Source organism: Erinaceus europaeus, chromosome 8 (genome assembly GCF_950295315.1).
Source record: "Erinaceus europaeus chromosome 8, mEriEur2.1, whole genome shotgun sequence".
Lineage (NCBI taxonomy): Eukaryota > Metazoa > Chordata > Mammalia > Eulipotyphla > Erinaceidae > Erinaceus > Erinaceus europaeus.
In genome coordinates, this window is record NC_080169.1 from 115,122,989 (window position 1) to 115,185,566 (window position 62,578).

The 62,578-nt window shown below is 44.6% G+C and overlaps 1 protein-coding gene across 1 annotated transcript; it reads right to left on the reverse strand.

The window, feature by feature from the left end:
* Positions 1-20,284: 20,284 nt before the first annotated feature.
* Positions 20,285-56,125, reverse strand: TRPV5 (transient receptor potential cation channel subfamily V member 5). Its single transcript, XM_007522349.3, has 15 exons — positions 55,992-56,125; positions 51,933-52,030; positions 51,650-51,772; positions 50,808-50,945; positions 50,038-50,136; positions 49,760-49,935; positions 47,408-47,554; positions 44,044-44,256; positions 30,243-30,329; positions 30,059-30,135; positions 29,666-29,831; positions 29,210-29,276; positions 24,391-24,659; positions 22,786-22,892; positions 20,285-22,025 (listed from the first exon to the last, which is right to left on the reverse strand). The coding sequence occupies exons 1-15, from the start codon at positions 56,117-56,119 to the stop codon at positions 21,725-21,727; spliced, it is 2,196 nt and encodes a 731-aa protein (XP_007522411.1). The 5' UTR covers positions 56,120-56,125; the 3' UTR covers positions 20,285-21,724.
* Between the last annotated feature and the right edge of the window lie 6,453 nt (positions 56,126-62,578).

Consider the following 62,578-nt stretch of genomic DNA (forward strand, 5'->3'; position numbering starts at 1 on the left):
TAAAAATATTTTTTCCAAGAATATGTGGTGTGTGTGGTTGTAGCAGGTAAGGATCAGTGTGCGTGAATCCGGGATTGGACCTGCAGCTGTGTAATGGTGTGGTGTGCGTGTGTGACTGCGATTTAGAATGTGTGTGTCTGTGTGTGAGGTGTGGAATTTTGTGGTGTAAGGCATGTAGTGTGTGGTTATGTAGTTAGTGTGTGATGGCTGTACCTGATGCATGTGGCTGTGCCTCTCTGATAGGGGTCATTCTCCAGAACCCCAGCTTCCTCTTCTTCCCCCAGTGCACTGTGCCATCTACTTGGCACTCCTAGGGTCCTCTCCCAGGGAGGGCCTGTGGTCAGGAGCAGGGCCCGCCAGGAAGGCCACAAGTGAGGTCAGAACCACTGCTCACTCAGCATGGATTTTGCTCCAGTCACCGGGTTCACAGGCCCAGCTGCCAGCTCATAAAGTCTGCACAGGATCTGATGATGGCAGGTGAGCACACACCGCCCTCTCACACAGGCCCCTCCCAGGCAACTGGGCAGCATCTGGCTGGGCCGGCCCCAGGAGGAGGTGGATGACTGCTAGGTGCTGGCGCTAGGAACCCGTCAAAGAACTTTGTGGCTCAAACACCTTTCCACACTGAAGAAATGTGAGTCACGTGTGTGTACACAAAGTTGTTTCAGCTCTGGGATCAGGAGGTCTGAGTTGCTGCAGAGTCTACCTAGGGGTGGTGGTGTGGGGGGGGGGTAGAGGCTTTCCCCTCAAGTGAGACCCAAGTCCAGTCTCCAGTCTCTTTTTCTCATCCCAGATACAAACAGGGGCGCAGCACCTGTGCTTTGCCCGAGTCCTAGCTTCCAGTACTAGCTCTGTCCTCCTTCTGGCTGGCGGTGGAAACAGGGCCAGACTGCAGTCTGCTCACCGCTCAGCTGTTTCCTCTTCAACCACAAAAGCACACATTATTTTTGTTATTATTATTATTATTATTATTATTATTATTATTATTATTATTACTGCATGTCAGAAATATTTTCCTTTGCTACTTTTGACATTTGCTTTTAATGAATTTCATTTAGTTTCTTCTGTTGTCACCTTCCAATGGCATCACCTTCTTTCTTTTCCTTTCATTATCTTCTTTCCTCTTCAGTTGTCAACAGCTTAGCAAGCTGGAGAATGCCCAACTACTTGATGTCAAGTGGTTGATTAAAAGGAGACAAATCAAACAAACACAATCGCTAAGCTTCTGATGATAATATAATATACAATGATGATATCAGCAGAAGAAACAGAAGAAGGAGTTGATTCCCTCAATGTTTCAATTTCCTGCATGATGCAAACAGCACTATGCAAGAGCTTAGTGGGTCAGTGAAGACATGGCCATTTTCTTAGAACTGAGAGAGCCCCAGACAATAGACTCTTGCCTTTTTATTGACCCAAAAATTAAAGGACGAGGTTGGGGAAAATGCTGGAGTTACAGAGTCTTAGTATGAGTGGAGAGAAGTGTCTACTACGTGCTCTACTGTGCAGGTGCTTAGAAAGACTACCATGTAGTGACATCAGAGTCAGTCAGAGGAGATCTATGGAGACCCATGGACAATGGAGACTTGGGTTCTTGATCCCCTCAGAGATCCCATTAGAGATCAGTATACCCCTATTCACATAGGCCTAGTGTAAACAGGGTGGAATTATTGTTATTATTATTATTGTTATTATTATTATTATTATTTCACTAGTGTACTGTTTGACTCTGGCTTATGCTGCTACTGGATATTGGACCTGAGACCTTTGGTGCCTCAGGCATGAGAGTCTTTTGCATAATTATTATACTATCTCTCTTGTCCTGCAAATTATTTGACACATGTATGTATAGATGTCTTCTATCTGGATTTTTTATACTTATTTTTTATTTTACTTATTTGTTTTGGATAGATAGAAACAGACAGGGGACAGGGTAGTGGTGCACCTGGTTGAGTGCACATGTTACAATATATAAGGACCTGGGTTTGAGACCCTGGTCCCCACCTGCAGGGGGAAAGATTTACAAGTGGTGAAGCAGGTCTGCAGGTGTCTCTTTGTTTCTATTCTTCTCTATTTCCTCCTTCCTCTCAGTCTCTGGCTGTCTCTATCCAATAGACCAATAAAGATAATAAACAAAATTAAAAACAGAAGGAAGTAAGAGACAGGGAGAGAGAGAGAGAGAGAGAGAGAGAGAGAGAGAGAGAGAGATCTGCACTCCTGCTTCACAGTTTATGAAGCTTCCCTCCTACAGGTGGGAATTGGGGACTTGAACTAGGGTCCTTGAGTCTGGTAATATTTGTACTCTACCAGATTCACCACCATCTAGCCCTGTCTTATAGCAGGGTGAACCACTATGTTATGGCAACAATTCAGAGCACTTGTGTAAGGGGGCTGGGAGGTAGCTCACCAGGTAGAGTCCCGCCTTACAATGCATAAGACCCAAGTTCAATTCTCAACACCACAGATAGAATGTTGGGAGCTCCAGCTTCCCCAGAACCCTACCTCACTAGGGAAAGAGAGAGACAGACTGGGAGTATGGACCTACCTGTCAACACCCATGTTCACAGAAGCAGACCTTCTGTACCCCATAATGACCCTGGCTCCATACTCTCAGAGGGATAAAGAATAGGGAAGCTATCAGGGGAGGGGATGGGATATGGAGTTCTGGTGGGTGGGATTTGTGTGGAGTTGTACTCCTTATCCTATGATTTTTTAAAAGTTTTGTTTCTTTATTTTCCCTTTTGTTGCCCTTGTTGTCTTTTTATTGTTGCTGTGGTTGTTGTTGGACAGGACAGAGAAATGGAGACAGGAGGGGGAGACAGAGAGGAGGAGAGAAAGATAGACACCTGCAGACCTGCTTCACCGCCTGTGAAGCTACTTCCCTGCAGGTGGGGAGCTAGGGACCTGAACCGTATCCTCATGCTGGTCCTTGTGCCTGGCACCACATGTGCTTGACCTGCTGTACTACCGTCCGACTCCCCTATCCTATGATTTTTATCAGTGTTTCCTTTTTATAAATAAAAATAAAAAAGAAGTATAGTCACAGCTACAAAAAAAAATAAATGGGCAAAAATATAGACATATACTCAGCCCATATCTGTGACCTTGGGAAAACCATTACACTTTTCACATGGAAGCACATGGGGACATACAACTCTGGTGGCAGGAACAATGTGGAATTATACAGCTATTATCTTATAAATTTTCAAATCACTACTAAATAAGTAATAAAATATGTTTAAAAAGAAAAAAGAATTTTGGGAGTTCTATGGAGAGTGGAGTAGGGCTCTAGTCTTTATTCTCTCTTTAAATACAGAATTAAATTTTTGAGCCAGGGATATCACTCAACATTGAAAAAGTAAAAATAGGGTGGTGTCACACCTGGTTGAATACACACATTACAATGCACAAGGACCTGGGTTCAAGCCCCCAGCTCCCACCTGCAGGGGAGAAGCTTCTTAAGCAGTGAAGCAGGGATGCATGTGTCTCTTTATCTCTCCCTATATTTCTTTTCCATCTCAGTTTCTCTCTGTCTTGTCTCTATCCGGTAAAATAATAAATAAAACATTAAAACATAAATAGTAAAAACAGAATGTGTGTCTGTTATTGTCCTAATAGTTTCTGATTTAAAAAAAATACTCGTAAGAGAGAGGAGAGAGGGGAGAAAATGAGAGAGAGAGAGAGAAGGAGAGAGAGAGAGAGAGAGAGAGAGAGAGAACCACAGCATCACGCTGGTACATATGAATTGGGGAGCGAACTCAGTACCTCATGCTTGTAAGGCCTACACACTCTACCATTTTGCCACTTACCAGTCATCCATTCATGATTTTTAAACTCACAGGTGTTGGTTCTCCAGGGTCCCTCTGCAGAATGTGCCCATAGAGAGCAGGTGGGCCCAGAGGGTGAGCCTCGCCTCCTCCCCTTCTGCCATTCCCCCTGCTGCCAGTCAGCCCCCTGTAACCTCAGCCCCACCTCTGCAGGGAAGGTGGGCTCCTGTGTGGATCAGCTTGGTCAGGCTCTCCTAGATTTGCAACGTGGATTTTGAGCATATTCTTTCTCAAACCTCCTTTCTAGAAAGCAGCAGGTCTGGGAGGTGGGGGGTGGCAAGTGGATGCTGGTTCTGGGCCTGGGAGTGGAGGTGGGAACTTCAGTGGTCATCCACTGAGCTGTGAGCTGACCCTTGGAAAGCTCCCTAGGCTGGAGTCCCTTCTCCAGCTGGTCACCTTTCCTGGGCTTCTTGCTGCTTCCTTCCTCTCCAGAACCCAGGCCCTCTTCCTTCTGCAGCTGAGCCCATCTGCTTTGCTGCCCTGTCACCCTCCTACACTCCCTTACCTGGTCCCTGAGGCTTCTGTTGAGGCTCAAAGTCAGCCTAGATGAGACTTCTACAGCCTCAAAGTGCTTTACAAAGTTGCTCCCTGAGATGGACATGGCTCCAGCCAGAGGCAAGATAGGGACCCTCCTGTGTTCTCTGGACAGCTGTGGCTCCACTCCAGAAATCTCCGCTAGGAATTGAGCCGAGTCACTTACCTTTCTGTGTCCACCTGCAAGGACAAGCACTTGTAAAGCCCTTGAATTTCTCTTCCTTTCAGCACTCCCCCCCCCCCCCCCCCGCCCCAACTGCCAGGTAGACAAAGGGGAGCCACTATGGAAAGAAGTGTGTAGAATCCTTAAACAATTGCAAAGGGAAATATCTTATGACCCAGCAATTCCACTCCTAGGCATTTATCCAAAAGATAGGTTAACGCTGATTTGAGGGGATCTATGCACCCCCATGTTTGTAGAGGCTTTTTTCACAACAGTAAAAAATTGGAAACAACCCAATCGCCTCTTCCACCAAATATTGGATGAAAAAGTGGTAGGCAATAAAAAAGATGATATTGTGTCCTCTGGGATAAACTGAGGGGAATAGGAGATTATGCTCAGTGAAGCAATTAAGAAGGTGAAGGACAACTATAGGATGGTTTCCCTTATAGGTGGAATTGAGAGAATTTAACTTATAAATGTGAAAAAAAATGCCAACCTATATCTGAGACTGGGGTGGGAATGGAGACAGAATCCCCTTGGTGATGGAAACAAAAGACTATTCTGTAAACCATTAACTTCTCAAAGAGAGAGAGAGAGAGAGAGAGAGAGAGAGAGAGGTGAGAGTAAGACTTTCAGAAGCACTCCGTGAATTTCAGAAAGAAATCGAAAGCACAGCCTGAAGTTAGTGGAATGTAACATGTGTCATCAGAATAAAAGATTATCTCCTTTACAGGGGTGAGGGGTTGGCACACGTGGTTAAATATGCACATTACCACGTGCTAGGACATGGGTTCAAGTGTCCCCACCCCAACCCAGTGAGTCTCCAGCTGCAGGGGTAGAAGCTTCAAGAGTGGTGAAATAGCACTGCAGCACCCCCCATCTCTGTCTCTGTCTCTCCCTCCATGATTTCTCTCTGTCTCTAACCAACAAAAATAAACAAAATCTTTACAAATTTGAAGTCTTTATGCTTTTCTATTTTTCAAATCTCAAACAGTAGAAAATAAGAGTTAACCATGGTCATGTTTGGTTTTCTAATCACACCCCCATTCCCCTACCCCTGGGGTTGACACAGATATAGAGAGTCAGCCTATTCATGTGTAAATTACTGACTTAATACTGAACTTTTCAGAAATACTGGCAATATGAAAGTTGGGAAAAACAAAAAGAAAAAGAAGAAGAAAAGAAAGGACTCCTGTCTGTCTGTGTGTCTGTCTGTGTTCCTACTTGACACTGGAAGATGCAAGGTATTCTGCTAAGAGACTGGACAGATAGAAAACGGGGTAGACCTTGAGGACAATAGCCTGTGGTGGTGAGGGGAGGGGGGAGTCCTCCGCTTGAACTCAGGAAGGGTGGAAAAGGAATGCCAGGATCTCTGAATAGGGCAAACAGTCCTCTAGCCCTTTGAGACTCAGGACATAGAGGAGCCTTTCTCACCAAGGCCCATGCTTTCCAGAAACCTCAAGTAGAAAGTGTTTTTCCGGAAGCCTGGGAGGCACAGTGTCCTCCAGAGCCAGCCCTGCGGGGATAATATTTTAAGAAAAAAATTTCTTTCCCTCAGGTGTCCCCACCTGTGCTTTTTTTCATGGTGTCTCCACACCCCAGCAAACTCAGTGAAAGGGCACAGGCCAAGAGGGCCCCATGATAAGAACTCTTTCAAATGCTATTTATTTAAAAAGCAAGCACTTACCGGAACACCCCACCCTTGATGGCAAAAGAAAAAGAGAAAGAAAAGTGTGGGGGGGGAACAAAGCCAAGGTCAGATGGGTCTTAAAAGTAGGGGTGATTGGCACTTGCACAGCGTGGGAGAGGGAAACCAAGGCTGCAGAGCAGAAGCTAGGCGAGTTGTTTTTCCTTGGGAAAGGAGGATGGCCCCTGGGTGGCTGTCAGGCATGGGATGCATGAAGCAGGCAGGAGGGAAGGAGGAACGCCATCCATCCTATGACTTCCCAAGACCCTGAATGGAGCCTTGAGACCCAGACAGGGGCTCAGGCCCTAGGCTGATCCATGCAGATGCCTGAGCTGGGTGCGGTGGTGGGAGGCTGGTGCAGGGAGGGCCAGGAGGTGGTGTCCCAGCTGTGCACAACAGGCAGGGCTAGGAGCCAGACAGTATGTTCTCTAGACAGCTATCGTTGGGCAATTCTGGCCCAGCTAAAGCACCCAGAAGCTTGAGGTCTCTGGTTCACCAGGACAATAACAGGAACCTGGAGATCAAGGCTAAAGATCTCATCTCTGCTGCATCGTGCCCCCCAGCATCCCTGGGCCCCAGTTCAATTATGGCCCCATCCCCTCGGGCGGGGCTCAGCAGAAGAGTTTGCAGCCCTGCAAGGGACGCGCATGCGCTTACATGCATGGTGTGGGCCTACATCAGCTCTGATAGCAATCTGGAACTGCTCTTGCCAGCTCGCCAACCCACAAGAGCTAGCAATTCTTCATCACAAGACTGCCTGTTGTATCCCGGGGCTGTTCTCAAGCCTCTGGTTCCCTCCTTCCTGAACACTTCCCCCAACCCTCCACCCTTCTCTTCATCTCCTGGCTAAGGTTCCCAGCTCCTAGATTTGACTTGGAGGAGGCCAAGCTACAAGCTTGAGACTCATTCTGGTGACTTTCTGGAGACCCACAGAGCACAAGGTTGCACTTTGGGGTCACCCTGGAGGTCCCTTCCTTCCCCCACCCCACTCCATGCAGTTGCTGACCCCACTCTGGTGAAAGCAGGAAAAAGTTTGCCTTCAGAGGAACGCATTACAGGGGGACTCCTAGAGTGTCCCTGAGTTTCACTCCTTATGTTGGCAAATGCTAGAAGAAGAAGAACTCCTTATGTAGGCTCTTGCTGGTCTCCTCTAGGATTGAATCTGCTCATCTGTCATTCGCCCCTCAGCCCCCCTCCCCAACACACACACACACACACGCACACGCACACGCACACACACACCTCTGGGTTATCTTCCTATTCTGCTCCTGCAAGATCTGTGACCTCAATCTTCTGGTCTCTCTGCAGTTGGCTCCTTTGCCTATAAAAGGGAGATAGCAGCCTTGTTCTGTTTGCTCTCCAGGTTGTTGTGAGGATTCCAGAAGATAAGAGGCATAAAAAGACTAGAAGACGCTGCACCTCACGTGCTTCCTCATCTTAGCCTGGCCAGGGAATGATTGCCCGGGACTGTATCCAGGAAGTGACTTCCTGGGAGAGGAGTCAGTTCAGGACCTTGTCATACTCCAGCCTCCCCCATCCTGAAGTGGAAGCATCCAGCCCAAGCCTTGGGGCCAGATTACTGTGGGTTCACTGGGGACTCTGCTAATGACTGGTTCTGTCTTCTTGGGCATGGTGAGCCTACTTCTTTGTGCCTCAGTTTCCCCCACCTACCGAGCAGGCAGAGTCACTGTCACATGACATTGAATGAGGCTCCCCTCAGCTCTGCACCTTCTTTTCTGGCTATAAAAGAGAGGAGAAATGATGTGCAGCCTCCTTGCAGGGGTGGGGGTTAGGCAGGTGTGCAAGAAACATGGAAGACACAAGGACTGTGGATGAATGCACACATTACCATTATCATTCATAAGGACCAGGGTTTAAGCCCCTGGTCTTCACTTGAAGAAGGGAAGCTACACCAGTGGTAAAGCCATTTATCTGTCCAATAAATGAATGAATATAAATAAATAAATATTTTATTTATATTTTATATGGTAAATAAATATTTTATTTAAAATTTTTTTTTTACCTGTAAGGTTACCACTGATTAGTAGCTCAGCGCTACTAATCCACTGCTCCTCGTGGCCATCCCCTCCCCCACCCATTTTATTAGATAGGGCAGAGAGAAATTGAGAGAGGAAGGGAAGATAGAGAGTGGAGAGACAGATAGACACCCACAAATGAACTTCACTGCTTGTGAAGCATCCACCCTGCAGGTGGGGAGCCAGGGGCTCAAACCCTGATACTTGCTTGGGTTCTTGTGCTTAGCACTTTTTGCACTTAAGTGGGTATGCCACCACCTGGCCCCCAATAAAATATCTTTAAAAGCCACACACAGAAACTATTCTTTCTCATTCCTTTCTTCTGAGGTGGTTGTTTTCCTGCCTTGGGGACCCATTTAGTGACCAGCCTAAAATCATGGTGGAACCCTTACCTCCTGAGTCCAGAGCACATTCAATCTATCACCTGCACAGACTAGTCTCCTGTCCTCCCTCCCAGGGTCTAAACCCCTCTCCCTGCTAGTCTTAGTTTTCTGTTGAATTGAATAGGGAGGAAGTGGGCTCAAGGATCTTCCCCCTCCACCAGGCTCTGGATCCCTGTCTTTAATGCCCAGTTCAGTATGCTTCAAGTTCATTATCAGTTTGTAAGCTCCAGACCCCATCCTTTGAAGCTCAACTCAAGTGTCATGCTTTCTGTTGTCTTTTGTCTTCACTCATCCTCATATACCTAGGCCCAGGATCTTTCTGTGACCCTCCTCCCTCTCTCTCTCTCTCTCTCTCTCTCTCTTTCTCTCTCTCTATGGTATAAAGACTGAGGTGATACATCAGTGCAGTGCAGGACTTACAAGCTACATACAGGTTCTGGGTTTGAGCCAGCCTGAGTACGGTATATGCCAGAGTGGTTTTCTGGCGCTCTCTCTCTCTCTCCTTCTCTGTTAATAAATAAATATTTTATTGGTGGATGCATTCCTTTATTTTTCATAAGCAACAGAGACAGAAAACCCAGAACCCTGCTCAGCTCTGGTGTCTGGTATTGAACCTGGGATCTTTGGGGCTGCAGGCTTGAAAGTCTGGTGGGCTACATTTTCACTATCTCTTTTCTTGGCCCCAGTAACACTTTTAAATGGTATTGAGTCTGGAGAGGTGGCTCAGTGGGTAGAGCATTGGAGGAGTGACATCTCCTGGGCTCACTCCCCCATGGCTGCATGGTAGGGCAGTGCTCTGGCCTCCTCTCTCTTCCCACAAAGTGCATCAAATCAGACTTTAAAAAAGAGGGGGATACTGCATCCATCCACACAGGTCCCCAACTTGCTCCCTCCTCTTACTGGTAGAGGCTCAGAAGAAGAGACTATTCAGTCCACACAGCCTTCTCCTCTCTCCCAATCTGAGTATCTGGCCTGGAGCCCAAGCTGAAGTGAGTTTTGTGGGGTCTGACCTGTGCTGAAGGCACTGCACACAGTTTCCTGAGAGACAGTTTCTCCACCTCTAGCCCTCAAAGGCACAGGCGGGAGCTTTGCAAGAGAAGGACTTGGAGGTGGGTCACCCTCCAAGAAAAAAGTGGTTGGAGGAGTGTGTATGGCATGCACTGTGTGTCTTGGTAGGCGGGCAGGTGTTTGCTCACTCAGCCCATGCACCACAGAGGAGCTGGCTTCTGCCCTTGGAAGGGTAATTGGTCTGTGGATGAGGGTGGGGGAGGGGGACACGTGAGTAGCAGCTGGGATGAAAGGGGGGTGTGGGGGGCGGGGTGCACACAGTAAAGACACCTGTGACCTTAGTCACTCCCTTCTTGCTGACCTCTTTGCTGAACCCTCTGCTCATCCTGGCCTGGCTGGCCTGGCAAAGGCTGGCTGGCCTAAGGCCTAGAGAATGCTAGTTCTGATGGCTTGGTATCTGTCATCTACACTAGTCTTATTCTTTTTCTGCAGACAGGCAAGGGGAGAGAGAGAAGGAGGCCCAAGTGGTGGCATGGCTGGTGAAGCTTTCCCCCTGCAGGTGGGGCCTGGGACTTGAGCCCAGATCTTTGCACACTGTAGTGTGTGCACTACACCAGGTACACATTTGGGCCCCCAAGTGAGCGCTTTCACTGGCCTTCATTCCACTTCCTACTTGCCTTATTCACTCACAGGAGAGAGAAAAAGGCAGAAATGTCAGACTTGCTGATAAAGAACCATCCGGGGGAAAAAGTCACTGGGAAGTGGATCAGTGGATAGAGTGAGGCTCTGGGTTTGAGTCCTGGCACCATCCCTTCCCATAAACCAGTGGGTTGAACCCAAGATGGACAATGAAGAGCTTGGTGGTGGTTGGGGAGGGTGGCAGTGATGGCATCTCTTGGAGGAACCCAGGGCCAGTCTCCTTCTGTTGATTCCACAGCTTGATGGGGAAGGAAGCAGACCAGCTCTCCAGCAGAAGGCAGGACCTTCATCCTTGAGGGACAAAATATGAGCTATGCTGATAAGAATGAGGCCCTTTATGAATCATTCTTCCCCCCAGGAGAAAGACCTTTGATACATAGTTGGGAATGTAACTTGTGTATTCCCTGTAAAAGGTGGTATGGAGAGTCCTGGAGATAAATTAGAATGGTGAGAGATAGTTCATCTAGTGAAGAGTGCACCTTACTAGACTAGATGTCCTAGGTTTGAGCACCATGGATGCCACTGGGGTATTCTATGGATGATGGAATGGTGTTGAAGTGTCTCTCCTATCTATGTCTGTCTGTCTGTCTGTCTGTCTGTCTGTCTATCTATCTATCTATCTACCTATCATCTATCTATCTATCTATCTATCAATCTATCTATCTATCATCCCCCTTTCCCCTCTCCCCATCCCCCCCTTAAAAATAGATGAGAAATTTGGCCTGAGACAGGCTTCCCACCGTGGTATCAAACATCACAAGACTCTGAGGCCTCACTGAAAAAAAAAAAAAAGGACATATGATATGACCCTGCCCTGACTCTCTCATTTATCTGCAGGGAAACAAATTCACTTCCAATTTCTAAAGGCCACATGTGTCTCTATGTTCACCATCCTCCACAACAGCCTAAAGTATAAATCAAAATATGGAGCTGACCTCCATGCCCATCAACAGATGCCTGTATAATGAGGCACTGAGACACATAACCTGTGAACATTACATGAAATTTAGCCTTTGAGGTTAGAATCAACAGAGCCTGAGGTAATTTCTCTGTGTGACACAGTGAGGGACCATTGTCAGATGGTTTCATTCATGTGTGGGATAAAAAAAAAAAAAGTAAAAATCAAGGGGCTGGGTGGTGATGCACCTAGTTAAGTGTACATGTTACAACACATAGAGATGCAGGTTCAAACCCCTGGTTCCTACCTGCAGGGGGAAAACTTTTCAAGTGGTGAAGCAATGCTGCAGGTGTCTCTCAGTCTCTCTCCCTCTCTACCACCCCCTTCTCTCCCTTATTTCTGACTGTCTCTATCCAATACATAAATAAAGATAATAAAAACTAACATCAAAAAAGTAAAAAATCAACATGTTTGTGAAAACAACAGCAACAGGGGCCAGGTGTTGGCACACCTGGTTAAGCACACATGTTACAGTGTGCAAGGACCCAGGTTCAAGCCCCTGGTCCTTGCCTGTAGGGGGGAAGCTTCATGATTAGTGAAGCAGGGCTGAACCTCTCTTTCCCTCTCTCTTTCCCTCTCTCTCTCTCTGTCTCTCCTTCGATCTCCCCTGCCCCCTCTCAATTTCTCTGTGTTTTTATGCAATAATAAATAAATAAAAAGAAAAAAGAAAACAACAGCAACAACCAAAAGAATAAGCAAACTAACTCAGACTCTGAAAGCTTCTGGGGGTGATGAGGGGAAGCAGGGTCTAGAGGGGAGGGTATCTCTGGTGTGGTGGCCCTGGGACTTTGGTGGTGGATATGGTGAAACTCAAGACACTCTATCCTCACTTGGCAGCATTAAAAAAAAAAAAGTGCTAAGTCAATACTTTTGAAAGAAAAGGGAATCACTACCCCAGGCATATGTAGAAAGGCCACATCCACCAAGAGGGTGCTGGGCTCTGTGTAAACAAGCCTGGCTTTCTTGTGCACACATATATGCAGACGTGCACACTCAGGCCCTCCAGCTGTAGCCTGGTCTTGCACAAGCCCCACTCCTTGGGGCCCTGTGACTGTAATTACCACCTCCACAGAGCCAAGGCTAACAAAGAAGTGGTCACAGAAGCAGAGGGAAGGTGTGTCCAGTCTTTGCCCAGGTGGCTCTTGCCCAGGGCAGAGCCAGGGGGACACGTCAGCCAACCTACTTCCACCTGTATGACACCCTTCTAGAGTTACCTGGTCAAAGTATTCCTCCCCATGGCACCTCTCTCACTGTGTTCTCATTAACTTTGAAGAATGAGATGGGCCTGCCCTGGAGAAGCAGACCCTTGACCCCATGTCAAGGCCTTTTCTTAGCTTTGCACTCAGTGGTTTCTGCATATGAAGGAACCCTCCTAAGCCAGGTGAGTTTCCGCATAAGAAGGAACCTCTCCTCTGCTCCATTGTTCTGCCCCACTGGGACACCTATAGGGTCAACATTTTCTCCCTCACTCTTTCCTGTCTCCCCAGATATCTCTCTGTCTCTCTCACTCTGTCTCCCTCTCTTGCTCATGCACCTTCATAAAATGAACCGAGGCCTTTTGAACTGCAATATCGAGTTACCTCAGTGGTCCAATTTTTTTTATTCCTTACTATTATTTAAAGTTTTTTACTCCAAGGTTATTGCTGGAGCTCAGTGCTTGCACTACAAATCCACTGTGAGAGCCTGAAGACCTGCTTCACCACTCCTGAAGCATCCCTTTCCCCACTGCAGGTGGGGAGTAGTGACTGAAGCTTGTTTTTCTTTACCAAAACATTGCTCAGCTTTGACTTACGGGGGTATTGGAGATTGAACCTGGGACCTTTGGTGCCTCAGGCGTGAAAGCCTTTTTACGTAATTATTATACTATCTCTTCAGCCCTGGAACTCGGGTCCGTGTGCGCGGTACTATATGCACTAAACCATGTGTGCTATCTTCTGGCCCCCTACTCTATTTTTTGTGCCATCTATGGTGTTTCCATGTGGTGTCTGGGCCCCAGCACAGGGGTCTCACACCCTAGCAGATGTGCACTCTACCAGGTGAACTACCTCCCAGCTCAGGCAGGTTGGATCTTACCAGACCTTTTTCCAGAACATCACAGAGGAGAGTGTACTGAGCTCTGTCCTTCCTTCTCAAGGCCACAGACAGGGCTGCAAGGTTCACCATTACATACTCTGTCCTTCCAAAGCCTAGCACTTCTACAAAACAAAACAAAACAAAACAAAACAACAACAACAACAACAAAAACACTTTCGCACATAGCTCCAAGGAACACATTCTTTATGTCCAGGGACTCTTGTGAGGCCTCTGGCCTGGGGAGCAAGCAGGAGACAGAATGTTCTGGCTTCTGTATTTCCAGTAGCCAGAGATCCTGGGCTGGGCTGGGGATGGTCACCATTTGAGAGTACTGGAAGAATTCCTGTGGTGAAAGCTCTTCAGAAATGAGGTTGGTAGCTGCCTGCGAAGACATGCGCTTTGCTGACGATTTTAATCCCTTGGCACATATGCTTCTCTGTCCTGAGGGGCAGCCACGTCTGTGTGCAGGTCTTCTCTCTTTACACTCCTGGACTCCTGAGGGAAGATGTGAGTGAGATCTCTCGGGCCTCCTGAAATATTTCTTCCAGACACATGCTTCAGCTTTCTTGGTTCCAGAGCTCTGTTGCTACTGCTGCTGCTGCTGCTGCTGCAATGCCCCTTCCTTTTCCTTTTCTCCGCTATCACCTGCTTTTCTAGTTTTCTCTTCCTCCTCCTTCTCTCTGACTTACTTCCTATCTCCCATTCCCCCCTTCACATGTATAGAGCAGTACATTCAAGCTGAGAGAAGAAGCCCCATGCTGCTCACTGATGCTGCCATGCGTTTTGATGGTCTCCACTGTTGTGACCTGCATTCTGTTTTTTTATTTTTTATTTTTTATTTATAAAAAGGAAACATTGACTAAACCATAGGATAAGAGGGGTACAATTCCACACAATTCCCACCACCAGAACTCTGTACCCCATCCCCTTCCCTGATAGCTTTCTTATGCTTTATCCCTGTTTTATTTCTCATTGTTTTCATTCCAAAGGCGGTATGCTTTAACCACTGTTGAGAGGTAGGAAAAACAAACAAACAAACAAACACCTCAAGTGTGGCCCCTGGAAGCTCTTCAATTCAACACAGGTCAGTCACTCATAGGTCAAGTTAATGACTATTGCACATTGCTTTGTACTAGGAATTGTGCTGGCCACTCAGAGAACAATGATGAGGAGGGAGGAGGTGGGCACCATCTTTGCCTTTGTGGCACTCACTGACCAGGGAAGACATATCTTTAAAGAAATAAACACCAGCACATGCAGGATGTATAATAACAAAGGAAACACTGCTGGTTAGTCCCCACATACACACACGCACACACACACACACTCACACACACACACACACACACACACACACACACACACACACACACACACACAAGATATATGAGCACTAAACCAAAGTGCAATGGTGGAGAGTGGAGAGCGGTTCAGAAATCATGAAGATCATGGAGGGGGATGTAGCACTGCCCGGGAATTGGTCAGAATTCAGGCTGGCAACTAGTGTAAGAGGAGAGATGTCTGAAGAGGTTGTATTGGGGGAAAGTAGAGGCTACCTGGGACCTTGCCCAGCTCCCTCCACTGTAGGTTCCTCACTGGGCTTCTTGAAAGAAATGCTATGGATATATATATATATGAATGCTACTCAGCTTTTAAAAATAGTGATTTCACCTTCTTCATTTCATCTTGGATGGAGCTTGAAGGAATCATGTGAAGTGAGAAAAGCCAGAAAGAGAAGAATGAATATGGGATGATCTCACTCATAGACAAAAGTAGAAAAATAAGAACAGAAGGGAAAACACAAAGCAGAACTTGGACTAGAGTTGGTGTATTGAATCAAAGTAAAGGACTCTGGGGTGGAGGGTGGAACATGATAACAGAGGAAGAGCTAGGGAGGAGGTTAGATTATTATGTGGAAAACTGAGAGGTTACACATGTACCAACTACTGTATTTTCCTGTGGACTGTAAACCATTAATCCCCTCAATAAAGAACAGAAATCTTAAAAAATTGCAAAATAGACTCCATGATTGATATGAAGGTTCCAAACCTTCTTTATTAAGTTATGAGGTAGAAATCATGTAGAAGTGCAGTTAAAATGAAGAGGAAGCCCAGGAAGAGAGGGCAACAGAGGGCCTGGAAAGATTCCAGAAGGCCTGTCAATGTGAATGTCCCCTCCTCTTAAGCCCTGTCTGTATACGTCACACCTGGGCCAGGTGTGGCTGCCTTACCAAAACTCGTCCCACAGTGTGCAAAGGTGTCCTTTGTGTTCCAGTTCCCACTTCCCATGTGTGTGATATCCTTGTGCCTAGTTCTCATGCCCCATGTGTGCAAACGTGATGCAGCAAGGCGCCTGTTTGCAGGCTCTCCCTGCCCATTCCCTGACCTCAACAGTTAGGCTTTCAGGAGGTCACCTACTGAGGAACTGCTCTCTGTCAAGTTGCATACCACACAGGCCATTTTGACTGTAGTGTGGACTGTGGATTGAAGAAGTCCAAGGCTGGGTATAGGGCAGCCAGCTGGATACAGGAAACGATGGTGGCCTAGCTTAGAAGCAAGGCCATGGGGTGTGGAAAAGTTGTGACAAGTGAGAGATCTTCAAGACACTTCATATCAGTGTGAAACAGTCTTCAAAATATACTAAGTGAAAAAAAGAAGAAGAAGGTGGCTGGGTGGTGGTGCACCTGACAGGGTTCACATATCAACATGCACAAGAGCCTGAGTTCAAGCCCCCAGTCCATCCACACCTGCAAGGGGGATGTTTCATGCATGATGAATCAGTGCCTTTGGTGTCTCACTTTCTCTCTCTCTTTTATTTATTTCACCACTCCTGTCACCGAAGATCTGTGTCCCCATTCTCACCCCCATAGATAACCAATATAGTTCTCCCATAGTCTTAAATATTGGTTGGCATTTTGTTTTTTCACCTTCATAGACTTAAATCTTCCACATACAAGTGACACCATTCTGTAGTTGTCCTTCACCTCCTTACTTGCTTCACTAAGCATCCTCTTCTCCAATTCCATCCACTTTATCCCAAAGGAAACAATACCATATTTTCTTATTGCTGAATAATATCTGTCTTTCTCTTCCCCTCTGTCTCTTCCTTTCCTCGCTCTTTTTAAAATTATCCTTACAAAAAACTCTTTAGTTAGAGATAGAGATGTGAAATGTGAAGGGGACCACAGCACTGAAGCTGCCTTTAATGCAGTGGGAGCTGGGATCAAACCTGGGTCATGTATGTGGCAAGGCAGCACACTATCCAAGGGAGCTATTTCATATATCTCTCCCTTCTTAATTTCTCTCTGTCTCTGTTAACGAAACGAAAGAAAGAAGAAAGGAAGGAAGGCCCGGTTCGAACCCCGGCTCCCCACCTGCAGGGGAGTCGCTTCACAGGTGGTGAAGCAGGTCTGCAGGTGTCTATCTCTCTCTCCTCCTGTCTGTCTTCCCCTCCTCTCTCCATTTCTCTCTGTCCTATCCAACGACGACAACAACAATAATAACTACAACAATAAAACAACAAGGGCAACAAAAGGGAATAAAATTAAAAAAAAAAAAAAAGAAAGGAAGGAAGGAAGGAAGGAAGGAAGGAAGGAAGGAAGAGAAAAGAAAGGAAGGAAGGATGGAGAAAGGAAGGAAGAGAAAAAGAAGGAAAGAACAAAAGAAGGAAGGAAAGAGGGAGGGAAGAGAGAGAAAAAGAGAGAGAGAGAGAGAGAGAGATGGAGAAAGAACTACCAGAAGTAATGGATTCATTGTGCAAGTACTAAACCTCAGCATCAACCCTGGTGACAATACAATAAATAAATAAATAAATAAATAAAGGAGAAAGTTTTTTTTTTCTGTTCTGCAGTGCCATTATATGTGTGTTTAAGGGGAGCATATGCAGACATCTGCTTGAGTCCACAGAGTTTCTGATCAAGGATGAACAGTAAACTGGTACTGCCTCTCTGGAGAACACCTGAGGGTCTGGCATAGGAAAACTCATTTTTCCCTAAATGCCTGGTGGACTGTGTTAAACACCACAAGTTAGTTGTAAAGATGTAATTGTTACTGTGAAATGATTCACACTCCATGATTTCAACTGACAAATAAAAAGTCTCTGCAAAAAAAAATAAAAAAAAATGTATCTACGAAATGGAAGCTGATCTCACTGGAAAAAGGGTGGGACAGGTCATTTTGCAATACAAAAGGACTGTTTACACAAACGTGCCTTCCCTTGGAGGAGGGGGTCCAGAGCTTGTGGTGCTGATGACTTCAATGGTGATGACCAGGAAACACCCCTCAGACCCTCAAGCGTCCCTTTTGGGGAGATGCTAGCACTGAAGAAGTTTGGTTCCTTTGCTACTCCCCCCATCACTGAGTCCGTTTTTTTCCTTTCTTTTTTAAACAGTTCTTTGCATTGTATACAACATGAAGAACTGGCTAATCAAAATAAGTTGTTTTTCAAGGCACTGTTTTAGAGCTTTGAGCACACAGCACTTTTGATCTCTTGGCTGTTAGGACCTGGAAAGAAGAGTTGAGGATGGCACCAAGATTTCTGGCTGAGAACTTTGCCTATTGTGCCCGCTCACTTATTTGGTTGGGAAGACTGGTGAAAAAGCAGGTCTGATGAGGAAGAAAAGCTGTTCAGTTTGGGACGTGTTGAGTTGAGGTTGCCAGTAGAATATCCGGGAGAGAGTTGGGCATCCAAGCTGTTCATACCTGGAGCTCAGGAGACAGATCTGAAGGGAAGATACAGACTTGAAATTGTGAGCATGTGTGTGTATTAATACTCCCTAGAGGAGACTCAGCAGGCAGAGTGCAAAATTTGCATTTGTGAAGCCCCCTGATATTCAGCACTGCATATGCCTATGGTGGAGCCATGTTTTGTTGAAAGAAAGGAAAAAAAGAAAGTAAGAAAGAAAGGAAGGAAGGAAGAAAGAAAAGAAAGAAAGTAGTGAGGAAAGAAAGAAAGGAAGAAAGGAAGGAAGAAAGAGAAAGAAAGATGGGAGGGAATGAATAAAGAAAGAAAGAAAGAAAGAGAGAGAGAGAGAGAGAGAATGAATGAATGAAATGAAGGAAGGAAGGAAGGAAGGAAGGAAGGAAGGGAGGGAAGGAGGAAAAAGAGAAGGCAGGAAGGAAGGAATAAAGAAGAGACAGAGAAGGAAAGAAAGAAAGAAAGAAAGAAAGAAAGAAAGAAAGAAAGAAAGAAAGAAAGAGGAATTCCCTAGGCAGGGAGAAAATAGAGCACTGTGTAGAACAAAAATATTTAAGGAGTTAGTAGAAAAAAATGGTAGGTGAAAATGACACTAGGCTTGTTAAGAGGGGGAGAGCAATGGATTATAGTCCAAAGGCTTGAGTTCAGAGCTGAGCCAAGATTTAAGAGTGCTAATGGCTTAGCCACAGGTGGATGACCTTGAGAGGAATGAGGTCCATAGCTTGGAAAAGGCAAGGCCAATCACAATGGGCTGAGAAGTCAATGAGGTGAATAGGCAACAGTGTCTACTCTGAGAGATCCTGGCCCTAAGGAGGGAGGGAACAAAAAAGAGCTAGGGCAGTAGCCAAACAGAAGAGTGAAGTGATGTTTGCCATTTCTTTGAAGAAGGAGAATAGGACAAGATTAGTCACTGGTTGTTAGAGGGGATGGAGATGGAGAGGTTGTAGACAGACAAATGGGAGATTTATTTGGAGTGGGGGAGGCTTTCAGGTCCTGGTGCAGGATGGTGAAGGAGGATCTAGGCTGGGGGTGAGAGTGTTTTGCAGAAAACTGAGAAATTTTATATCTGTTTCAATAGCTAACTGTATTTACTGTAAACCATTAATCCTCTCAGTATAGAAGTGAGAGAAGCTTATGCATGAGGAGAGGAGAAAATGATGGTATACCTTTCTCAAGAGACAGAGAAAAGTGGGTCTGGATGCAAATGGGAGTTGAGCTTAACACAGCAGAGGAAGTGCTTCCGTTGGGACAGGAAGCAAGCAGAACCAGGGTGACTGAGCACTTCCAAAGACAAGACCTCCTGAGCAACAGTGTGGGTGCCTGCTTGTCAGGGCCATCCCTTCCTGCCCCACATTCATCTTTTCTTGGCTTGAGAAACTACTAGTGTCTGGTTGACCTCCAAGATCATAGTCTTCTTAAAAGTTGTATGAATTTGGGGGAAAGGCAGTGGTAGGGTTAGAAGGAGAAGTGAAGGGCCCAGGACAAGAGAGACCAACCATTTGAACTCTGATGATGGATGCCTGGGACTCTTAGTCCTCAATTTGCTTTGAGAAGGACAACACATCATCTATTATTGCTGTTGGCTCCACAACTCAGAAGGTGCAGAGGGAGATAGGCATGGGAGATGGAGGGTACAGGAAACAGAAGGGAGGTCCCAGCTATTGCCTTCACAAATGTAGAGATCTGCTGCTGAATCACTTGAAGAGAAGATTGGGAAAAAGCATACAATCTAGTCAGACCTTCCACATTTTGCACCCCTAAAGAATTTTTGTCCATACTCCCAGAGAGGGATAAAGAATATGGTACCTTCCAATAGAGGGAATGGGAACTGTATAGAATTGTGCCACAATCTTACAGTCTTGCTAATCATTATTAAAGCACTAATAAAAAGTTATTAAAAATAAGACTTGTGAGGACTATGGTGTGAGGAATACTGACAGGAGAGAAGTTGGAGATGTAGAACTTTGGTGGCGGATATGGTGTGGAACTATACATTCTAACCTTATAATCTCATAACAAACTGTTAATAATAAATATAAAAAACTATTAAAAATGAATTTAAAAATCAATGATTGGTCCAGTCAAGCATAGGAAGCTATCATTTCCCACTCAAACTAAACACACACACAAGGTTGCAAATGAGAATCAATATTTTAAACTCTTGGCCCCCAAAGCCAATATAACAGAGTTCAACAATAACAAAATCAACATGATTCATAAATGAGCAGAGATCTTTAGCAGACATTTATCGAAATAATTAACTTAAGTTCATTAGGAAAACACAAATCAAAACCTGACTGAGGTACCACTTCCTGCCTACTAGGATGCCTAATGTTAAAAGAAAAATGTCAAAAGTGTTGACAAGGATGTGGAAAAACTTGAATCCCTGTGCATTTCTGGAGGAAATATGAAGTAGGACAGCTGCTTCCACTGTGGAAAGCAGCAAGCAGCTTTTATTAAAAACTAAACACTGAATTGCCATATGATCTAGCAATTCCACTTCTGTCTACATGTCTACTCAAAAGAACTGAGTGAAGAAGCTTGAGCAGATAATTGTATACCAGTGTCTATACTGGTATTCTTCACGGTCATCAAAAGGAGGATACCACCCAAACATCTGCCCATGTATAAGTGGATCAATAACATTTGAGATATCAACACAGCAAAATATTATTTGGCTTTTTAGAGGCATGAAATTCATAGACATGTTACAATCTGGATAGATCTTGAAAACAAGCTAAGGGAAATAACTGACACACTAAGGCTGGTTGTTATCTGATTGTATGAGGTACCTGAAATGGTTGCAGTCATAGACGAAGACTATCAGCTATCATGAGCTTAGGATACAGGAGTGCTGATATTTAATGAGTGCAGAATTTCATTGTGGGGAGATGGACACATTTTCCTAAAGATATACGGTGAATAGTTACACAGCTGTGTGAATGTACTTAATGCTGTTGAGTTAGTTGTACACTAATATGATGCACAGATTTATATTCTGTACACCTTGACACAATATGCATTTTTAAAAATAAAATAAGGATAAAGAACCTTCTTCTTACATATTTTAGTTGGAATTTGTTTCCTAAGTGAAGAGAGACTCTCACAGGAGTATAGAGTAAAAAGTAAGACACCAACTTCAGTATCATGCTTGGTGCTTCTCCCAAGAAGCCCTATGGACCTGGGTGGCATTCATAGCTTTCTTCATTCAATCAGTGTTCACATAGGGTAGAATGTGAGATGTTCCCAAGGCTCATCTAGCATGCCACCACCATGCCTTTAATTTTCAAGTCCAGCCTTGCTTGAAATTATACCTTTATTTTCATCAGATCTTTCTAGGTGTGCAACTTCCAAACACCCAGAAGAGACCTTTGTGTGGTCTTTCTCCATCTGGGACTTTCATGTACTCAGAAGATAAGCTCTGTCTGTCAGATTTCCAAGAACCCAGAAGGTGTGTGGACAGTATGTCCACTTAGCATTGCCAGAAATGCTCATGTGAATGGGTGGCTTAACTTTTCAGAGCAATTTTGTCCACAAGCCCTCATGATTCTCAGGCTTGAAAGGTCTATCCTTGCACAAGCCTGTGCTTTCTTCTCTGTTCCCACTTAAAAAAAAAAAAAGGGTCAAACAGGAGCCAGGTCGAGAGTAATAGAGATCTGAATCATATATGGTAAATATTCTCCTCTCCATCTTCTTCACCAAGGTCCAGTCCAAGATTTGTGAATCCCAGGGTGTTACGACGGAGGATCTCCCAGCCCCGATGACTGCTGCTGCTTCGGGAGGTGGCCCTGGATAAAGAGGGCGTTGGGAGGGCTGTGGGGATTCTTACTAGACTTCCACTTTCAATACCAAAGGGCTGTTTCTCAGAAGGATGTCCTTGTCCATCCTCCTTATCTGAGCTTTTGAAGGCTTCCACATAGCGGAGCACTCGCAAAGAATTCTGATCATGGTGGTTCTCCACTCTAAGGAAGGGGAAGGGGAAAGAAGTCAGTTGAAGAGTGAAGAAGCTGAGTGAGACATCTGCTGGAGGAAAGGGAAAAGGGAGACAAGAGTGAGAACAAGAAGAGTGTCTAGAATCAAGTGAAGGAGCGTGTAGGATGAATTCAGTTAGACACCAAAGAAGATGTGCAACCAGGATTGGAAGGCTAAGTGTGTGTGTGTATGTGTGTGTGTGTGTGTGTGTGTGAGAGAGAGAGAGAGAGAGAGAGAGAGAGAGAGAGAGAGAGAAATGGGGGCAAAGGTAGATGAAAGTGAAAGAAAAATTAGATTCAGTTAAGAGATAGACATATCACCAGTATGAGGAAATGCAATTCAGGACATAAAAATTTCAGGTCAAGAGAAATATAGATAGATGGAAATCCAAATTACACAGCATTCTTAGAATGGCTTGAGTAAAGCATGTCCATATCTGAACATGGAAATGCATATAGATGCCTTTCACACAATTCTAATACTGATATTCACACTATCTGGTGTGAAACATCAGTGTTTTTTATCCCTCCACTGGACTATGTTCTCCTCCCTTAGGGAGGCTAATGAGATGTCACTTTGTAGTAGTATAGTGTCTCCTTGAGGCCAAGAGGGAAGAGTAGGATGATAACTGTGGGGAAGGTCAATTGTGCCCTCTGTCCATATATTCTTCTGCAACACACACACACACACACACACACACACACACACACACACACACACACACACACACACACACACGCAGTCACTTACCTCAGGAACCAGCGGTCCCCCAGCCCATACTCGCACCCACAGATCCCAGAGCGAGGCCATAGGAATCGAGGCAGCTTCCGTTCCAGCATCACTGTGGTAGCCACAACCTGGAAAGAGACAAGAGGCAGAGGAAAAATTCAGACAAAAAGTCCAGAAGTTCAAGATCTTTGAGTTCTCCCACAGAAGGAATCACACGCAACCTGGGAGGGATGGGAGAAAATGACAGCCATTTATCCATCCTCTTACCTGTGCCAGATGCCTGGCTCTCTGCTTTATTCATTACTCATCAACAAAAGAAACAATATTTTATGAGTGTTTTGAATAAAACAGTGATCTCCGCCCCACCCCTAACTTGCTATTCAGATTCATGGAAAATGAGTCACTCTAACTCAGTCTCATTTCCATTTTCATAGTAAAGGCATAGACCAATTACCTTCATTTGAATAAAATGATTAGGTAGAGCTGTAAGCTCTTGGAGATGAAAGGGTGGGGCTAAATTCAGGGAATTTGCAGCAATTCCTAGACCCTTATCCTAGGAGGGAGTTGGCTGCATTCATGACTTGGCAGAGAATGTTCTCCTAGTATGTCACATGTTCTGTCCTTTGCCCAGCTCTAATTAATGACTTTGGTTAAACATAAAAAAAAAAATCTGATCATAAATACCTGTGACACAAAGTAGAGAGGGATATGTAATGTGTGAGGTGACAGAAGCAATAGAAAATGACCTCAGCAGGCTGGAATGCTCACCAGAAATCAGTTTGTGAAATCCAAAAAAAACCAAATGCAAGGTCCTACAAAAACATTTAAGACTAAAGTATCCATATGCCTCTTCTTAGCCTTTCTTTCTTCTCTGTGACACTTGTCCTACTAAAATGACATAATTTCTCTACAAAATCACTTGCTTAATGTCTGAATTCCTAATCGGGCTGTAAGCAAGATGACAACAAAGACTGCACCTGTTGTGCTTTGTTTATATCTCCAGCTTCTCGACACTTGTCAACACACAGCAGGCTTTCCATATTTGTTATTAAGTGAATGAGAGTTTGAGGGACTGAAAGGTAGCCATATACAAGTATTTGTGTGGTGCTGGTATGGGAAATTCTATTCTCTGTTCTAAGCAAGGGAAAGATGGGTCAAGGAATGGAAGTGTAGAAAGAGTTTTAGCTCAGTGGAACATGAACATCTCAAAGAGCAAAAAACCTTCAATATATGAATCCCATTTCCTCAGCTCTTAACCACTCCCCAAATCTAGAGAGAATAAAGTCCAAATAATCATTCCAGGAGACATTGGACGACTCTTCAGTCAAGGAACCTCTGATTCCCAGTTCAGAGTTCACTAGAGGACCACTATAACCACTTCCAACTTTAAAATTTTACTAGGTGATGATGACATAAAGAAAAGGGTCACAGACAAACAGTGGGTTGTGAGAACGAATAGAAACAAGGTCCAAATTCAAGACTAGAACATACAAGAAGACAGTTAGGTGATGACCCCACTGGGCTATTCTGTGACTCCTCTTGGGAGCTGTCTACCATAACTCATCCCACTTTGATTTTTCTCTCTATCACCTGCCCTTTCAGCAAGAATAAGATGGATAAACTCACCTGGGCCCTCCAGAGCTCATCCTGCTCATGGGCCACCCGCCAGTGGGTGTCGCCCATCATGGCAATGAACAGATTGAGCATGAGCAGTGTGGCGATGATGGCGAAGGCAAAGTAGACAATGCCGTACATGAACGGTAAGTTCACATCATAGTTGGCAGGGCCATCGATGATGGTGAGGAACAGCTCGAAGGTGCTGAACAGGGCCATGGGGAAGTCATAGAAATGGCCCAGGTTGGTGGGGTTCTCAGTCTGGAAAATGATATAGAACGCTGCTCCGCCCAGGAAGAGAACATGGAGATTCAGAGACCAGGAGTTAGGATAATAAAAATGGACCTGGTCTACATCCAACATATACATCAGAAATGTGAATGCGCGCTTCACACACTTACTCACAAAGTTAAGTGTGCAATGTATGTATGTAAGTCACATTTTACCTACAGGGCTGGCTAATCTTGAGATTGACCAACTTCATCATTCTGGATAATGATAACTCTCAGGCCATTGATGAAAAGCATACATAAAGATTATATAGGTGGGTGCTGGGCAGTGGCACACCCAGTTAAGTGCACACATTACCAAGACCAAGCGCCTGGGTTTGAGCCCCCACTTCCCATCTGGAAGGGGTCTGCTTCATGAGTGGAGAAGCAGGTTTGAAGTTGTCTATCTTTCTCTTCCTCTCTATCTTCCCTCTTCTCTCAATTGCTCTCTGTCCTATTGAATAAAGTGAAAACAAGAAAAGAAAACAAAGAAATGCTCACCAGGAGCAGTGAATTTGTAGTGCTGAAGTGATAATCCTGGTGGTAATAATAATGATATATGCTAATGAATACAATATAAATAACATAGTGTACATATAGTGATTGGATTTTATATTGTATGAGACTGGATATTTATATTTATTTAATGAAAGATAGATAGGTTTAGGTGGTGGTGCACCTGGTTGAGTGCATATGTTATAATGTGCATGGATCTGGGTTTGAGACCCCTGTCCACACCTGCAGAGGGAAACTTCACGAGTGGTGGAGCAGTGCTGCAGATGTCTTTCTGTCTCTCTACTTGCCCCTACCCTCTCAATTTTTTTCTTTTCTATCCAATAAATAAGTAAATAAATAAATAAATAGGTTTTTTTTAAGGAAGATGGAGAGAAGCAGAACATTACTTTGGCACACTCAGTGTTGGAGACTGACCTCAGGACCTCAGACAGGCAAGTCCTGTGTTCTGTCATTATATCACCTCCCTGGTCTGTAGGAAGCCAAGTATTTAAAAGGACGGTTGTTACAAGAGTACCTGGAATCTCCATCACATTTTAAAGAATGAATCATATGTAAAGATGAAAGAAAAGCATCTGTTCAAAAATCATAATGGCCCAGAAAGTGGCACAGTGGATAAAGCATTCAACTCTCAAGCAGGTCTTAAGTTTGATCCTTGGTATCATATGTGCCAGAATGAAGCTCTGGCTCTCCTTCTACTCCTTCATTAATAAATGCATCTTTACAAACCACAGTCATAGATAATTATCCATCATTTTTTGGATAATTATCTATGACTGTGGTTCACTGGGTAAGCTTGGTTCATGCAGGAAAAGTTTCACTAGCTTAGTGTGTAATCTATAGATAGTACTGGGCGCCTTGAAAACTTATTACTGAATTAGAACCTCTGTGAGCAGAGAACTTGTAAAGAAACAAGATAGGAAGTCAGATAGTAGCACAGTGGGTTAAGCACACATGGTGAGAAGAGAAGAATTGGCATTAAGAATCCTGGTTGGAGCCCCCGGCTCCCCACCTGCAGGGGAGTCCCTTGACAAGCAGTGAAGCAGGTCTGCAGGTATCTTTCTCTCCCCTCTCTGTATTCCCCTCCTCTCTCCATTTCTCTTTGTCCTATCCAACAACAATGACATCAATAACTACAACACTAAAACAACAAGGGCAACAAAAATGAATAAATAAATAAAAATCTGAAAAAAAGAATGATAAAAAAGAGAAAGAAACAAGATAATCTCCAAAGCAGAAACGAGGTCTATGACAAAATACAGTATTTTTATTAAGAACACCTTATTCTGTAATCTCTCTTTCTCCTCCCCCCTCTGAAAATGGGACAGGATATTGGAATATTGGGAGAGTAATGAGGAATATATGTAAGAACTTACAATATGATCAAAAGGGTGGTCAAAATAATTCATTTTGCTGGTGTGCTTCTCTGCCACGTACACAGTCTAGGTTCATTACCTGCACCCACTGTATTGGAATAAGTTTAGGTGCTGTATTTTCTTCCTCCACCTCTCTCTGTCTCTTTCTTTCTCTCTGTCTGTCTATCATCTATCTATCTATCTATCTATCTATCTATCTATCTATCTATCTATCTCTTCACCTTAAAGAGTCAACTTGGATACTATTTCACTAAACTGAGAGAGAAGAGGAAAAAGGAAGGATACTTAGAAGTAATAATAGCTATAGGTATGACTTAAAAGGAAGTAAAGGCAGGACCACAGAAAAATTGGATAAATACGTATTCAACTCATATCAGTGACCTTGGGAGAACTACTGCAGTTTACACTGGAGGGAAATAGGGACACAGAACTCTGGTGGTGGGAACTGTTTGGAGTTATGATCCTATTATATTATAACTTTGTAAATCACTATCAAATCACTAATAAAAAAATAAAGGAAAAAATGAGTCAGCCTTGAACAGTGAAGTCCCAGTGATGACAATAAATAAAAAAATAAAAAAATAAATTCTTCAAAAGTGACTTTAGGAAAATAATTTCTAGTGAAATCAGATCTATACATAACATCTTGTCTTCAGTTAAGCGTGATCTCCTTTCTCTTTCTCTCTCTCTGTTAAAGATGCATTTATTTTATATGAGAGAGTGAGAGATAAGTAAGGGTCCCTCATGTGATATGGGGTATAAATCAGGGAACCTCAGGCATGCAAGTCTTGTATTCTACAAGTGAAAGTGTTTGTCCAGCCCCTTTATTTGTAGTTTAAAAAAAAATGAGAGGGTAGGAGGAATGAGTAAAGAGGATAATTTGAAGAGTGTGATGGTCCTAAATTATTTATCATGGAGATGACGAGGCTTACATACATTATCAAGTTATGAATTTGTACTCATGAAATTTTATGGTAGTGTAAATCAACACAAGTTGATATTAAAAACCAAGAAGGCAGTTCTGTTCATCTAGTAAAAGGTGGTGAGTAGTGACATGATGTGAGGATCTGGTGTATTTCAAACAATCACCGTTTCAGCCTTTCCCAGCTAAGTATTGGTGATTTTTTGTTTGTTTGTTTTGTTGTTATTGTACACGGTTTTATGGGAAGACCTAAGTAGGGTCATAGTTCATGAGCACAGAAAAACAGAAACGACCTCTTTTGTATAGTGTTTTGTTTTCTTCTTAAAATGTTAAATTTTTTTTTTTTTTACAAATCAAAGAAATTTATTGGTGCTGACAAAATACATAATACAGTAAAATAAAATAAAACAAAACAGAACAAACAAAAACTGTTTAAATGTTTTTTTAAAAAATTAGTTTTTATTTACTATAAAAAAAAAAAGGATCAAGCAATTCATTCCTGGCAGATGCTGTGCCAGGGATTGAACTTAGACTATTTGGGGTTTTAGACATACAAATGTGTTGTGCTCCCTCTGAATTATGTCCCCAGTTAGCATATTTTTCTTATTTTTTTTTGGAAAATTGTTTATTTTATAAAAAAAGAGGTAGAAAAGACACCACCCCAACTTTAGCATATATGGTGCCCCAGGACTGAACCTGGGCTTCAGGCATGCAAGTCCTGCACTCTATTTGATAAGCCTCCTCTCTACCCGTGAGTCAGGAGTTTGCAGACACCACCAGGGACAGCTTTTGTCTTCTGGATACTCAGTTAAATACACCAAGGGAGGAATCAGGTGGTGGCATACCTGGGTAAGCATACATATTATAGTACTCAAGGACCCAGGTTCAAACCACCTGCAGGAGGAAAGCTTCACAAGTAGGATAGTAGGACTGCAGGTATGTCTCTGTCTCTTTCCCTCTCTATTTCTCCCTCCCTTCCCAAATTCTCTTTCTCTATATCCAAAAATAAATAAATAAATAAATAAATAATAAATAAACAAACAAGAAAGACACAGAGGGCTGAACAGAATCAATATTGTTTGCTCTTCCTCCCCTGGCCACTTTGCCCTCAAAATATCTTCTATTCACTTGCTTTCTCTCTCCTTCTCTCCATCTGTTCTTTCCTCACAGTCTTCCTTTCCACTGGTGCTCTGCCCTGGGATCTTTATTGAGTCCCTACCTTTCTCTCTGTTTGAGACTCTATGCATCTTTTTCTCTCTTGTTCTTCACTTTCTCCAAAATTTTTTTCTCCTGTCAACAACTCTCCTTCTTGCTCAGCTTTGAATGAGCATGGGTAAAAAATAAACCACACTGTTTGTTCCTGAATCTTCTATGTTTATTCTACTGACATGTAAACATAGAAGAGCCACACTTTGCATAGACTCTGTTTGCCTTCATACTGATAATTTTCTTGGCTCCATCACTGACTGGTCAGTCTTCTCTGTTCAAGGTCCCCCTCCTTTCTGAACCTCTTGTCTGTTTCTCCTGCAAAGTTCCTAGAGGGTGGCTGGTAAACCTGAAGTTCAGAATTCCTGGGTCTACTTCCAGTCCACCTTGAGTGGGCCTGAGTCTATGGATATAAGTGTGTTTTGGTCAAGAAATAAAAAGAGGAAGCAAAAGGTGATGCAAATGAGACCTGATTGTGAGATTGAGAGTGAACTTTCTGGAGAGTTAGATTCATGACTTCGTGGAGGAGGAAGGAATGATCTTACCTGAGGCAAATCCCAAGATAACCACAGCCATTAGCCAGCAGAAACGCATGAGGTCTCCAAAAATCATCTACAGGAAATGGAGAAGAAAAAAAAAAAGAGAGGATGATCTTTCTCTACCTGATACTCAGTGGCAATGGGAGGTCCCTTTAATTGTACCAGCTCTATTCCCTCTGCCTGGGCTAAAGCAAGAGGAGGCTTGGGAGGAAGGCAGGCACTGGGGCCGGGGGTTGGGGGGGTGGTGCACCTGGTTGAGCACACATGTTACCATGTGCAAGGTCCTAGGTTTGAGCCTCCAGTCCTCACCTGAAAGCTTTGAGAGTGGTGAAACATTGCTTCAGGTGTTTCTCTTTCTCCCTCTCTGTCTCCCCCTACCCTCTCAATTTCTGGCTGTCTCTATCTAATAAATAAAGATAATAAAAATATTTTTTAAAAAAAAAAAGGAAGGAAGGCACTGACCTTCTGGATCATGATGGTGAAGGGGCCCAGCATCTGGAATCCTCGGGCAAAATACATAACACTGCACCAACCCAGCACCAGGGCGATGGAAATGGGTACCACCTCCCCATCTATGCTGGACAGCCGCATCACCATGGTCACCAGCACCAGGAAGGCATAGGTGATGCTGGAGCAGGGGGTTAGGAGGAAAGGAATGGGAAAGAGGAATGAAAAGAGGGTGCTGACATGGCTGTTGCCATCACCCTCAGGCTGAATCTTCATGCCTGGAGCACACAGAGCCAGGCATACAAGTCCACTGGGGAGAAGACCCTGGAGAAGGGGGTCAGCAGAGATGGGGGCCCTCAACAGTACAAGGGAGAACTTATTCCAGTGAGGGAAGACAGAGATACTCACATGATGACATGGAAGGGTCCCCCGAGGATAGTCTGTCCAAAATAGCGGGAAGCACCAACCCTAAAGATGTCTGGGATCTGGGGAGAGAGATCAGGAAAACAGTAAGCATAGACTACATTCAGTTCCATACTTGCTCTCAAGAGAACGGTGTCAGACTGGACCCCACCTACACCTCTCAGCTCACCTCTAGAAGCAGGATGGTCACAGCTCCAAAGACAGTTACCAGCTCCCCTACCAGCCGGAATTTATCCTGAGAAGTCACATAGGCTTCCTGAGAAGGAAGAAGTTGAGAATAAGAAGTGCTTTGAGAAGGAACCCTCCTGCACTGTTGGTGGGAATGTCAATTGGTCCAAGCCCTGTGCAGTGCAGTCTGGAGAACTTTCAGAAGGCTAAAAATGACTTAGCAATACCTCTCCTGGGGATATATCCTATGGAACCAAACACATCTGTGCAAAAAGGTCTGTGTATGCCTATGCTCATAAAAGCATAATTTTATAGTAGCCAAAACCTGGAAGAAGCAACCCAGGTGTCCAACAACAGATGAGCGGCTGAGGAAGTTGACATGTATTCAGCTATGAAAAATGATGAATTCACCTTCTTCACCTCATCTTCGATAAAGCTTGAAGGAATCATATTAAATGAGGTAAGCCAGAAAGAGAGAGAGACAGAAGACAAGAGTTGAGAAATAAGAACAGAAGGGGAAACACAAAACAGAACTTGTACTGGATTTTGTGTATTGCACCAAAGGAAAAGGTTCTGGGGGAGAAGGGTTCAGGTCCTGGTGCTTGATGATGGAGAAGGACCTAGGTTGGGGGTGAGAATGTTTTGCAGAAAACTGAGAACTTTTACACATGTATCAACAACTGTATTTACTATTGCCTGTAAATCATTAATGCCCCCAATAAGAAAATTAACAAAAAGAAGTGCTTTAGGGAGATCTGGCAAACAGATAAGCATCCAGATATGCATACTGAGACCTCAGAGATCCCAAATTCAAATCCTGGCACCACCAAACACAACAGCTGAGAGACACTCCCGTTTCCCTTTTTCTATTTTTTGGTCTCTCTCTCCCATAAAAAAAAAAAAAAAAAAAAAAAACCCTTTCAAATAACAAAGTGCTTTTTGATAGATTGAGAATTAAATCCTTTGGGATCAGTGATCAAAAACAATTAAATTATACCCAGGATGAAGGAAAGCTCTCTTATTATCACCATCATCCTTGCCTCTCCAGTACAAAAAAAAGTAAATACAATAGAACTACAATAGGAATAAAAAAGCCAAGATAACCATAAATATAAAAGACCAGTTTCACTTTTCTAAAACATTAATAGTCTTCAACTTAATCAGTACTGACAAAGAAACAAACAAACAAAAAAGAAATGAAAAACTCAATATATTTCCAATAATGAAGGAAATTAAAAAGAATTTTTAAAGAGACTGTAAACATTTCTAGATGGTTTCTAGACATTCTCAAGGAATATAAAATTTAATCTGTCTCAATATGGTAATGTTGGTGATAATCGCCTTCAGCTCTACAAAATTATTGGATACTTTCTTAACTATAGAAAAGATAAATCATACTAGTATTATCAAGAGGAGTAGTAGTGATCTCCTATATTATTAATTAATATAGATCAAATAATCTAAAAATATTATAGACAGGTTCTAGAATGTATTTCCAGAATGTAAAAATGTTCTCAGATTAGGAAATAAATTTAAAAGAGGAAAATGGATATCCAGGTGTTTAGAAAGTTTCTAATAAATTTACTTTTACAATAAAATCTTGAGTGATAGCATTAAAAAAACTTTTCAGACTTGAGAAAGTGTATCTGTCAGAACACAGTAGCAAAATATCCCATTTTCCAAAAATAGTACTTTTCTTTAAAATCAGGAACAGAAACATAATAATTCTTCATTATTTTTCTGAAGATGCATACTAAAATGCGTAGATTTAAAAAATTAAATTCCAAGGGGTCAAATCTTAATGCCTTTCAGCCAACAAGTTGCAGATGCTACCATAACACTAACTTAACTTCTCAGAGCAGATGACCTCACCAATGTGTCCTGGAACCTCACCTCCACAAACCCCTACCCTACTAAGGAAAGATAGAAACAGGCTGGGGGTATGGATTCACCTGCCAACACCCATATCCAGCAGAGAAGCAATTACAGAAGCCACACCTCCCACCTTCTGCACCCCATAAAGATCTTCGGTCCATACGCCCAGAGAAGGATAAAGGATAGGGAAGCTTCCAATGGAGCAGATGGGATATGAAACACTGATGCTGGGAATTATGTGGAATTGTACCTCTCTTATCCCATCTTGTTGATTATTATTAAATAAAAATAAATAATGATGATGGCTTTGAAAAACTACGGTGGTTTTCTTTGAGGGGAAGGCACAGGCCTATGTTGCTGGGTATGGTGTGCAAATATACCTCCATATTATTATCTTGTAAACCATTATTCAATCACTAATTAAATAACCTAAAAGTAGCACCATCTGATGCATATGCTGATGATGGGAGTTTATCTTAGTCTGTCAGGAGCAGGATATGTGATATGTACACAGAGGGGCTGAGATCCCACTTCAAATTATCAAGTTAAGAGAAGAAGTACTAATTCCTTGGGAAGTTTTCTGCTGAATTTAAGGACCAATTTGTCTAATCTTATTAGCCTTTCAGCAGATGGCTTAGACAATAAATATGTCATGAAATTCAACGTTTCAGGATAGACTGAGAAGCCACCAGATCAAGTGAAACCTTGAATTGGCCACTAATCTCTGAGCTTGACTTTTCTCATCTGTAAAATGAGGCTATACCTAGGAGCATGCCTAAAACGAACCTTCTAGCTTTCTTCTACCCTAAAATCCCTAATCTCATCTGTTCTATCTTACTTGTTAGTTGCTGTTCATTAATAAATTTGTCTCAATTTGTGTCCTGTCACTTTTCAGACACCAAGTTTTAGATAATAACATGATTCCATCCTGACTTCTCTGGGCAGACAACCTCACCAGTATGTCCTGGAACCTCACCTGTCCAGAGCTCTGGCCCACTAGGGAGAGATAGAAACAGACTGGGGGTATTGATCAAACTGCCAAAGCCCACATCCAGCAGAGATATCACTGCAATTACAGAAACCAGAACTTCTACCTTCTGCACCCCTAAAACAACCTTAATCCATAATCCCAACAGGGGAAAAGTGTAAAAGGAAGAAGATGAGAGGACTCTGAACTCCAGCTCCATCAGCACCCAGAGAGAGGAGGAGGAGAAGGAAAGGGACATATGGAGGTAGTAATGTTGTCACAAGTGGCTTGAAGGGAAAGAGAAGATTGGATCAGGAAGAAAAAAGGCACAATTATGTATAAATGTGGACAGAGAAATGTGTAGAGATGATGGCTGGCCCATGTCTACAACCTTAGGGGAACTGAGGTGGATTGCAGTGGGGAGATTGAAGATTCAGAACCCTGGTGGTGGGAATGGAGTGGATTTATACCCCTGTTGACATGTACTTTTGTAAATCAATATTAAATCACTAATAAAATTAAATAAATAAATAAAATGAGGCTTTTAAAATATTTTTAAACATTTTAGTGGGCAATGGAAACTGCATTTTGATGCCATAAGCACACATATTGATGTTGGCTCTTTGTAGGTTTTCTGTTCAAAGTCGAGAATGATTTCAGTATTTTAAAAGTGAGTGGAGGGAGTCGGGCAGTAGCGCAGCGGTTAAGCGCAGGTGGCGCAAATCACAAGGACCGGCATAAGGGTCTCAGTTCAAGCCCCTGGCTCCCCACCTGCAGGGGAGTCGCTTCACAAGCGGTGAGGCAGGTCTGCAGGTGTCTGTCTTTCTCTCTCCCTGTCTCCCCCTCCTCTCTCCATTTCTCTCTGTCCTATCCAACAACGAAGGCATCAATAACAACAATAATGACTACAACAATAAAACAACAAGGGCAAAAATAAATAAATATTTTTTTAAAAAGTGAGTGGAGAGCTGGGGCTGAGAACTGGCTCTGTCAGCAGAATACCACACTTAGCCAGGTGAGAGGATCTGGATTCAAGCTCCTGGTCATACAAGGGCTTGGAAGCTTCGGAAGCTGTGGAACAGTCTTGTGCTACTGTGGAGTCTTCTCCCCCCCCCCCTCCCTCCCTCCCTCCCTTTCCCTCGTAAAAAAAAAAAAAAGAGTCCACTGGTGGTGGCAGAATTATGCAGGCACAACCCCCCAGCAAAAGTTCTGGCAGGGAAAAAAAAAACTGAAAAAGACAGGGGCTCTGAATTTTAACAAATGATTTCTTGATACCCAACTGATAAAAACTGTGTCAACTGATAAAAAGAAGTTCTTTTCAATTAACCACTTAACCTTAAACTCAAATTAGGGATGAACTTTTTCCTCTGGATGTTTTAGAACTATTCTCTTGGGACTGTATTTACTAATCAGTATTCCTACCTAGATTAAGGGTGTTCAGTGATCTGAATTCATGGTTCTCATAGGAAGGTTTTGGGATCAAGGTTTATATTTGACAAAGAAAATTATCTGAAGCTTTTATCCTCAACGTCCTATGCATGCACACTCTCCCAATTATCTTTCCAATATTCCTTTTTTCTCCATTCATATCCCTGCTGTTTTAATGCCAAGTCTTGAAATTTTATGAGCAGTTTCTCCTGCATTGATTTCTCCCTCCTTCAACCTACTCCCACAGTACCTCTGGACTATTCTTTCTAAAATGCAATAACCATCTCATGACTTTTCTGTTGGAGGCTGTGCCTAGTTACTTAAAGTCTTCAGAATAAAAATAAAGGCCAGATGGGAATGGAGAGTGTTCTCCCCATCCTTGTCACATAAGCCCAACAGATGATATCTGAGTCTAATGAATGGAGATAGAAGCTTATTATTCAGCTGTATGAAGAGAACAGAGACAAAGACCTAAAAGAGGTCAAAACTGGTTGCCTCCAGGGACTAAGACGTGGGTCAGTGAGGGCAGGCCAGCATACGGCTGCTTCTCATTAGAGCTGCCACTTGATTTCCAAATGGATCTTGAATTCCTTTAATTAGAAGTGCTCAGTTTGACATAAGGATATAAAAAGAAGACCCAGACGTGTCAATGGGATTTAAAGAAGACTTGATGTCTTGGCTCCTTCCCTGTGTCCTTGTTTCTTGGGTGAATTCCAACCCCATGAAATACTAAGAAGCTCGATTGTTAAGTCAGACCTTTCCATGGATTAGCCCTTCTTCCTCCACCATGTTTTTCTGGCTCATTCAAAATGTAACTCATTGGGGGGGGGGGGGCAGGCTGAGCGCACATGTTATAATGCCCAAGAACCTAGGTTCGAGGCCCTGGTCCCCACTTGCAGGGGAAAAGCTTCACAGTGGGTAAGCAGTGCTGCTGTGGATGTCTCTCTGTCTCTTTTCCTCTCTATATCCCCCTTCCCTCTATTTCTGACTGTCTCTGATAAATAAAATGAAGATTAAAAATCAAATACAACTTGTTGAGATTCAAGTCACAGTGTTCCTTCATGCTTCTCCACAGCCTAGTGGCATGTGTCTCTGAGGGACTTATCTCTCTCTCTCTCTTTCTCTTTCTCTCTCTTTCCCTCTCCCCTTCTCCCCCTCTCCCCACCTCTGCTTATAGTCCTCATGGAGAAGTGTGCACCACTGGCCTGCACACACAGTCCTCAGGCACATTCTACAATTCTTTGGGGACTTTATGTGTTACCAGGAATCTAGAGTTCTCTTTCAGAGAAGGCCTTTTTCCTGTTTTTTTTGTTTGTTTGTTTGTTTGTTTTTTAATCCATGGGGCATGCATGATCGTTATTCTATTGACAAGAAAAGAAAGAAAGGAGAAGAGGAGGCAGAAGCTGGAAAGGTACAACATGAGTATAAAAGGACACAATGGAAACAGAAGAAAGGTAGAGAAGGATTCAGGAAGTGGACCTGGGGATTTCCAGATTTCTAGTTCAAGGCTGTTGGAGCCAGACCTGGCTATTAATGCACCCAGAAAACACTCACCCCACCCCTTTTAAGAATAAAAGTCTTCCAGTAATGACTGGAATTCTTCACATCATCACATGGCTTGGAATTCCAGGAGTAGTCAACAACCAAAACCCCTATGGAGATAGACCATTCATACTTCATTGAGAATTGCCCTAATGAGATTGTTGTAATTTACCACCTGACTGAGCCCTTGGCCCTGGAGGAAATGGCCAGGGGGTGGGGGGGGGGTGGAGGGGTGGGGGTGGGGGGCACTGCAGAACAGTGTGCCACAACCAGCAAGATGAGGAGCAGGAATAACCCCGAGGAGGTGGGCAGAGGACTCCAGAAATTTATCTTCTAGACTTTGGTCCTAGACCCCCTGATTCCTCTCCCAAATGCTAGACTTGCAAAGGACTGAAGCACCCAGGAAGAGCCTGGCTGACTCGTGATGCAGAGTTCCTCTGACCCACTGCACCATGAAGGGGTTCCTAAGCAGGGCCACCCACTCATGGCAATGAGCTGGAACATTGTTATCACACACACACATACACACACACACACACACACATGCACACACACACACACACACACACACACACCTGGAAATGCAAATTCAGTTAGTTTGGAGCTAGTACTTGGCATTCTCTTTTGCAGTTGTGTGTTTTTCTGCTCTAGATCCCAAGATGAAAACCAAGTGGTTCAAAAGAGAGGGTGCGCTCCCGAGCCCCCCCCCCCCCCCCAAGATTAACTCTCAGGGGTCAATCACACCCATCTCTGTGTGTTCTCAGGAGGATTAACTAGGGAAATTTCCACTCTCTCTAAGGAGAGTCTTTGCCCTTTTCCACAGAAGTCTGATTTACCCTGTGCACCACACTGAAAAGCTGTGGTATGGCAGGGGAAGGAGCTCAGGACTTGCATGTCTGAAGCTCTTAGTTGGATCTCTTATACTATAGTGGTTTGCTACCTCTTCTTCCTCCTCCTCCTCCTCCTCCTCCTCCTCCTTCATCCTCTCTCTCTCTCTCTGTCTCCCTCCCTCTCCAATTAAACTGCCTATCTCACATAAAATAAATCTTTAAAGACTTAAAAAGACAGGAGATAGCTCACCTGGTAGAGCCCATACTCAACCTGGGCTTGAGCGCTGGCACCATATAGGAGTACCAAGCACAGCACCAGGGAGAAACTTCATTGAGTGGGGAATGATGCTGTGGTGCCTCTCCTATCTCTGTCTTTCTCCTTCTCTGTCTCTTCCATTCTATCTGAAAATACAAGAAGAAGATTTAAAAAAAAAAAGGAGTCCATGAAGAGCAGTGGAATGGTACATGCATGAGGGAGGATACAGGAGTTAATAGAATAAAATAAATAGTACCTATTGTCAAAGAGAAGAAACATGAGCTCACTAGTTAGAGCTATGAGGGACTTGTATATATGAATCCTCCAGGCCTTCCCCAACACCAGTATCCCCTCATCTTGATAGGGAAGGATGGTTAAGTACAACACAGGGGAAATGTTGCAGCTTTGAGTAGCTCTCAAAACCCGGAGGCATAAATTTCTTTTTAAAATTAATTAATTCATTCATTGTTGGATAGAGGCAGAGAGAAATTGAGAGAGGAGGGAGAGATAGAAAGAGAGAGAGAGACTGCAGAGAGAGAGACTGCAACCCTGCTCACTACTCAGGAAGCTTTCTCCTTGCAGATGGGGGAAGGGGTTTGAACCCAGGTTCTTGCGCACTGAAGTGTGTGTGTGTGTGTGTGTGTGTGTGTGTGTGTGTGTGTGTGTGTGTGTGTTTAGCCAGGTGTGCCATCACCTGGGCCCCATGAATTTCACAGGCACTGAAGGGATTCCAAAACAAAGAAGGCTGGGGCTGAAGAGATAGCATAATGGTTCTTCAAAAAACTCCCATGCCTGAGACTCTGAAGTCCCAGGTTCAATCTCCAGCACTACCATAGACTAGAACCAGTGTTCTGGTAAAAAAACAAAACAAAACAAAATCATACACAAAATTGGGCAGTATCACACTACCCTGGAGAGAGCCATAGATTGGCTGGATATTTTGAAATAATAGCTGTGAAACAGAGCAGACCAGACCCTCAAGTTCAGCACAGTCTTCTCTAGCTTTGTCTTTGCTGAAGCACTTAACCTCTCCTTGCCTCAGACTGATCATCTTTCCACTGGAGACAATCATTTCACTCATTTATCAGGCTACCTCTGAGGGCTAAAATCATGCAATGTGTTTTCATCTAATGTGGGGTTCACAGAATAACCAGGTCAGCCTGACCCAGCAGCCAACTAGGCATCTAGAGTCAGAGCCTCCCAGCCCTAGAATTACTAGTAGACCTGAAAGCACTGACAAATGGATAAAGGGCATAGAACAAGTGTCCATTCACGGCATTGTCACCTGACAGCATAACGCTGTGGTAGACATTTGAGCCCCAGAGTCCATGGTGAGTGGAACATGATTTTGAGTGAGTGGAAACCTAGTAGGGGCCATATGGTGGTGCACCTGGTTAATTGCTCACATTACAGTGCACAGGGATCCAGTGGGTTCAAGCCCCTGGTCCCCACATGCAGGGGGGAAGCTTCATGAATGGTAAAGTAGGTGTCTGTCTCTTTCTCCCTCTCTATCTTCCCCTCCCTTCCCATTTCTCTCTGTATCTATTCAATAATCATTAATAAAATAAAAATATTTTAAAAGAAATGTACCATGGTCTTGTCCGTCACAGTTTGCATCCAATACACCACCCAATAAACTAGGCTTTTACCTTCCTTAAGATTCCTGAAGCCAACTCCTAGCCCTGGTCTCCCTGTGACTTCTCTTGACCAACCATCCCACTATATCTTGCTTGCTGAAGCCGAACAGTCTCTTAACTGCTCTTCCTTCATCCTTCTAGCCCTCTTGAATCTGTGCCCCACCTTCCAAAGAGTCATTTTCCTAAAACAAAATGGCTTATTCATCCCTCTCCTCTTTCAAATCCTTCTGAGCTTCTCATTACCTTTGGGATGAAGAGCAAAATTCTCAATATGCTTGCAAGATTTGGAAAGGATATGTGTGAAGACTCTCATCTAGAAGCCCCAGTCACCATAGTGCACTCCGGCTAGCCTTCCTTTAGTCACCTAAGGAGGCTTCTCCTGGTCCAGGGCTTTCCTGCTTGATTCTTCCTTGCCAAGAGCTCACTCTCCATTTTTCATGCATATCCAGACTTGTGTGCTGAGTAATATTCCTCAAGAAAGCCTTCTCTAATCTTTTAGTGCCCAGGCTAATTATAAGCATCTGTAGTATTCTGTTCATCTTTTTAAATGAAAACATAAAAGAGCATGAATTGTAACTGCTACTGTTTCTAATGAAATATCTACTTAATTAATGCTAGTAAAAGCATCCATGTTTTGCTCTGACCATGATGAATTTCCAACACTGAGAACAATGTTGAAACTCTATTGGGTGTTCAATGTTTAACTGTTCAGTGAATGAATTAGTGAGATGTTTTTAGGAACAAAAGGGAAGACTGAAGAAATCTTCAAGACAAAAAGGAAATCTGTTGGTGAGAGGTCATCCCCTCTTGCTGAATAGTTAATGCGTTGAGAGTCTGAATGACCAGACTGATTCACTTTAGACTGAAAAGCTAGAGCTGAGTAGATCTCAAAGTTGGAAGATGGTCACTCTTAGCCCTGACATAATGTTAAAATCACTTACAGAAAGTTTCTTTAAAATGCCAACTCTATGGCCTTAACTACATGCATTTTGGCTTGTTAGTTGTGGTGGTATAGCTATGGATTTACTTAAAAACAACAACAACAAAAAAACCACACTGATCTATCAAGAAATAGGATATATCTAAAGTCAAACAGCTACTTGGTTTGGGAGCTAGGTCTCCTAACTTCATTATAATCATTGATCTTTCTACTCACTTAGAAGTCTGAGAGAACTAGTACTATAGTGTAGGTTACTGGGTCTAAACCAGGTGGACACTGAATGGAGATGAAAACGGACTCCAGAGTGGGGGTATAACATAATGGTAATGCAAAGAGACTTTCATGCCTGAGGTTTTCAAGTCCCAGGTTCAATTCCCCACACCACCATAAGCCAGAATTGATCAGTGCTCTGGTAAAAAAAAAAAGAAAGAAAGAAAGAAAGAAAGAGAGAGAGAAAACTGACTCTAGTTCAGACAGTTATGGAAAACTCTGGAAGAAAATTAGTCTTTATGGTTGAATAAGAATAAAGAAATCTAGGGCACCAAGGTAAAAGCCCAGTGGTGAGGGGTAGACATGCAGCTTCCTGGGCCAGTGGGGGGTGGGAGTGGGCGGGAGGGATGGGTCACAGTCTTTTGGTGGTGGGAATGGTGTTTATGTACACTCCTAGCAAAATGTAGACATATAAATCAGTAGTTAATTAATATGAGAGGGGGAAAATCAATTGTATGTCTCAAAGTTTTTTAAAACACAAACTGAATCTTTTAAATATATAGGCTGTGTATTTGATATGCGGGCTCTCTCAAAAGCCTAGACCAAGTAGATCAGAAGCATCCAATAGCACAGCTATATACAAGATACTGGGTACTGTACAGCAAACCCTAACAAAAGGACTTTTCAAAGTTAACCCAATTAACAAATAATGTGATGATAACATTAACTATCGATTGTCTTTTTGAACCCTAAGACAGCAGGAACCTCACATCTCCACTATAGAGCCCCTACTTCCCCCAGTCCTGGAACCCTTGGATAGGGCCCACTTTCCCGTATGCGTATCCCAATCCATACCAAATAATATTGCATCCACCGATCACAACCTAACCACCTCAACATGCTTCACCTCAGACTGTGTCCAGAGACTTCACGTGTGGAATGACAACCCTTCAGCTTCATTACTCGGGTGAGACCTTTCCTTTTATAGTACACTCTAATTTCATCTCAGGTGGTTCACTTTCTAACAAAGTCCCATAACCTAGATATACACCAGTTTCTGTGAGAGAGAGCTTATGTTCACACGTATCCATAAACTACTGCAAAATATATGCCTGAAAGCAGAAGTACACTAGAGTTTGCAGTGAGTACCTCCCTACCACTTCCTCTCCACTATTCCAAGCTTTGGGTCCATGATTGTTCAACAATTTGTTTGGCTTCGTATGTTAACTCTCTTTTCAATCACCAGGTTCCAGATGCCACCAGGATGCTGGCCAGGCTTCCCTGGGTTGAAGACCCCACCAATGTGTCCTGGAGCTCAGCTTCCCCAGAGACACACCCTACTAGGGAAAGAGAGAGGCAGACTGGGAGTATGGACTGAGCAGTCAACGCCTATGTTCAGTGGGGAAGCAATTACAGAAGCCAGACCTTCTAACTTCTGCAACCCACAAGGACCCTGGGTCCATGCTCCCAGAGGGATAGAGAATGGGAAAGCTATCAGGGGAGGGGGTGGGTTATGGAGATTGGGTGGTGGGAATTGTGTGGAGTTGTACCCCTCCTACCTTATGGTTTTGTTAATTAATCCTTTCTTAAATAAAAACAAAAACAAAAATTAAAAAAAAAAGAATAAAGAAATCTATGGAGTTGTTTTCAGAACTAGAGAGAAGTGAACTAACTCTATTCTCATCTCTGATTTGTGTAGTCTGTGGCAGCTCATATAAGTAAGTAATCTTTTCTCTTTGTCTCTGCTGTCCTAAGACAGTGGCTCTTCTGGACTGCTCCCACAGATTACCACAACTGGTCCTGAATCTAGAAGCTCTACAGAAAAAAAAAAAAAATCCAGCAGTGACTGAGAGTCACATCTTTCTATATTCATTAATGGTTAATGTCACTGGATACCAAAGTTATCATTTATATAAGAAAATACTCTATGGACTAATATGTCAACAGTTGCATCCATCAAGTCAAGTCTTTTAATTTATCTAAGACTTTCAACTAATTAAAAATGAGGGTAAAGGAGTTCTGGTGGTGGGAATTGTGTGGAATTGTCCCCCTCTTATTCTATGGTCTTGTCAATATTTCCATTTTATAAATAAAAATAAAGGTAGAAAAAAAGAGGGAGAATCTCCTTTTCCTTTAAGAAGCCTAGTACATTGTGAAAGAAGTGTTAAACTTGGGCACTCAAACTAACTTCCAACTGACTAAGTGGAGCACAGTTCATAAACTCAGATCCAAGCTTCTAGGAGTTAATATTTCAAAAAACAGGAACCTTCCACTGATGTTATTAACTACTCAGGCCCCTTATAGCAGCATTCTTCTCTCTCTTAGCCACCTTCCCTTACAAGAAAAAAAATATATATTTGAAAGGTAAGAATCTTCTATTTGGGTCAAAGTGACTTTTGTCTAAATGAAAAAACAAAGAGGTAAATATGCTAAAGAGACAATAAAGGAAGAAATAAAATATAAATAACGATGGGTAGGTGAATTTAATTACTAGTAAGCTCTACCTCATCCTGATGCAAGAGGAGAGGATATTTTCAATGTAATTTAGACTATCTGTATTAGAGGGCCAAATCTGTACATTATAAATCCTGCCACAAAATGAAAGCAAAATCTAGGAGGCAGCCAATTCCTCAACACCTCTCAGATCATAATGCTATCTGCATTCCAAATCCAGAAAGCCTCCAAGTACGTTGGATACAAAGGAAGGTTAAGAAAGAGCAAATTTAAAGAAATAGAGCCAGGGACATTGGAAAAGTCCAACCACACCCAGTGAACTCCCAACTATTAGTTTTTTCATGTCTAGTCATTCCCATAGTTTACTTGGTCATCTTCAAAATGTTCTTTCCCCTGTCAGGTCTCCACGCTAGGGGGGATACAAGCCTAGGTTGGGGCTACATGGAACATACTAGTGCCCACTTCTAGCCAGGCACCCCTCCACCAACACACCCCAATACTCAACTTTGTTTTTCTAAGCAGCAAAGCATAGAGTATGAGTAAGAGTGTGTAACATCCTGAAGATGTGTTCACTAGGTATCTATTGAGAAACACAAGAGCCTGGCTTGTCTTGACCCACTTTGGGATTTAGTGAAAGTATTTTGCCCTATTATTTCCCTGTCTTCCACTCTCTCTGCTCTGAATTGACTCAGCCATCTTGCTCCTTGACAATACAGGCACTTTGTGTTCTTTTTCTGAGTTCAATCACCCTTCTTCCTGGCCCAGGTCTAGTTATTCCTGTGAATGGCTCATCTGGTAAAAGTAGACCAGATGTCTCCAGTCATCTATTTCTTTTATGGCTAATAATAGTCTTCTTTCTCTGCTTTTTGCTTTTCTGTCCACATGCCTGCCACTCCTTTCAATTGCTTTGAAATGGTCACTGTGATAAATCTTTGAGCTACCTATGAAGAAGAAGCCAGCCTAAGGCTGTTGTACCCACTGACTTCATATGGTTATAAGAACTCTCTAAGGTGTACCCAATCTGACACACACAAAGAAGGGTTTGATCAACCTCATAGTGGACTCTTCCATCTTCTCCAAACCACATCTCCTTGCCAGTCATCATTTCCATGGCAGGTCTCTAAAAGCAACTACAGAATGGCAAAACCACAAGGTACCTCAGAAATTATTTATTTCTACCTGCTGTGAATCTGAACTTCCTTGTGTAAGAGACCTGGCAGGTGGGCAGACAGCTGACACAATATTGTCAATGCATTCCTATTGACAGTACACAGAAGCGAATACAGGCCAGAGAGATTGTCTGTGTTGCCCTAACAGGCTAGAATTATACTGAAAAACAGACTTGAATTACAAATATCCTCTCTTTAGAATAGCAATGATTTCATCTAGATTCACATTACAAAAGATATCTTTGTAAATTATAGGGAACTTTACATCTGTGGTGCCAGCATTCTTTCAGTCAGTGAGAAAGAAGCATATTTTTCCTGAAGACGCACGCTTGGCCTCAGTCAGCCCTCTCTAGATCCCTTTATCTCAGTTCAAATTTCTATCCTGCTGACTGGAATGCTGCAAATGCTCGAGCCCAGAAGCAGTGTCTTTCCTGCGTGGTATCACTCTGCTCTCTAGTCCAAGCATCCCTTAGGCCCATTCCCCTGAGCATCACCTGCAGCAATTTCTGCTGGAAGATAGTGTTATCTCTGGAGTTGGTGCGGTTGCTGGTGCGGAACTTGAGGGGGCGGTAGACGCAGCACATGGTGAAGCAAATCATGTAGAGCACATACAAGGCACCCAAGATGCAGAAGTAAGGACGCCCATACTTCTTCCACTTGAAGCTCACCAGCTGCTTCACTGGGGTCTGTTCCAGGATCTGGCGAGCCTGCCAGGGAGGGAGAGTGGAGCTCAGTGTGACCAATGTGACAGGGAATGTCTGCGGAGGTTCCTCAAAGCCATAAGTGTCCTCTCTCTGTTATTTTTTGTTATGTCTTAATAAGTTTTTTTTTAAATTTTCTCTCTTGTTGCCCTTGTTGTTTTTTTATTGTTTTTGTAGTTATTATTGTTGTTATTGATGTCATTGTTGTTAGATAGAACAGAAAGAAATGGAGAGAGGATGGGAAGACAGAGAGGGGAGAGGGGGAGAGGAGATAGACACTTGCAGACCTGCTTCACTGGCTGTGAAATGACCCCCACCCCACAGGTGGGGAGCAGGGGGGCAGGCTAGAACCGGGATCCTTACGCTGGTTCTTGCGCTTCACATCATGTGCACTTATCCCGCTGCACTACTGCCCAACTCCAATAATTTGTTTTCTAACTGTATTTATTTTAATTTATAGGACAGAGAGAAATTTAGAAGAGAGAGGGAAATAAGGAGGTGAGAGACAGGAAGATACTTGCTGACCTGCTCAACCAATCTTGAAGCTTTCCCCCTGCAAGTGGGGACCGGGGACTTGAACCCAGGTCCTTGTTCATGTTAATGTGTGCATTTAACCGGGTGCACCCCCACCCAAACCTGCATTCTCCCTTCTCTGCCACACCCTTCAACACATTTTTCTTGCCTTCACAGTATTCAAGTCAGTGCTGTCTGACTGTGGTCTTTGGTCCTCTAGAAATTTTGGGGTTTTATTTTTAGTTAATTAATTAATTAATTAATAATCTTTGTTTATTGGATAGAGACAGCTGGAAACAGAGAGGGTAGAGGGAGATAGTGAAGAAGAAAGAGGAAGACCTGGAGCATTTGCAAAGCTTTCCCCTGCAGGTGGAGACAGGGGATCGAACCCAGGTTCTTAAGCATTTGTAACATGTGCACCCTCACCCAGCTCAAAATTTCTATTCTCTTTCATCTTACCAATGCTCGCTTAAAGGTTTATCTCAGGTCCTTCTTCTCTGGACCAGCCAAGACAAGCTAACCCAACCTCAATTTTGAAGTCACCATGCATAGTACAGATTCCTGGGATGGTACACATTGCATTGTCTTGCAACTCTGGGGAACAGGAACTACAAATGGAGGACTATGCCAGGAACTGTATTTTATTTATTTCTACATGTTTAACTTGATGGATAGCATATGAAATATAGCAGGTGCCCAACAGAGTGAATGAGTAAGTGCATGAATAGGTTGTGGGTGAATGTATGAAAGGAGAGATCACCAGAAGTATCTTCCTTGTGGAAAACTATTCCTTTTGAAAGAATGCAAGAGCAGAGAAGCATTTATGGAAGCCAGAACTCCCACATCCTGCACCCCCAAAAGAATTTTGGTCCATGTTCCCAGAGAGGAAAATGACAGTAGAAGATGATCAGAGGTTCTGAATCCCAATTCCACCAGCACCCAAAGGATCAGTCACCAGGAACCTTGTTTTTATGCCATCACTGAAAGAGAAGCAAACCTGGAAAACACCAGAGGAAGCCAGGCACTGTTTCTTTTATCTGAAGAGAAAAAAAAAGCAAGAACACCCAGAAGTTATGATCGGCATAGGTATGACTTAGAAGGGAAGTGAAGGCAGAACCATTGGAAAAACTGGGCAAAAAATATAGATGTGATAGCATCAGTCCATATCTGTGACTTTAGGAGAACTACTGCAGTTTACAGTGGCAGGGACACAGAACTTTGATGTTAGAAACAGTATGAAATTAAACTCCTATTATCTTATAATTTTATAAATCAATATGAAATCACTAATAAAAAAGAATGAATGGTAATGTAGGGACTGGAATTAAGTGGAGGAGGAATGCAGTCAGAAGAAGGGAGAGGGGGAGTCCAGTGGTAGCGCAGCGGGTTAAGCGCATGTGGCGCTAAGACCAAAGACCAGCATTAGGATTCTGGTTCAAGCCCCCCAGCTCCCCACCTGCAGGGAAGTCACTTCACAGGCAGTGAAGCAGGTCTGCGGGTGTCTGTCTTTCTCTCCCCCTCTCTGTCTTCCCCTCCTCTCTCCATTTCTCTGCCCAATCCAACAATGATGACATCAGTAGCAACAATAATAACTACAACAATAAAAAACAAGGGCAACAAAAGGGAAAATAAATAAATATTAAAAAAATACTCAAAAAAAAAAAAAAGAAAAGAAAAAGGGAGAGGGGCTATGTAAGAAAATCTTCATGCCTTGAGGCTCTGAGGTTTAAATTCCATCCCTAACACCACCATGTGCCAGAGCTGAGCAGTGTTCTGGTTTCACTGGGTGTGTATCTTTTTCTCTGTATCTCTCTCATTAGAAAACAAATTAAAAAAATCTTTTTTAAAAAAAGAGAAATGGGGCTGGGCAGTAGCATAGCGGGTTAAGTGCAACATGCATAAAGCCCAAGGACCAGCTCAAGGATCCCGGTTTGAGCCCCTGGCTCCCCACCTGCAGGGGGAGGGTTGTTTCACAAGCAATGAAGCAGGTCTGTAGGTGCCTATCTTTCTCTCCCCCTCTCTGTTTCCCCCTCCTCTCTTGATTTCTCAGAACACTAATCATCTCTGGCTTGTTGTGGCACTTGGGACCTAGGAGGCTCAGAAATGAAAGTATTTTTGCAGAACCATTATGCTGTCTCGCCAGCCTACAAAAAAATTAAAAATAAAATCTGCAGCTTGGGGAGTCTGGCAGTAGCGCAGTGGGTTAAGAGCAGATTGAGCAAAGTGCAAGGGCCGGTGTAAGGATTCCAGTTTGAGCCCCTGCAGGGGAGTCACTTTACAAGCAGTGAAGCAGGTCTACAGGTGTTTATCTTTTTCTCTCACTCTCTGTCTTCTCCTCCTCTTGATTTCTCTCTGTGTCCTATCCAACAACAATGACAGCAATAAAAACAACAACAATAATAACAAGGTAAACAAAAGGGGAAAAAAATAGCCTCCAGGAGCAGTGGATTCATAATGCAGGCACAAAGCCCCAGAAATAACCCTGGAGGCAAAAAAAAGCAAAAGGAGAATGTTGAATGAATTTTTCATCCAAATTTCCTTCCTCTTGTTATCAGACATGGAAGTATATCCATCCCAGATCTAAGCAGATGAACAGACTCCATGCGGATACCTGATAATCCCTGACTCCCCCTGAGGTCCATACCTCCCGTTTCTTGGAGGAGACCACAAGTTCCAGAAAGGAAACCTCCTCTCCCCAGGAGTCGATCTCAGTGAGGTCATAGAGGGTGGACGTCAGGGGCCCGTAGGTCCACTGGATGTGCTTCCGGCTCTGCATTAGGTGCTGAAACATCTAGGAGAGACAGCAGTGAGTCTGAAGGTCAGGGTGAGCAGCGGGTGAAAGAGAACAGCATCATGCATATCACAGATATGGGTCTTGGGTTAGGCTGATGTGGCAAACAGTTAATTGCATTTATATATTTTCTTCAAGTTTATAAGAAACTCTCTGCCCTAGTCATGCTTCCTTGTTCTATTCTCAGATCTGATACCATCTTCCTAGACAATTTTTCTAATTTCTAATCCCACCCCCCATGTTAGCTATCAAGCAAAGAATACTAAGATATAGGCTGCTAGGAATATACCTAAAACGGAAAGTAGGATTTCCTATTTCCTACTTTCATCTGCTCTAGTCCTAATTTACGGTTCCTGTTTATTAAACATTTTGTCCTGCTTTCCAGCGTACTGCATTTCAGCCACCAAGTTATGGATGCTACTATGATTCCATCCTGACTTCCCTGAACAGATGATCTCACCAATGTGTCCTGGAACTTCACCTCTCCAGAGCCCTGCCCCACAAAGGAATGATATAAACAGGCTAGGGGTATAAATCCACCTGTCAACACCCTTGTTCAGAGGAAAAGCAATTACAGAAGCCATAACTCCCACCTTCTATATCCTAAAAAGAATTTTGGTCTGTTGTTAAAATTTCGGGATGGCTCCAGCTAGCTTCACGGCGGGTAACAGAGACGCGGAGACAACGGCTGGGCAGGGCAGCTGTATTTCTTTATTCAGGAACAACGATTCACAAACTAAGACAAACTAATCACCAAACAGAACTCGGCTGTCTCTTTGCGGCGGCGCAAGCACTCTTTCTTTTTCTCTCGAACTCAAGAACCCTCTCCCTTACTCTCGAACTCAGAAACTCTCGCACTCTTGCACTCTCGAACTCCGGAACTCAGGAACTCTGTCACTGGGGAACTCAGGAACTCTCGGACTCCGGAACCCTCTCCCAGGGTCCCTTGGGGCGGGGCCAAGCAGGCCCGCGAAATTAACAGGACTCATCCAATTCTCTTGGAGGGGGAGGGCTAGAACAAGCCAATGTAAAAGAAAGAGTGCTTGCGCCACCGCAAAGAGACAGCAGAGTTCTGTTTGGTGATTAGTTTGTCTTAGTTTGTGAATCGTTGTTCCTGAATAAAGAAATACAGCTTCCCTGCCCAGCCGTTGTCTCCGCGTCTCTGTTCACCACCGTGAAGCTAGCTGGCCCGGCAAGAGCCCACGAAATTTTAACAACATTGGTCCATACTCAAGGATCCTGGTTCAAGCCCCTGGCTCCCCACCTGTGGGGGGGAGGGGTTGCTTCACAAGCAGATGGGGTAAATAATAGGGGGAGATGACCAGAGGTCTCTGAATTCTGTATATATATATATATATATATATATATATATATATATATATATATATATATGTATACATGTATATCATGTATATTTACAGAGTGAGTCCTTATCTGTGACTTTGGAAGGACTATGGTAGTTTCTAATGGATGGGACACAGAACTCTGGTGGTGGTGGTAAGTTTATGGAAGGATACCCCTATTATCTTACACTTTTATAAAACAGCATTAAATCACTAATAAAAGATAAAACAAAATGATATAAATTAAAATAACAAAGAACAGCACCAGCAAAAAGGCATGGTATTCACCCCTAGCCACTGCTGGATATTTAGGTGTTAGCCAGCCTCTGTTCACAGAAAGAGCCTCTTTTTCTGGGTACCTTTCCTTCCTACTATAAAAGACCCAAAGAAAAAGAGAGAATGAACAAAGGAAGCAGAACTTTGGGCCAAAGGGGAGAGGAGAGACATTTCTAAAGAAAGTGTCTCAAAGCTTTCCGAGTCAAGTGCTGAGGCTGAGAGTTCCAGTGGTACAGCAGAAATTGAGAGACCACTACACTTTGGAGGGAGCTCGGGGAGGAGTCTCTCTCTGGATTTCTGGCTGTCTCTATCCAATAAATAAATAATAAAGATAACATTTTTTTTTTTTAGAAAAGTCTTAAAGAAAGAAAAGGGCTGTGGGTGACAAGAGCAGAGAAGAAGGGATTTTATTTATATCAGCTCATAGAACCTCATTATGGGGAAGATCCTTCACAGCTAGTTCCTTGAAGGGACAGAGGTGCCAGGGGGAAGAAAAGGAGGAAGAGGAGGAGAAGGAGGAAGAGGAGAAGGAAGAGGAGGAATCAGAGTCACTCTCTGGAGAGCACAGAGTAGGGCTGCCCCTCACCACCGTGTTGCCCTCCACGCCGGCCAGCTTGAAGGGGGTCAGGCCCTGGAGGTTGGGCATCTGGTCCAGGGATCGCAGGCCGTCCCCCAGCCCATCGTAGCTCAGCAGCAGGTTGTACATCTGGCAGGCAAAAGTCTTGTTGGGCTGGAGGATGAGGATGTGCAGCACAGTGTTCCCTGGGGAAGGGGTAGTGCACACAGTGTCACTTGGCTGCCAAGCTGAGCTCCCTGTCTGGGGGCAAGGTCGGGGGTGGGCAGAGAGGCCGACCCAGTTCTTACCCAGAGAGTCCTGGGCCCAGATGTCAGCTCCGTGCTCGATGAGCAGCCTCACGATCTCCTCGTTGCCCACGCAGGCCGCAAAGGACAAGGGGTGCTCCCCTGGGGACACAGAGGCTCTGTGATGGTGGGAGAACTCAGGATGGTGGGTGCCCGCCCCCCTCCTTCCCCACTCATTGCCTTCTCCTCCCACATCTCAGCTCTGGGCTTAGAGGCACTTGCCAACAGAACCAGAGGCAGAGGGCTGGGGAGACAGCATCATAGTTCTTCACAAGACCTTCATGCCTAAGGCTCCAAGGTCCCAGGTTCAATTCCCAGCATCACCATAAAGCAGAGCTGAGTAGGACTCTGCTGTTTATCTCTGTATCTCTCTCATACATTAAAAGTTTTTAAAAATCATTAAAAAAAAAAAAAAGAATCAGAGATCTAGGTGGTGGCACACCTGGTTGAGCGCTGTTACAATGTGTAAGAACCTGATTGCTTTAAGCCCCCAGTCCCCACCTGCAGGGGGAAAGCTTTTTGAGTGATGAAGTAGTGTTGCTTGTGTTTCTCTCTTCCTCTCTATCTCCCCATGCCCTCTCAATTTATGTCTCTATCTAATAAATAAACAAAGAAAACAATAAAATAAATAAAAAAAAGAGGCCGACATACAGAAACAGTACAAAGGGCCAGAGAAGGATAACTGGACCTTGGCCTTCAGCCCTCAAAGGACTGAGCCCCAGCACCCCCTCAGGACCCCTGCCCTTTCTCTAAGCCCCAGGCCTGGCTCTCACCAAAGTAGATGAGGTTCCGGGGGCTGCGGCGGAAGGCGGTGCCCGTGGCCCTGGCAGAGACGCTGGCCCCTCGGGCGAGCAGGGCCCGCACCAGGTTCACATTCTGGTTCACGACGGCTATGTGCAGGGCAGTCTGACCTGGCCCAGAGAGATCGTCCATCACCCAAGTTATTTTGGGAATACAATATTCCCCTCACATGCAGAACACTCCTGATTCTTCCTTGCCTAGATTTCTTTTCTGGGCTCAACTGCATAGGCAGGGGTAAAGGGCAGTTAGCCCTGGGAGGTGGGCTGAGGAGGGGTGTGTGTCCTCTACTTCCTCTGTACCCCTTGACTCTTGGGAGAAGGGGTGTGTGTAACCATCCCAGTGTCCTCAGGGGAGAATTAAATCAACTACAGTCCAGTCAATGAACATGAGAGGAGCTGAAAAAGAAGTATAGGGGCCAGGTGGTGGTGGCATACCTGGCTGAGCACACACATTACAATGTGCAAGGAGCCAGGTTCAAGTCCCTTGTTCCCACCTGCAGGGAGAAAGCTTCATGAGTGGTAAAGCAGGGCTGCAGGTATGTCTCTGACTCTTTCCCTCTCTATCTCCCCTTCCTTCTTAATTTCTCTCTGTCTCTATTCAATAATAAATAAATAAATAAATTTATTTATTTAAAGAAAGTATAAAGGATATTGGGAAGTCAGGGAAGCTTCAAGTCAGGTCCACCTCAAGTTCTTCTGCCTGAAGAAGGTTCCATCACTCTCACTCAGCCCATCCACCAGAGCTCCATCTTCAGAGATGCCATCAGATGCTCTCCTATCTGTTTCCACCTTGAATGTCTATGCTGGGTTCTCACCTAGAAATGGCTCACCCAGGGTGGCCTCCTTCACCAGCTCTGGGGTGGCCTCCATCAGCACCATGGCAGCCTCCAGGTTGTCATAGAGGGCGGCAATGTGCAGAGCCGTTTCCCCCAGGGCACCTGGGCAGAGGGATTGGACAGGCACATCAGTTCCCTGAGCAAGGAAGGGGCTTCCAGCCCCTTTTGCAGACACTCTGGAGACCCTGTGCAGGAATGCTAGGGCTGGAACAGGGAGCTGTTCCTCCTACCTCCATCTTCATCCCAGTGAACTCAGATCTACCTCTTTGACGGAAGTCACAGGTTCGGTCCAGCAGAAGTTTCTTCAGGACACACAGATCATTTTCCTTGGCTGCCCGGAGCAGTGGACATTCACGAATCCTAGGGCAGAAGGCAGACGGCAGAGAGCCAGTGAGGATATCCCCTACCCACGCACACACTGAAGATAAGACACCCATGGAAGGCACCCATAGTGTACAAAGACACAGGGGAAGAGTTGTGTCCTGGACTCAGGCTAAAGATCAGACCACAGCAAGAGGCTTTTTCATGGCTTCCCATCTCACCATCATAGGATGGATGTCCTGAGAGCCTCTGAAAGAGGAGTGGTGTCACATTCCAGGGAATGGGGGGTCCTGAGGACCCTGGGATAGATCTTCGGTCCTGGGTGAATACATTTTATTTATTTTTTATTATTTGTCCCCCCCCTTTTTGGTTGCTCTTGTTTTATTGTTGTTGTAGTTATTGTTGTTGTTACTGATGTCCTCATTGTTAGATAGGACAGAGAGAAATGGAGAGAGGAGGGGAAGACAGAGAGGGGGAGAGAAAGATAGACTCCCGCAGTCCTGCTTCACCACCTGTGAAGTGACTCTCCTGCAGGTGGGGAGCCAGGGGCTTGAACCGGGATCCTTATTCCGGTCCTTGAGCTTGGTCCCATGTGCACTTAATCCACTGAGCTACTGCCCTACCCCAGGGTGAATACATTTAAGCTTCATGAATATTTCAGGAACCTCAACTACCTGAGCAGAGAGGAGATGGGAAATTTCCTTTTTTTAATTTATTTTTTAATTTTTACTTATAAAATGGAAACACTGACAAGACCATAGGATAAGAGGGGCACAATTCCATACAATTCCCACCACCAGAGTTCTGTATTCTATCCACCACCACCACCATCAACCCACTGGAAGCTTTCCTAGTCTTTTTAAATATATTTATTTATTTTCCCTTTTGTTGCCCTTGTTTTTTTTATTGTTGTTGTAGTTATCATTGTTAATGTCATAACTGTTAGATAGGATGGAGAGAAATGGAGAGAGGAGGGGAAGACAGAGGGGGGAGAGAAAGATAGAAACCTACAGACCTGCTTCACTGCCTGTGAAGGGACTCCCCTGCAGGTGGGGAGACTGGAGTTTGAACCGGGATCCTTACACTGGTCCTTGCGCTTGGAGCCACGTGTGTTTAACCCGCTGCGCTACCACCAGACTCCCATGCTTTCCTAGTCTTTAACCCTCTAGAAGCATGGACCCAGGGTTATTATGGGGTATAGAAGGTGAAAGATCTGGCTTCTATAATTGCTTCCCAGCTGAACATGGGACCTTGAAATTGGGGCAGTCTAGAAATTTCCTTTTTAAAAAAATATTTATAAAATAAAAAAATATCAACAAAACCAGATAAGAGGGGTATAATACAACAGGATCCTCACCACCAGAGTTCCATATCCCATCCCCTCCCTTGAAGGCTTTCCTACTCTTTATCTCTAGATTAGAAATTCCTTTTTGTTCTCAGATCAGTTTCTCCACAGCTTTGAAGTCAATTTCTCTCCAACTTGTAGGTCAACTTCTTACCTTCTCCCAGGTCAATTTCTCCCCATATTGATGGTCAATTTCTCCCTAGTTTTGAAGTCAATTCCTCCTGTGCTACCAGGCCAATGTTTTCACCGCTAAACCAGCTTTCCATAGCCATGAGCAGTTTGAGAGACTAAAAGGACCAGAGAACAGCTCTGTGCCTGTCTCTCAGACCTCCAGGCTATTTAGATACACAGTCTTGTGTCTGAAAAGGGCTAGGGGCAGGCAGAAGTCACTGAGATATCTCTGCCATCACTCCTCTGCCCTTAAGCTCCCTTTCTCCCCACCTGGATGAGCCAAACAAGAGATAAAAGTGACCCTGTTGGGTAAGTATGTGTGGGTTCAGAAATTGGACTCTGGATCTGTGGGCCTGAGAATCATGAAGGGAGAAAGCAGAGCAACAAACTAACCAATAGTTCCCATGTTGACCCCCAGTCTTCCAGTGGTTCCATAAACTACAGGAAGAAGTTATTGATAGTTATTATTATTGATGTTGTTGTTATTAGTGGTGGTGGTGATGAAGCCTGCAGCATACACAATCTCATCATTGCCTGACCATCCACCCCCCCCCCAGTTTTCTTTTTTACTTGAGCTAGAAGGACACACACACACACAGAGAAACACCCCAGTACCAGAGCTCTTTCCAGCACTCTGACACTTCTTTTTCACTTGTTTCTTTTATTAGTGATTTCAACTCTGACATTTATAAGTGGTTCCAGGACTTGAACCTGTGACACACATGACAAGGCTTATTCCTACCTAGTGAGCTATCTCTCAGGCTACCTGAAAAAAATCTCTGTAAATAAAACTAAACTAAACTAAACTAAATTTCTTCACATGGCCAGGGAGTGATGAAACTGTCCATGCAGAAGAACTCAGGCATCACACACTCAAAAGAAGAAGGAGGAGGAAGAGGACGATGAGAAGAGGGTGGAAAAAAACAAAGTTTGTGTAGAGGAAGATAAGTCAACACAGGACTCGAATGTATAACCCGCCAGTCACCTCTTCATGCCAAAGCAGAATGGCGTTTTGCTCTCTCTTAGCCTCTCATAAAAATAAATGAATAAACAAATATTTTTAGAAAGGTTTTTGGACCAGATTGTGGCTCACATAATAGAGTGCCCAGTTACCGTGCGTGAGAACCCAGATTCAAGCCCCTGGTCCCCACCTGCAAAGCGGAAGCTTCATGAATGGTGAACCAGGTGTCTCTCTCCCTCTCCTTCTCCTCTCAATTTCTGTCTCTATTAACAAAACAAAAAGTTGTTTTTTTTTCCTCTCTCTCAAAGTAGAATGTCCCTCCTATTTAGTGAAGGAGTCTCAGAAGAACCCTGAAGTTCTAGGTTACCCCAAGAATCATGAAACTCTCCATCCTACTGGTTTTTTGCTCCCCTACTGTGCTCCAGGGGACAGCAACTCAGCCATGGCTCTTGCTGGGACACTGTAGTTATCCCATTCTGGAGTCCAGACAAAGGAGAGGGCTATGAGAAGGTCAAAGGTTCCAACCCAGAGCCTGGGGCAGGGGTGGAGAGCCAGCAGAGAGCCTTGTCCTAGCAGATGTGGGCTCAGGCTGCACTCAGAGCTGGAGACAACATTCCCAGAGCTCAGTGCTGGGTGCAAGCACAGATCATCTCAGTCAACACTCACTGAGAACTCCTAGAGCAAGAAAGGTATGCCTGGGGAGCCTTCTCAGGTTGAATTTTTTTGAGTTCTGCCAAGCTCTATCTCCCAGCTTCCCAGACTCCAAGCAGATCTCTGACTGAAGACAAGTCTCTCTCATATCCTCTTGCCCAGGGTGCTCCTCGGGGCTCCTTCTGAAGCCTGCCCAGGTGTTAGCCCATCCCCCACCTTAGGCAGGTCCAGGGACACCTTCTAGAAGCTGCTCTCACTGGTTGTATCCTGGACACCTACCACCTGATACACAACAGATTCACAGTAAAATGTAAATGGGTGTCCAGGAAGGTATCACAGTGGGTAGAGCCTAGGACTTGCATGTGTGAGGCTCTGGGCTCCATTCCCTGCACTGCAGACGTGGAAGAAATACTCTGGCTTCTCTCAGTCTCTCTCTTGCTTGTGAAATAAATCCACAATAAAGTAGAGGAGGTAGTTGAACAGAATCAAGGCTTTTCTCTCTCTCCTATGAATTCATCTTCCTTTCTCCCTGATGGAGCAGTGCTTCACTCTGTCTACCGCACCCCAGTCTTCTAAAACCCTGCATCTCCCCTCTCTTCCTGCTCCCCACCAGCCTGGCCTGCTGGCTCCCCACCACCCTTATAGGTCCCAGTTTCTTTTCTCTGGTACCTTTCCTGTCCACCTGCATCCCCTTCCTGCAAGCTAGCAAGTCAGAAGCTGAGTGTCTGTTCTGCACCTACCTGATTATCTGCATTCGAGCTCTCCTGCCACCAATATGCCACCGCCATGCAGAGGCCAGTGCGGGGGTGGGGGTAGGGTCTTTATGCCTAGCACTGGTTGCGTGGGTGTGGGATTTAGAGGGGGCTGCCTACCTCTTCTGTTGCAGCATGTGAGCCTCGTCCAGGCGCTGGTCCCAGTCCTGCTCTCGGGCCAGCCAGGTTCTCAGCAGCCTCTGCAGCTGGGCCCAGGGCCCCTTGGCTCTGGGTGGGAGAGCCCCCATGGCTTCTCCACCTCCTGGGCCCTGGCAGCTACTGGGAATACAGTGGAAGGAACAGGTCCAGGGCTCAGGAGCCACCTGGGAGGAGGAGGCGGGGCCTGTTTATGGCTGGGGCTGAGAAAGTCTCCTGGTGTGACCTGTGTCACAGCTTGTGGTCGCAGGGAGTGTTTGGCTGCCTGTGCACCAGGGGACAGCAGGACCTTTACCTGCAGTGGAGAGAGGTGCTTCTGGGGTCTGATGCTCAGAGACACAGTGGGCAAGAAAGGGGAGTCTCCTGCACCCCATGCTCAGCTAGGTTCTGGGCTCAGCCCTTAGCAGAGATCAGTGAGTTGAGTTTCCAGCTATCTTCCAAGCTGTCAGATCCAGTTTGGGAAGCACACTCTGCTCTTCAGAACCACTCAGCTGTGGACTTGGGAGCTCCCCACTGCCACCCACTACACCCCCACCCTGGGGCTGCTTCTCTAAGCTGTGGTCACCTCAGTTGTCAACCTCATAACTCATAACTCTGCTTTACAAGTTGCTCCCAGGCTCACCAGTCCCCTGGGAAAAACCCTGTGGTTCCTTTTCCCCCTCCAGCTCTCAACACTTCTCCTTCCTGCTCAGAGAAAGGTCCTTCCCCCAACCAAAATAAAAAAAAAAGGGGGGGGGTTCCTGCATTTCCACAGGAGGGACCTGATCCTCAGTGCCTGAACAGATGTGGAGGGGACAGAGCACTCCCAAGACCATGTCTGGAACCTTTTCTGAGACTGAGCCCTGGCAGTAGGAGTAAATCAGCAGATAAGACACTTGACATCATTCAATTCCCTGACAGTTCCTGTTTTAGTTTCCTGGTGATTTGCAAGGAGCTTCAGGCACATTAGAGTTGGAGTTACACAGACTGAAAAGGGGATGAAAACAGGGTGGGGGGCAGGGAGTGTCTCACTTTCTTTGCTGCATGAAAAGACAGAGCCCCAACTATGTGGTGACAAGCTAGAAGTGGCTTCTGGGTGGGAACACTTAGCTGAAAGTTGGCTCACCTGACTGGGTATGTCTCTTGTCACACACAAGGTCCAGGTTTGAGTCCAGCGCCACATGGGCGTGTCATAGCACCAGGGCAAGATCTTATGAACTCTAGCTGTCTATCTATCTATCTATCTATCTATCTATCTATCTATCTATCTATCTATATCTGTCTATCTATATCTCTTTTTTCTCTGTCTCATTCTATCTCTAGAATAAAGAGGAAAAATTTAAAAAAATCCACTTAGGAGCTACAAAATCATGCACGCCCCAGATGTTCAAGACCTCAGTGCCACCTCCCACTAAATAAACATGGGGAATCTTAGCTTCTGAATCATCTGTCAGAACTTGTTGCTCTTCTTGGACCTTCTCCCTGTAAAGATGGGAGACTGGGGTGGAGGTGCAGGGACCTCCCTTCCTCCTTTTTCTCCTCCTCCACTTCCTTCTCCCCCTTCCTTCTCCTCCTTTTCCTCCTCTCCTTTCTTACCTTCCTCCTTGTAGGATGAAGTTAGTGTTTCCCTACGTAGAGACCAAAATATGGATGAAATGACCTTTGGAAAAGGACATCTGGTGGTCTGGGAGATGGTGCAGTGGATAAGTCACTGTATTCTCAAGCATGAGGTCCCAAGTTCAATCCCCAGCAACATATATACCGGAATAACGTCTGGTTTTTCCTTCTCCTCCTCTTATCTTTTTCATTAATAAATAAAAAATATTTTTTAAAAGGACACCCATGTGAAAGGGGACAGACAAGGAAGTGGTGATGCTTGAGTCAAGAGGACCGGGCTCTGGGAGATGCCAGTGGGGACAAAGGAGGGGTCACCTTGTGGGAGGCTTTTGTGTGCTGGAGGTGGGGTGGTAATGGCCCCTGAAGCCTGGGGACTTCCAGTCTAAGGAGATGGAGGGAGCGATAAGGCAGAGGTGGGGGGTTCAGATGTGCTGATAAGCAGAGCCAGGTGGAGGGACTGAGGGAAAGGCTCAGACCCATAAAGCCAGTCCTGGAGGGGGTGGGGGTGGGGAGAGGCTGGCCAGAGCTGCACACAGCAGGTGCTGGGGGCTGACCTCCAGGGCCCTTGCCCTTGGGTTCCAGGAGGAGGACGACGCATGGGACTCGGTGGGAGTGCTCCCACTTCTCTTTGCCTGGATGTCCTCTTCAGCGGGAGGGCCAGGTGCTTGTCGACCAAGGAGGGGGGAGGGGCAAGCTGTCCCACCTGTTAGCCGCAGATGGATGTCACACAGGTGTTAGCTCTTCTCCCTTCCCCACTCCCCAGCCTGGCTTTCCTCCTCACCACTTCTTCACCCCTGTGGTATTTCACATTCTCAGTGATTCCCCACTCACTTTCTCCTCTGATATTCTGGCTTAGTTTCCTACAGGTCAAGAACCAGCACCTCTGGTGAGGAATAGATAACATAATGGTCATGTAGAGAGATTCTCAAGCTTGAGGCTCCAAAGCCCCATGTTCAGTCCCTCAGGCCACCTAAACTAGAGCTAAGCAGTGCTCTGGTAAAAAAAATAAATTACTAGGGGGAGTTGGGCGGTAGCACAGCGGGTTAAGCGCACATGCAAAGTGAAAAGGGCCAGTGTAAGGATTCCTGTTCGAGCCAAGCTCCCTGCTCCCCACCTGTAGGAGGTTGCTTTGCAAGCAGTGAAGCAGGTCTGCAGGTGTCTATCTTTCCACCTCTCTTGGCTTCTCCTCCTCTCTCCATTTCTCTCTGTCCTATCCAACAACAACGACAACTACCACAACAATAACAACAAAAACAACAAGCACAACAACAACAAGGGCAACAAAATGGGAAAAATGGCCTCCAGGAGCAGTGAATTCATAGTGCAGGCACTGAGCCCCAACAATAACCCTGGAGGCAAAAAATAAATTAGTAAATAGAAAGAAAGAAACAAAGAAAGGTAGGAAGGGAGAACAAAAGAATACTTTACTTGGATCTTTGGGAAAAATACGTTAAAAAAAGAAGAAGAGAAGAAGGAGACGAAGAACCAGCCCCTCTTTCTCTGGGGTTTAGCATCCCAGCCTGATGAAGCTGCAACATTTAGAAGAATCCCAGAGGACACCTTCTCTCCATGTGCCAGAACCTCATTGGTCCCCACAATAGCCAAACCTTCTGTTCTGACTGGCTGAGGGCACTGGAATTAGCACTTCTTTTGAGTCTCTCTGCCTTTCTTCATAGTCTACTTTTTTATGAAAGGAAAAGAATGAAAGCGATTCCTGGCATCCTGTAAGGATACCTTCTTCCCAGCTCAAGGCATGAGGGAGGGACGGCTGGACTTTGTGGTCAGTATAACCCAGTTCTCTCCACTCCAGTCTGCCTCTGGGAGACACTCCCCTTCAGCACCCCCTTCCTTCCCATGTTCACCTCTGGATAAAACCAGAGACTCCTCCTTGAAATTAGTAAGGAGGAGATTAGTGACTTTATTTTTCCTCTTCCCAAGCATCAGTTCTTAGTCAACGAGTATAAGGCAGAGGTGAGCCCTACACTGTTAACTCCTTTTTCCTTCACAATAAATGACTTTCTGTGCCACTCTTGGTCACATCATCATCCTACTTGGGTCCCCAGGTAGTAGACTTGAGAAGGTATCTACAAACCAGACTCTGTAGGAACTTGTCTCATAGCATATGTGCGAGCGGGGGTTGGGGGGAGGGGGTGATTTGCAAGGAGGATACACGTCTAGTTCAGAACATTCCCTCTTTATGGGATCACCATTGTCCTGGCCACATGTCTGAAGCATTGTTCAGTGTGCAGGGAGCTAGCTTGGTTGGAAGAGTACAAGTGTCTCTGAAATCTCTGTCTCTCTCTAATATTTTTAAATCTTTATTGATAAGACAGAAAGAGACAGAGACACCCGCAGACTTGCTTCACTGCTAGTGAAGTTTCCCCCTGCAGGTGGGGACCAGAACTTGAACCTGGATCCCCTTGAATGGTAACATGTTTGCTTAACCAGGTATACCACTGACTGAGCCCTGTCTAAAATCTCACGTCTGTCCATCCCACCCACACTCCATCCTCCTAGATCTAATTACTTCTCTCTGATTCTGCGTTTTTGGAGGTAAGTCCCCTGTCCCCTCAAGTCTATCCTGCCCCCAACCACCCCAGCTCCTGGAAGGGGGACACTCAGCCACAGCCCAGGGCTGCCTGCAGGTGTGTGTCACCAAGGGCACCAACAGGCTGCTCACTGAGGCTGCAGGTTCTCCAGCTCACTCTGTGGCGTCACCCACCTTTCAGCCACGCGGGTCCTTCTGGGAAGACTCAGCTGTGACACCAAGCAAGGAGCTCAGACAAGGAGCTTCTGGGCTCTTTCCCTCTGTGTCTGCGTGTGCCAGGTGAGAGAAGAGGGTGCTTCAGCTCCATCAGCAGGGAGGGCAGAGGTGGGGTGGGAAGGGTGAGGATACAGAGAGGACTTCTGCATGGACCTGAAGGTCTCTGTTGTCCCCTTCCTGGACTGCTGATGGAACTGCCGTGTCTTGTTCCTCTCTTTCTCTCTCTCTCTCTCTCTCTCTCTCTCTCTCTCTCTCTCTCTCTCTCTCTCGGCATGCACCTTCCCTTACATTTCCTACTGTGACTCTTGCCCTGTCCTCCTTCCTTCCTTCTTCCTTCTTCCTTCTTTTCTTCCTTCTTTCCTTCCTCCCTTCCTTTCTCTCTCTCTTTCTCTCTCACCTTACCTTCCTCCTTCTTTCTTCTCTTCCTTCTTTCTTTCTTCCATCCTTTCTCTTTTCCCTTTCTCCTTCTCTCTCTCTCTCTCTCTCTCTCTCTTTCCTTCTTTCTCTTTTTATGTAACCCAGGTCTTGGATACCCACAACTCCACTGATCTTGGTAGACTCTTATTCCCATTCAGTTACAAGGAGACAGAGAGGAAGAGACAGAGAGATGGAAAGATATCACAGCTCAGCTTCATCTTTAATGAAACTTCCCTCTGACGCCATACACAGTGCTCCTATCTCTCTGTTGCCATTCATGGTGCTTCCACACGGTGCCAGGCTGGAACTCTCCTCCTGAACATGGGCAAGTGTGTGCTCTTATGGCAGACCCATCTCCTGGTCCATTCTTCCTTTTCTCCCTCCTTCTTTATATCACTTCTTCCCTCCTGCCCCTTTCTTTCCCTCCCTGATTCTTTCTTTCTTTCTTTCTTTCTTTCTTTCTTTCTTTCTTTCTTTTCTTTTCTTTTCTTTTCTTTTCCCCTTCTATCCTTCCCTCCCTCCTTACCATCCTCCTCTTTCTCTCTTTCTTTCTCTCTTTCTTTCTTTCTTTCTTTCTTTCTTTCTTTCTTTCTTCCTTTTCTTTCTCCCTTTTCCCTTTCTTTCTTTCTTTCTTTCTTTCTTTTCTTTCTCCCTTTTCCCTTTCTTTCTTTCTTCCTTCCTTTCTTTCCAATAAGACCTGACACATGCATGATCCAATTTCTCCCCAGGCTACTTTTTTTTTTTCTGCTACAGAGAGGAGGGGGGAGAAACAACACGGCACTGCTCCATCATCTGTGGAGCTGTCCACAGTCCATGATGCTCCCATATGGTACTAGGGTTTGAATCTAGGGCCTCATTCCTGCTAAGGTGAGCTCTCACTCTACCAGCTGAGCTATCTCATAGTCCCTGTCCCTCCTCCTCTTCTCCTTCCTCTTCCTCTCCTTGTTGTTATTGTCACTACCAGAGTACTGCTCAGCCCTGACTTATGATGTTACTAGGTATTGAAGCTGGGACCTCAGAGCCTTAGTCATAAAAGTCTTTTCTTTTTAAATTTTTATCTATTTATTGGATAGAGGTGGCCAGAAATCTAGAGGGAGAGGATGATAGGGAGAGATACAGAAAGACACCTGCAACACTGCTTTACCACTTGTAAAGCTTTCTGCCTGCGGGTGAAGACCAGGGGCTCAAACCTGGGTCCTTGCACATGGTAACACATGGACTCAACCAGGTGCATCACCACCTGGCCCCGCTTCTGAAAGTCTTTTGCATCATCACCATGCTAGCCCCTGCCCCTTCTCCCTTATTTTGTTGAACCTGAGTCCTAGGCAAATTCCAAGCCACGGTCATACTCACTTCTCCACCAGGGCTTGAATGTTCGTTCAAGCCCTCCTTTTGAGATAGGCTGTGTGGAGGAATGAGGCTTCCAGATACTTCTCAAAAAAAAAAAAAAAAAAAAAGGCTGAAGTGGCCAGGAGCTAAGTCCCCCAAGTCCCCCTTGTGGAGCTCACACTTGACCTCACACCACAACCCAGGTTTCTACTTTTTGTTGCCACATGCAGACACCACACTCAGCAGTCTTTGTGAGCTGTGGATCAATGCAGTGTTGTCTTTCTTTTGCTCTGTCTTTGCCATTTACCCTCTGTCTGGAAAAAGGAAAGGGGAGGGGGAAGGAGAAGAGTCTGTTGGAAGAGACAACCATGAAGCAGCAAAGCTCCAGAAAGCCTGGTGGCAGCACACTTTGTACCACAATCTGTCTCCTGCTCTGTTGCCTCCT

Excerpts from the sequence above, each read along its gene's own strand:
- TRPV5 (XM_007522349.3), bottom strand. The coding sequence starts at position 56,119 with ATGGGGGCTCTCCCACCCAGAGCCAAGGGGCCCTGGGCCCAGCTGCAG. Across the intron at positions 49,936-50,037 it reads CTGGGCCCAGGACTCTCTGG|GGAACACTGTGCTGCACATC; the intron begins GTAAGAACTGGG and ends CCCCTTCCCCAG. Across the intron at positions 47,555-49,759 it reads GCGTGGAGGGCAACACGGTG|ATGTTTCAGCACCTAATGCA; the intron begins GTGAGGGGCAGC and ends TGTCTCTCCTAG.